This window comes from Centrocercus urophasianus, unplaced genomic scaffold (genome assembly GCF_019232065.1).
Source record: "Centrocercus urophasianus isolate 14NV4802_14NV808 unplaced genomic scaffold, USGS_Curo_1.0 seq_50, whole genome shotgun sequence".
In the NCBI taxonomy this organism is placed as follows: Eukaryota; Metazoa; Chordata; class Aves; order Galliformes; family Phasianidae; genus Centrocercus; species Centrocercus urophasianus.
Genome location: NW_024885089.1, coordinates 1,127,148 through 1,194,070, shown reverse-complemented (window position 1 = coordinate 1,194,070; position 66,923 = coordinate 1,127,148). Strand labels below are relative to the sequence as shown.

The 66,923-nt window shown below is 48.8% G+C and overlaps 1 protein-coding gene across 1 annotated transcript; it reads left to right on the top strand.

The window, feature by feature from the left end:
* The first annotated feature begins 6,525 nt into the window (after positions 1–6,525).
* On the top strand, positions 6,526–42,026 carry ZMAT4 (zinc finger matrin-type 4). Its single transcript, XM_042835237.1, has 7 exons — positions 6,526–6,608; positions 17,325–17,426; positions 25,637–25,726; positions 28,987–29,143; positions 33,546–33,770; positions 36,925–37,021; positions 41,384–42,026. Exons 2-7 carry the CDS (start codon positions 17,325–17,327, stop codon positions 41,397–41,399), a joined length of 687 nt encoding a protein of 228 aa, XP_042691171.1. The 5' UTR covers positions 6,526–6,608; the 3' UTR covers positions 41,400–42,026.
* Positions 42,027–66,923: the final 24,897 nt, after the last annotated feature.

Sequence of the window (66,923 nt, the reverse complement as noted above, 5' to 3'; positions counted from 1 at the left end):
GGGATCTAAGCTCTAAGCTGGGCTCTAGGCTGGGCTCTGGGCTCTAAGCTCTAGGATGGGATCTAAGGTCTAGGCTGAGATCTAAGCTCTGGGCTCTAAGCTCTAGGCTGGGCTCTAAGCTCTGGGCTGAGATCTAAGCTCTGGGCTCTAAGTTCTAGGCTGGGCTCTAAACTCTAAGCTGGGTTCTAAGCTGCTCCTCAGGGCAGCCACAAATGCAAATACTGAAATAAAATGGGGAAAGGAAAAGAAAAAAAAGCAAAAAAAAAAAAAAAAAAAAAAAAAAAAGTACATTGCGTGGGCATCGTGTATCAATCCAAGACCCTGTGAAAAAGGGAGGGCAGCCTGGGGATGTGCTGTGATTTTGCTCCTTATTTAGCTTCTAGTGTTGTTTTTCCTCAGCTGTCTCTGATACGAATGTGCTCTTAATCTCTTGGAGAGCAAAATTCATTAAGCTCCAGGCCTGCAGCAAGGCTTGATGATAATTTAAATTACGAACCCGAGTTGTGGCCGTGTAACACGAGAGCGACGGCTATAATTAGGGAGGCAGCAATTTCCCCATGACCTTTTATTTTTAAAGTGTTTTAAATGGACATCTCTCATCCCCGGAGCTCCCTCCTCTGTGGGAAGCTCCTAATGTGGGTCACGGCTCTGCTGTTTGCAGGTGGCGTGGAACAGAATCTGCATTTTGTTCTTCAAAGTGAAAGCGCCTTTGAAATACGGTTTTGATTCCAATGCAGAAATGTAATAAAAAAGACTTTAAAGAGCTGCTGATGCCTCGTGGAAACAGTGAAAAACATTTTGTTGTTGAGAGACAATTCTGCCGGGCTGTCTTATCTGCTGTTCCCTTTGCTCTTTTTTGATAGCATGGGGCACTATAAATAAATATACATCCTTAGACATAAAAATGAGAAACCTTGGCAACGAAACAGAGGTTGGTTGTTTCCTCGTGTCGGGTCGCTTTGGCTGGAGGAGATGTAAGTCATCAGCTGGAAAGCCACTCCTGTGGCTCTGGTCCCCATCCCTAACAGAGCAGCCCAAGGTGCTGCCTGTGGAGCTGATAGAATTGTTATCCTGGGAGGCCTTAAATGAAACCTGACAAAGACCAGGATCTGTGTTGCAAGGATTGCCTTGTATTGTTTCCAGATGGCTGGACAAAATAACTTGCCTGATCCCTTCCCTTCTGATAGCTCTTGCAGAGAAATGCAGTGTCTGCTGTGAGCTGCTGAAATGTGAGCAGCTGTGCAGCAGCACAGGGATCAGTTGTGGCAGTGCAAGATGTGGAAAATGCTCCTTTCCAGGAGGTCAAAGCGAGCAGCTGCCTTGTAAACAAGGAAGGCCAATTTAAACCCTAGGGTTAATTGGGAAGCTGATATGGAACAGCTCTCCTGCATATGCAGAGAGAGCCATGTGAGATGGAAAGAATCACAGATGATGTTCGTGGGAGCAGAGCTCTGAGGTGCCTCTCAAAGCTGTTAAGGTTCCTCTTCGTTAACTTAGAGCAGGAATGGATTCCTGATGTCCCCTTTAATACTAAAGCACGTCCTTCTTCATCTGCTGCTCTTCTGACTTGAGATTCCTTGGATCTATGAGGTGATGCACAGGTATGCTCTGCAGACAGCAACGCAGAGTGGGTTTGGAATGCTAAGCCCACTGTCACCAACTGATGTGGTATAATTAGAAAAGTCATTAATTCTTGCTCAGTAGTGCTACAATTTATAACCAGGTAGACATGCAGTGCCCTGCAATACAGGGCCAGGGAAATGGCTCATGGTGCCAAACGTAGTGCAGAACCCACATCAGAGACTGACGGTGCCCTGTGGGAAGTCCCAGTGCTGCCTTCAGCTCAGCAAAACAGTGCCTGTGCTCTGTGCTGCTCACACAGTTTGCCCGGATGATGAAAGGTGACTTCAGAAATTACATTTCCAAATAACCATCTCCTGTCTGAGGAGGATGGCACTGTTCCCAGTGGTTCAGGCTGGGACTGCCTTGAGGTTCTTTGTTTAAGCTCCCTGGGTGCTGCAGTTCTCATGCACAGAGCTGAGAATGCTCTGCCAGAGTCAGGGCTCAGCCTTTTTTTTTTTTCTCCTGGATTAAAAACTGTGGTTGAGGATGAGCTAACAAAACCAGAGCAAGCTATCCAGGGACATCCCACTGTTGGACAGTGTTGGAGCGAGGGCCAGCTGCTTTATTTGTGCCCTGTCTTGCTGGAGATGAGTTGCCAGTTCAGGCAGAGTTTGCTGCAAGGTTCTCTCAACCCAGTGCACAGATGACTGTGCCTCTGCCTAAAATTTCTTCTCCTCTTAACTCCTCCATGCTTGCCAGCTCAGAAAACTAAGCGTGGACAATACAGAACAGCCCAAAGAAGGGAAGGTAAGCAGTGAGCACTGAGAAGAACAGCAGATGTTGCTGCAATGCACGGCGGAGCACCATCTATCATCTCTCCAGCCTTTGCTCTGAGTTCCCCAGACAGCAGAGCATTCCCACACCTCAATTGTTTCACTGCAATACCAGAGATTTTTAAAGTGCAGCATAAATCTACTTTCAGATGTACCCCCTCTGCCTGACAAGGTGACCCACACCTCGCTGGCCCTGGCTGTGATGTGCTCAGGCAGGCTGTGCAGTGTCCTTTGACACGCTCTGCTGTGCAGGCATTGAGCTGTGAGTGCGCTGTGAGCTGGGTCTTCTGAAATAAAACAAAACAGGTGCTGCTACTTTGGCTGTTTCACTTCCATCTACTGCCTCTGCCTCGCCCCTTCATCTGGGCACTGTTGCTTATGAACAAAATGACTTTGAAAAGAGATGGTTTCTTTTTATTTTTTTCACCGTTGGGGAAAGGGGGAAGAACTGAGCTATGGGGGATGTGGCAGTGGGGACAGATTGATGGTGTGGCTATGAGGTGCTGTGAGTTACGTCTGCTTGGTTGCCATAATGCTGATGTGCAGTCCCAGTGTGAAGGAGAAGCAGAACAATGGGTTGGTTTTGTTCTCCTGGGCAGAAAGACCATCAGCAAAGGGGTGGCCAGCAGGGACAGGGAGGCGATTGTCCCCCTCTGCTCTGCTCCTGTGAGGCCCCATCTGCAGCACTGCATCCAGGGCTGGAGCCCCCAGGACAAGAAGGACAGGGAGCTGTTGGAGAGGGTCCAGAGGAACCACAGAGATGAGCAGGGGCTGCAGCACCTCCACCACGAAGACAGGCTGAGGGAGCTGGGCTTGTTCAGCATGGAGAAAAGAAGCTGTGGGGTGACCTCAGTGCAGCCTGCAGTGCCTGAAGGGAGCCTGCGGGCAGGAGGGGAATCAGCTTTGTGCAAGGGGAGATGGCAGCAGGACGAGGGGAAATGGTTTGAATGGAGGGAGGGCAGCTGGAGGTTGGATGTCGGGGGAAGTTCTGTGCTGTGAGAGCGGTGAGGTGCTGGAACAGCTGCCCAGAGAGGCTGTGATGCCCCGTCCATCCCTGGAGGTGTTCAAGGCCAGGTTGGATGGGGCCCTGGGCAGCCTGGGCTGCTGTGAAATGTGGAGGTTGGTGGCCCTGCGTGTGGCAGGGGTTGGAGCTCCATGATCCTTGAGCTCCCTTCCAACCTGGGCTATGTTGTGATTCTATGAAAGCAACAGGAGGCTGTGCTTATAACTGCGACAAAAATCTGTTTCTGGAGATTTTTCTAAGGATTCACTGGGCTGTGTGGTGCCTTGGGAGCTGAATGTCACCACAGAGTGCTGCACTGGCAGCAGGCAGTCAGACCTGGGGTTTCTTTAGGAAAAATCTGGTTTCTGCTTTTTGGCAGGTCAAAGTCTGGCAGTGGCACTGAGAGCAGAGGACGTCGGGTACCCAAAATTTGATCACTGCAGTGCTAACGGCCCTGAGCTGGGATTCCACGTCAGCTGTGCTCTGCACCTTTGGTCTCTGTGTGCACAAGATCTGCTCAGAGGGTTCCTCAGAGCAAGGATCTTGTCCTAGAGGAGGGGAGCGTTTGCAAGGAGTCTGAGGATTTCATATCCTCATGGTTGTAATGCATGCAGGAGGAAGGGTGAGATCCTCTGGGCAGGATGATTTGAAGGGAAATGACGTTATTCACCTGCGAGGTTGTTGGCTTCTCTCTGTGAGCAAAGGGAGCTTTGGTCCTGGCAGTGTCAGATGTGCTTTGCAGTTGGGATCTCTGCACGTGCCCTGCTGTGCTGGGTGCTGCTGGGTCCTGGTGCCTATGGAGCAGTGGACACATTTCCCACCCATCACCATTCAGTGGCACCAGCAGGGTGCTGCTTTAAGTGTGCAGCAAGGAGAAATGGGAACAAGGAGATGATGCCCACTGGGATCATCTCATGATGAAGGGATGGGCTGGCTCTGGCCAGATGGGCTGCTCCGAGGGGCAAAGTGCCCTGGTGCTTGCTCATGCAGTGCTGTGCTCTCCTCTTGCTGCAGGCACCGCAGTCTGCTTGGAGCCACTGGGGGGAAGAGAACCCGGCCCGAGCTCTGCTTTGTTCTGTGCCTGCAGTAGCCTCTCCCTCTTTGGAGAATGAGATATTGAAGTGTTTTTGGGAATGATCAAACCCTTCAGCTTCACTACTGCGATTAATCAATCACAGCCGTTGTTTTCCTGCTCCGTATTTTGAGGCATTTCAGGTTGTTCTGTAATTAGTCCAGTTCAGGGCCAGTAAACACATTCCTCAGTCCTGGCAGTGCACTGGGATGGAGAAAAACTGAATTTTCCAGTGCTGTGCTTTGGTCTGAGCCAGGACTGTCCAAACCTATCAGGGAGAGCTATGGAGAGCTCTGCCTCTTTGGCTGGCACCTAGAAGGGCAGTGCAGCATCACTCACATTCGTTGTTATCATCTGCAAAGGGAATTCTGCTTGGAGGCAGCTTTGTTGGAGGAATGGGTTAGGGGGGCTGGAAGTAAGGAAGAGATTTAAGGAATCTCCCTTCACTGAATGGCAGCTGCATCATTGCAAGCAGTGTCTGGCCTGCACCTCTCAGCACGTGGCAGTTCTGAGGAGTTTGTGTCAGTTTTGGATACTTAGATACATGGCTTAAAAACTAAGCATGCTTACTTTCTAAAGCTTAAAAATGCTGAGGAGCATTTGCAGCTAAAGAGCCAGGCGGGATCAGCAAGCATTCAAACACTTTTTGAAAGTGTTACTGTCAGACAGAATGGAAAAAAAAATGGTGCTGAGGTCCTCTAGGTGATTTAAAGACACTGAAGTGAATGTTCCAGACACCCAGCAGCAGAAATGCAGCAGCGTGGCTCAGCCTGATTCTTGCACAACCCAAATCCATTGGTTTGGAACATCTCTGCTCCACCTTTGCGAGTGATCCCATCCTAATGTGCCAGCAGAAGGTACTTTTAGCTTCTTGAGGCACTTCGTGTAGAAATGAGAATCACTGTGCTCTCTGAGTGTCACTGTAATGTTGTGCACCAGAGAAGATCTGGTTTTAAATATGAATCAAAATAGTAACAGATTTCTGATATTTTTTTTATGTGCGTTTTCTAAGTCTCCAAATTAATTGGCCTACGAAACACAAAAGGGATTATCACAGCATCAAAGAGAATATTTATGAGCTGCTGAGAAGGCAGAGGGATAAGCAGCTGTTTTGAGGACTATCCTGGGCTCTCTGATCCTCTCCCAAGCCAAACAGGTGGGGCTCAGTCAGATGGAGCTGCAGGAAGGGGCTGGGAGCATCCAGCGCTGCTGCTCACCCACCAGGCATGGCCTGCAGGTCCCAGCAGGGCAAAATGCAGCTCCTGGCCCCTGTTGCAGCTGCTTCAGCTGAGACTCACGTGCAGGCACAGGTGGTGCTGCCAAGACTGCCAAACGGGGACAGAAACACTCGGTGGAACCCAGCCAGTCCTCAGCATCTTTTTTTTTTTTTGTTAGGAGCAGAATGGAGGGAGGAGAGACGGCGTCTCTGAGGCTTTGTGCTGGCAGAGGAAAGATGCAGGAGGTTGTGCCTGTGTTTGCCTTGGTGCCCAGGTTTTTCAGCCTGAGCTGTGAGCTGGGCGTGCCTGGAAGATGCTCCTCACAAAAGAATGAATGCCTGCTCTGCTTTCCAGATCGCCTGGTTCAGAAAGCTCTGTTCAGTGTAAACCTGGCTGTGCATTACAGACTCCCAGACTTGTGTGCGTGGTGCTGCAGTAGGTGTTGTCCCCTCACTGCATGTGGTTTGCAGGTCTCTGCATCCCCTTTGTTTCTCCATCCCCCATTTGTTGCCGCGCTCTCATCTGCTGCTGGCCTCGAGCAAATGCTCCTTGGCTTCTGCATCGTGTGGGCCCTGCCTGAAGGAACCCGTGTCAGCTGTTGGTCTGAGGATGAACCCAATCCCCTTGCTCTCCTCTGCTTACTGCTCAGGGAAGCTCCCGATGGTCTCAGGAGCTGGAGCCGGAGGGAGGCTGCCGGGGCCAGCGCAGCCTTGCAGAGCACCACGGAGCCAATCGCTGCTGCTAGGGGTGGAGCTGGAGCTCCAGCAGATGAAACCGAGTGCCTTTCCAGCACAGTTGGTCTGGGCGACTGAGAGATCTGTTCGTGGGGAGAGGAAAGCCGGGACTGCGGCTCCGACGCGCTCCTATCCCAGCAGCACCGCAGGAGCGGCCGTTACCCTCTGCACATCGGAGACGCGAAGGTACTGCCCTCCTCTCGGCTCTTGTGCTGCTTGTTGCTCGATTGCTGCTTAGAGTTGGAGGAAAGTTTACGGGGAAATGAGCTGTGTGCAGTGACAGCGCCCATCTGAAGGCAGTGGGAGGGATGGGCGGTGATGCTGGGATGCGGTGCCAGGTGTACGGGGCAGCTGGGGCTGTTTTGGTGCTGCTGCTATGGCATAGCCTGCATGCAGGGCCCGCTGGCAATGCTTGCTTCCCTCATGCTGTGCCAGAGGTTGGAAGTGGCCGACATGCATTGTGTGTGACCCAGAGCCTGTCGGGTGCCAGGATGCTCTCCAGTGGTGCTATGGAGTGCAACATCCACCTGTTCAGAGGTGACCGGAGTCGACTTGGTGCCTCAGTGGGGACTTTGTCCTGCATTGGTTGGTCAGCAGAAATGAGGGGTGCTTTGTGCAGGCTTTTCCCCAGCACAGCCCTAAAAACAAGCTCCTTTGACTGCAGACTTGATGTCTGCAGATGCAGGAATCCAACATATTACCTCTGCTGTTCTTAAAGTTTGGAGAACTTCCCAGGCTAGCAGTGCTCTGAGAGCAAAAGCAGGTTTTGGGGAGGTAGCTGAGCAGCAGGACAGCTGCTCCTGGCCAGCCCTGAGCCGGGCACTGTTGAAGAACCTGCAGGAAAAGCAGCAGCAAACTTGAAGCAGCTGCTGGCAGGGGGGGCTCGGTGTGCTCCTGGGGTCAGCTGACCCCACGTGTTGCATTGGAGCTGTCTGCAGGTCTGAGCCTCAGAACAGCTGTCCTCATGCACCATGAGCACTGCCATTTGAGCTGCCTGAAAGCTCTCCTCTCATGACTCCTGGGACGTATGAATTGTTGGTGATCCCTATCCATGGACTGGTAGGTAGCATCTGACCAGGAACGTGCCCTAGTGCTGCCCTTCAGGCGGCCACATGCTCCTTTTTCATCCCATAGTACTGGAATGACCTTAGCGTGCATGACTGAGTGCAGAGCAAGATTTGCAAAGCCTGGAGTAGGCAGTTAAAAATCCCCGGTTTGCATTTTCTGCAGGTTGTGCCGTTGGCTCTCACACAAGCACGTGCTGTGTTTGTGCTTGTGCAAACACATAAGCAGCTCTGAGCCATGGGGTGCAGGGCAGGAGGGGTTCAGTGCAGGGAAAAGGGGCGGTGAGTGGGGGGTCTCCTTCTGCTATCCCTGCTACTGCAATAGACAATTCCGTAAGAGGTATTTTGATAAAGGTTGCTAGACAGTGACTCATCTCCCATAGGAAGGGACAGGAGGGAAGGGAAGTGCAGGAGCTTTTTAGGGTGAAACTGGAAAATGGGTCTTCCCCCAATATTTGATCAGAAGCGGTGAGAGCGGAGCTCTCTGCCCCCCAGAGCAAAAAACCCTTCAGTCAGAAAGCTCTTGTTCTTGGTGTCCCTGCAGCTGCCCTGCTGCCTTCTGCATCCCTCTCCCTGGGGTGGATGTTGCCCAAAACACGACTTGATTTTCTACCTCCCCCCAAATTGATTTCTTCTGATCAGTCTTAGTCACTTCTGAGTCACCCCAAGTAATTAATCCTTGCTCCTGTATAACAGTTTAGCTCTTCTATCTCTACCTGCCCGACCTGGGTGTGCATGTTTTCAGAAGTCACTTTGCTTTGCTCTGTGCTGCTCTGTTGTAGCTTTCCTCTCAATCCTCCCTCGAGTTTTCCTGCCCTCTTCTGCTCTTCCTGCTGTGCTGGAGCCACGGGGAACCCAGAAGAGCTGTAGTGCTGCACCTCTGCTTCCTCAGGTGTGCTGCAGAGCACATCCACCCAACAGGTTTTCTTACCATCGTTGCTGACTGACCACTAACCATTCTGGAAAAGGTTTCCTCTGTGTAGGGAGATGTTTTGCTGATACCTGCCTGTTGATACCCATTTGCAGTGGGTTTATTGCAGCTGCTGATCACTGCTGATGCGACACCTCGCTCTGGTACCAGCACAGCACTCCGTGCACAGAGATTTCCTTGGGAGCACTGGTGGCCAAGCTGGTCTCGTTGTGGGTTTTACCTTCCTTCTGCTTTGGGACTGAGGAGCACAGAGAGGCCAGCACTGCCAGGTTTTGTCTGAGTGCTGTGCCACATCTGGGTTAAACTCCCAAGGTGCACAGTGAAACCCAGAACCACATGGAGAGATCAGAACTGGGCCAATTTCTAGGCCAAAACCTGGGTGCAGATGCTCCCAAAGGTGGATTTGGGTACAGAAATGAATACATTTCAGGGGATCCGTCTCTCCCTCCATTGCACGGTGTTGTGTGCAGAGGCAGTTGCCTTCCTGATGGCACCATATGGAAGTTCAGTGATTCCTTACAACTTGTGCAAAATGCCCTTTGCTGGCAGGAGCTGCGTGGTGTGGAAGGAGCCATCCTGGGAACAGCAGCAGCTTCAGGAAACAAAGGAAAGGTTTCCCCTCATGCTACGCTGCCACCTCTGCAGTGGGATTGACTTTATTTGCATCTGCTGAGGGAGGTTTAGCAGAGCCAGGTGTTGCTGTGTTAGTTCAGCATCTTTGACCTTCAGGCAGCCTGTGGATGAGCCTGGAGAGATGTGGGCTTGGGGGGGTGCTGCATCTTTGCCCCTTTCTGACAGTTCTGTTGTGATTTCTTGGGGACACCAAGCTCAGTGTCCCTTGTCCCCAGATGAAGGACATGCAGATTGCTCTCTCCAGACTTGCCAGTTGTGTGGCACTGGGGATGCTGGAAGTCCCCCATGCCAGGATGGAGCAGAGACCGATACCCAAAGGCCGTCCTGCTCCTTTTGCAGCTCACTGGAGCAATTTGAGGGTGCTTATTTCTAGGCAGTTTAAAAAGTCAAGAGGAATTAAATAAATGCTTGTATGGATTGTGGCCCTTATAGAAGTCGTGCGTAGGAGAAATACGTTTTATCTGCGGTCACTCATGCTCTGCTCTCTGCTCATGCCTCTCACCTGGCCCTTGCAGGAGAATGTCTGGGTCTGTGTGATCCTTGGTCACCTTGCAGCAGCTGCAGGGAGAGATTCCCACTGCCTTTGCTCCTCATTCTGCTGACAGCTGCGTTTCCCTCGTGCTCAGAGGTGTGAACACTTCTACCTGCACCACCATCTGCTCCTGCAGAGCAGGAGGATGGCATTTTGTGGGGGCTGGGGAGAGCTGTGACACTCGTGTTGTGTTTTATTAATTAGAAAGGAAGAAAGTTGCAGAGAGATCAGATTTTGAGAAAGACCCCGAGTTCTAAAATGCTCCCAGAGGACAGATCCCTAATTGCTCTCTAATTGCATTAGGATTTCATTTGTTGTTCTTTTTACTGTCATGTTCCCATTTTTCTTGACAGTTTGCTTTGTGCCATTAACCAGGAATGGCTGGAGATGAATATCCTCAATATTACAGCTGGCCTGTTGTGCAGTGCCTGATGGCTTTGCGCCTCCATGCACCCATGGGAGATGTGCCTGGCTGTCAGGCTCTCCACCTATAGATCACATGCATGATCTGTGTCAGAGCACATACCTGCCCATGGGCCTGGGTGCAATGGAGCTGCATGTGGAAGGCGATACCAACGCTGGAGAAGCAGAGAGCTGCAGTGTGAACTTGAAAGTGCTCCTGGGTTTGATCCAGCTGTTTAAAACCAGTGGGGTGGACTTGTGGCAAAAGTGAGACGTGGGTATTTAAGGCTGTCATAAAGGGCACGGCTACAGACCCACAAATATTCAGAGCACACTGGTTTCAATATTACATAAAGCAAATGGGAAAGGCTCTGAGGCTGGATCTGCAGCACCCAGAGCAGCTTGTCAGAAACTCCAGAATGGGATGAAATGGAACACCCACGACTTCCAAAGCCGTAAATTAATCAGCTCAAACCCCCTGTTGTACAGGATGTTGGGTGAGCTCCTCTATTATTAGAAATATAATAAGCACATGTGAAGTGATGGTGTTAGCAGGAGCCACGCAGCTCTGCCCTGTGCTGCACTGCATGCTGTGCTGCTCAGTGCAGCATGGCAGAGTACTGTGCATTGCTCCATGCCTGGATGCATCCGTGCTCTCTTTGCAAGCAGCAGGGATCAGAGCAATCAGGGGGGGTCGTTGCTTCCCACCATGCAAAAAATGTCTAAGTGGTGTTGTGCATGCACACAGCCCCCGTGCTGGCAGCAGGGCTGCTCCTGCTTTGGCTTTGCATCAGTGTGTGCTGATGCACAGGGCCTGCTGCTTTCTCTCTGGGACCACCAGGCATCTTTGGTGCTGGAGTGGTGCGTGGTGCTGCTTTGCAGGGCACTGCTCTGCTGCACAGTGAGGAAGAACTCTGCAAAGCAGGGTGCAGGCAGCTCAGTGCCATCAGCAGCTCAGTGCCATCAGCAGCTCAGTGCCATCTGCAGGTATCGTCACTGTTCCACATTTACGAAACTCTTCAGCATTTTCATAATCTCCTTCTGTAATGCAGGCTGGTTGGCGTTTGGGGCTTTTTGTTCTGAAGCTGAGTGAGTTCTGTTGCTGCTCTGCTGTGAGAATTTACAAACCCTGCTTTGAAAACTAAAACTGCATACAATACATCACCTTGTTTTAATACCTTTCCGCTGCTTCTCGGTGCCACTGATAAATCACATAGGAATGGGAGTCCTTGGGCAGTGCAGAGAGCTGAGGCCCTCCCAGCCCCTGTGTTGGGTTTGTCTGCAGGAGGCATTGCCAACCTGCAGCCCACCTGGCTACGGCCCTTCTGCAACTGCAGCTTATTTCTCCCAGCCAAAAACAGAACAGTTTGCATTTCTGGAGACTCTTTCACACCAGGAATACTACAATGGGCATTGATTAACCATTTCTCATTGCTCATCTGGTGATGAGGGAGAGAATAGAGGTGTGTTGTTTTTTTTTTTAATGGATGAGTGTGAGATGATCTGGCTTCTTCAAATAACACAAATGCAAATACAGGGATTTCTTTTCCAAAAATCAATGGTGGACAAAGCAAAAGAAAAGGCTTTAGGGGGAACTCGAATGTTTTATGTTTTACTTAAGGTAAATCTCCTTGCTGTTTGCAGTTGCATGCAAAGTTAATTGACAGATTACATGATAATAGGAAGAAGTTTAATGAAATCTGCTGATACCCTTTAGAGGCCATGGAATTTGCAAGTGCAATTAAATTAGGCCAGAGGTTTAGCTACCCCATGCTAACGAGGGAACTGAGATGCACAGCATTTGCATTCCTGGTGTCTGGTTTCTAAATCACTTCACTGATCATGAAAAGCTCTGCTACAGCAGTGGACTGGAACTGGAGGGAGCGGAGTCCATGGGTCAGTGCAATGGGGGGGGGGCTCTGGGCAGAGCCACTGGGCCTCCTTGAGCAGCTGGGCTTCAAACAAACGGTGACATTAAACTGATGTGGAGTTTGTGCTGTTGAGGCTGAAGCTGTTTTCTGTAGAGGTGCTTTAGCTCAGCCAGCGAGGCCGGCGCGCAGACTTTTATCAAGGAATACAGTATTAAAATAATCCCCATCAGTGATGGACAGATTTGTTCTCCAAAGGATCCTTCTAAGCTCATTGGCACCTTACAGGGCTTTGCCTCCTGGGTTGCTGAGCTGAAGCTGATGGGGAATGACAAGCACTGATTATGCAAAGCACCAGAGGCTGCGAGCTGCAGGCACGGGATTCAGCTTGACTCGTTTCCTGCCGCTTTGTACATCATTAGGGAAAAAAGTAGGTCCTGCTTACCCAGAGACTGAGGTGGTACCCAGGCACTGCACGTGGGGGCTGAGCAGCACAGCACTCTGCAGCACAGCCCTGGCACCCAGCACTGGGCAGCCCATGACCTGTGTGCCCGCACCCTGGCAGCGCTGACTGCGCTCTGCTCTGGGAGGCACAGGGACTATTGATGCGTGTTTTCCATGAGAAACTACTGTTTCCATAGCAACCACGAGCATCACATGGTAACCCTGGCTCTGCAGTGTGCCAGCCTGCTGGGCACCCAGTGCCAGCCCCGCGTTGCCCGCCGTGCAGCACGCAGCCCCAGGGCTGCGCTTTCCTGCCCCCATCCGCTCCTGCATCCCAATATGAGTGAGTCCTTCTGCTGCCTTTGGCTGCGTCAGCCCCTTTGTCCCCAGAGCCTGCACGAGGGCTGCTTTGGCCCCTTCTTTTGGGCACATCCCTGCTGAGAAAAGGCCTGAGCTGCACAACCGGGCTGCTCTGGGGCAGGTGCCAAAGCCTCGTCCTTGAGGTGTGCTGGGCACACAGTGAGGCACGAAATACGATTGCTCTTAGTGCTGTTCCCACCAACTTTATTAAATCAGTCACAATAGATCAATCTTCTCTTTAAATACGTTTTTATTCAAGTCAGCATGTTCGCAATTAAATTCTGCCGCACCGTAGCAGTGTGAATAATCAAAAGAATTTGTAGGTATAACCAGCTGCACGCGTTGTAGGGACCGAGCTGCTCTCCAAATTGCAGCGTTCCTCCCTTTAAACCTTGCAGCATCCCACCTCTGCCACCCATGCAGCAGTCCATGGCACTGGGTCGTGCTCTCTGCTGCATGCGCACTCTTCTCCATTGCTGTCTGAGTCTGTGCTGAGGTGGCTCCTAGCACAGAGCTGCTGGGGATGGGGAAGTTGTGCAGCGCTGGTTTGTGGCTGGCAGAGGTTGTGTCCGTGTTCCATCTCCTCCGTGTCACTCCCCTCAGCCTTTCCTCTATGTTTTGACACATGCAGCAGACACGTGCAGCGTTTCTCCTGCTCTCCAGCTCACGCCACACACAGTCTTGTTCTGATTTTCAAAGCTCCAATAAAGCGTGTCAAAATGCATCAAAGACTGAAGGCAGGAGTGAGGCAAATTGACGCTGGAGAGGAGAGAAGGAAGGAGGTGGTGGATGAACCCTGAACCAGGGAAGAGATGCAGGGAAAGTGAAGCACGGAAGGGGTGCAGACAGATGTGCAGCACAGCTGGAGGAGCACAGAGCAGCTTGGTTTGGAGCAGAGCAAGCTGAACCCCAAAGCATGCAGCCCAAGGAGAACTGAACTCATGGAACAGGCTCAGCCATCCGTCGTAGTGTTGAAATACAGCACTTCAAAAGGCAGTGTTTTGCATTTCTTCAGATGCTTTCTTGTAAGTGCGGTGACACAGTTGCTGAAAGCACATTAATTATTAGCATAGACTTTTTTTTTGTTGTTGCAAGACAAATTAAACAACTGAAGATAACAGGAAGTGTTACATGAGATGTTAATCCATGAGAGAGTGACAGGCACCAATAATTCATAAAATGAAAATCAGGGCATTTAATTTTTGGCTTGCTTGCTTCTGGCATTCGTGCACATGCTCAGTCGTCACTTCTCTGGTGCTTCAGTGCAGGGGTTTCGGAAGCTGTTAATTTTGGGAAAGGTGATTAAGGCCCTTGAGAGTAAATGTTATGAAGGACAACATTTTTCTCCTCTTGACTGCAAGAAATGGAGTTGCTGAATTCAGTGCTCTGTAGTACAGCCTTCCCTGTGCTTGGCTGTGCAACATGAAAAACGAGCCTCTGCAGAAATTCACACTGAGCAGTGATGGAGCACCACATCCGTGGCTCAGAGCTGGGTGCTCACATCCCAGCGTGGCACAGCACGTGTCCACGTCTGCTGGGTTTCAGCTGCAGCACAGCTCCTTAAAGAAGCAATGTGGCTTTGGGTACGTCGTAGAATCGTAGAACCGTTGCGTTTGGAAAAGAGCACTGAGGTGTCCCTGGTGTCAAGATGTTGATTTCTCTCCTCTAAAAATTGAATGCAACTTAGCATCTTCCTGGTGGTTGCCAAAAGCTGGAGTCAGCCCCATCAAATTGATTTTCATTAAGCCGTTATAGTCACTGAAACTGCTGAGAAGAATCGTGGCCATATGGCAGAAGGTATTTAAAATGAGGGCTCTTATGACAGTTTGCCATTCTGATATGTGCAGGGGTTACGGAGCAGGAGAGGAACACCAAAACCTGAGTGCCTACATGAGGAAATAGCGAGTCATAAACCCCGCTGTGGGGAGAGGAGGAGAGGAGGTGGTTGTGGTGGGAGCCCCGTCACCCATATCTGCACCTGAGGAGGAGCAGACAAGGAGTTTTGGGTGCTCACACCATGCAGTGCAGCCCGATGCTTCTGCTCACTGAGTGTGGCTGGCAGGGTGTAAATTGCACATTAATTCCTCAGCTCTCAGCAAGAAAACCTCTGGGAACATGCAGGGAACAGATCTCTCCTTGCTCAGCATCTGCACTTCTCCAGCACGGTGCTGGTGGGGCACAGCCTGGATCTCTTCTGGCAAAGGGTGCAGGTGGGGATTGTCCCAACCCAGCAATTCTGCGAGCTGTAAGGTGCTGGTAGGCAGGGAGAGTTAAAAAGGAATTAAGTGATTAGAAATGCATAAATATTAATTGCTGATGGACTCCCTTTATGACACTCTCAGGTAGAGGAAGTTAATAAATCACTGCTGGCACTGACCCACAAAACAATACAGAATGTGTCTGAGACACAGCGAGGGGAGGGAGGGAGAAAGGCCTTTCTGGAGCACATGAAAGCACTGTTTTTAGGTCAGGGAGTGACACAACAGAACTGTTTTCTTTACCCCCAGGCTTCGTGTCTGGGATCTGCCTTTGCTGCAGACGGAGCCCTTGCAGCAGATGCCACCAGTGGGGCTGCCCACAGTGCAGACCCCTCTGCAGGGGACAGGTGGGTCTCAGCTGATGCTGGCATAGTCCTGCAGTTGCTGTGCAGGGTCCCCAGTGTCCTCCAACAGTGGCAGCGTGGTTTATGTGATGTAGAGGTGTGTGTGTGTTCATTTGTTTGGCTGCAGGTTTCCTTGGCACCTTTCTGATATACTGCCATAGCAGCGTTGTTATCCTGGAATGGAAAATAAAAGAAATATTTGGGGAATGTGAACGAATCAATGAACACAAAAGCTGTGTCCAGAGCCAGCAGCTCACACTGCCATGTGCACAAATGTCAGCACTCAGAGTGGCACTCCAGGCTACGTGGAGATGCTCTCAGGCAGCAGAGAGGCAGTGAAGAAGCACAGTGAAAAGAGAAGGGGATCTTTGCCTTCCTGTTATGCTGATGTAGGACAGGTAAGAGTCTGTTTTCTGAACAGGCATTGAGTTCAAACTTAGCCTCGAGGTATCTGGGATTTAGTGGTAGCTCTGCAAGGGCGGTGTGTTCAGGTGGGTGCTGGTAGGTGAATGCTGCTGTAGGCTGAGCAGAAAGCCAGCCACAGAGGTTGGCTTTTTGGGTGAAAGCGACGTTCCTCAAGCTGTGGATTTGCTTGTGCATGGGAGCACAGCAGAGGTCTGAACCAAGGCCAGACACGTGTGATCTCGTGGTGGTAATTCCTCATTTCCAGCACTCCAAACATCGTGTGAATACTGGGGATGGTGACTGAGGGAGAAGACTTCCAGATCGGTTACCTTTTAACACTAATTTAATTGTCTCACAACAGTCTGCCATGGGCTCCTGATGCATTGCTTTAGAGTCTGTTGTTCCAGCGAGACTTTATTAGGGAACTTGAGTAGTTACACATGAATCACTCCACAAAGCTGCAGAGCTTTCACGTTGTCAGCATAATCACTGCATTCACCTGTTGGGATGCATTTCATCCTTCTGTTGTAACAATGGTGCATAAAACCGAGCAGACAATATTGAAGCTAACAAATCCTATCTCTGAGTCAGAAGTTACTGCTTAGAGAAAGGACATTAAATCTTGTTCTTGGATAAGCCCGTTTAGCCCCTGCTGCAATAAAGGAAATTGGGGGGGGGGGGGTGTTGATACAGCTCCACTCACATGGCTGTAATACAGAGGCAAAATAGACCTGGGATCTGTTATCAGAGCAGGAAGGGCTGAGCTAACACTGAGCAGTTTTGACTCACTCTGATTTTCGCAGTGAGAGTTTATACTGTGAGTGCTGCAGACTGCATGCAGATGAAGGCGATACGCCTCTGTTTGGCTGCTGGATTAAGATTTAATGAGATTCTTTGGTTTGCCTCGTGTCAATCTGTCGTGTTTCAGAGGTTGTTTCTCCCACTTTATTTTGCCTTTGATGCAATTTTGCAGCACTACTTGTACTCCTAAAAGGTTCTTCTGGCGTCTTTGAAAGTTTCCCAATACAGCAGTATTCCAGACAGAGTAAATGAAGATTAAACCTAGGAAGAAAGAGGGGAAAACCAGCAGTGATTTGCAGAATCAGTGAGTGAGGGCAGCAGGGGAGCTCCGGGGTTTGCACCTTTTGTCTGGCAGATCCAGAACACCAAAAGGAGCTTTTCCTGCAGCTGGCAGGGCCTCCCCCGCCTGCCTTCCTGCTATGAGAGCTCATAACTCGGTCATTGTCGTGTTGTTTTCCTTCCCAATCAGCAGAATAAATGCTATAAAAACCACATTATCAGTCTTCATTGCGCCTGGGTTTGTTATGATTATGAATTAATAGACGCTTTATCTTGGCATTAGTCAGAAAGCATTGGCCTCTATTTCCCTCTTGAATTGCAAATTGTTTGTTTTGGTTTGGTTTGAATTTCCTCTCTCTGAAGTTCCTAATGGTGGTTTTCGCTCTGCCGGGGCTCAGCGTGGCTGTAAAGCAGGGTTTGACACCCATGGGTTCCTGCATGGTGGGCAGAAAGCTGAAGGTTCCCGCGTGCATCCTGCACTGCCAAGGACCTCTGGCCCACAGGGACCTCCATCGAACACAACTGCTTCTGCTTTGGAACTAAATCTGTTTGTTGTCTCTTCTCTTTGTTGCCGTGAACAGATGAAATCTTCTGACATTGACCAGGAGTTGTTCACTGAAAGTTACTGCAGAGTGTGCAGCGCGCAGCTGATATCCGAGTCCCAGCGCGTGGCTCACTATGAGGTAGGATGCTCTTTGTTCATCACGGGTGGGTTGTGATGCTCCATCGGTGCCTCTCACACCTGTGGCTTCAGCTGTTCTATGAAGTGGGTACACGAGCCTTCAAAGCACCTCTCTGAAAAGTCAGAATTCAAAAGAGTGGTTTTTTTGCTTTTACATTATGCTGTAAATGATGTCACTTGCGATGTTGCTTGCTTTATTTTGCCTGCCTAAATCTGCAAAGTCAGGCTACACTCTGCTAAAAGACGGTTGTAAAGAAATGTGGCTAGCAAGGAGATTGCTATAGAGTTCAGCAAAACAAGTGCAAGTCTTTATTTTAAATGTGCCTCGCTGTACTTTGCTGAGTGGGATAGCTGATTGTGCAGAGAACAGATTAGTATTTGTGAATGCATTCAAGCACTTAAGAGGTAGGGAAGCAATAAACAATTAGAAGGGATATATCATTAGAGACATGTTAGAACAGCAATTAACGGCACTGCCTATCTTCAAAACAAAATTAAATAAATTCCTATTAAACGAGGGAGGAAATTGAAAGGCACGCTGCTGTGAGATCCATCCAGAAAGAAAACTGCTGCCTGGCAATGCTGCTTCTTGGGGCTGTGGGTCTGAGCCCCCCCTGCAGCCTCACAAATGGGTGAGCCTGGGACTGAGGGTCTCTGTATTTGCAGGGATGGAGAGGCTGGGCTGCGCCTTGCCTTGCTTCTGCACGTGGTGAACTGAGAGGGTCTGCAGCAGCACAAGCAGAATCAGACACTGTGTGATACGAGGCCCTGGAGATGGAGTTTCCCCCGGAGTTTTGCTGCGAGCGTTTAGCAATGAAGAACCACTTGTCTCCCTGCGACCACAGGAGACGTGCGAGAAGCTTAATGGGTGCACAGTATCCAAGGATGCTGTGCTGGATTAGTAAACAACAACAATAATGCACGTTTATTTATAAGGCACTTGACGCTTCTGCTTTGGCAAACTCCTGGAGACGTTTCCTGTAAGTGCTCCCTTGGCTGCACTCTGCAGCACGGAGCCTGGCAGACAGGAGGGCTGCAGCTCAGGGACACCTTCAGCTCCGGGCCAACGGGTGAGTGGCTGCCAAGGTTTGCTCCACCGGAGGCAGAAACGTTGCTGCAGGAACAGCATTAGCGGCCCGTGCGAGCAGTGGGATGCTCAGCCAATCTCTTTTCTTCCGTGCCTTTAATTGTAGGTATGAGCTGAATCATTAATTTCTAGCAGGTGTTTTCAAACCGTGGAAAACACCAAGGTTTTCTTGCTGTATATTTCCAGTCTGAGGTGTGTTTTGTTTGCGTGTCATCTCTTGGGACCTCCCAGCACGGCAGTGCCACGATGCTGAGGTGCCCGTTGGGCTGTGCAGTGTTTTCCCCTGTGGTTGGTTTGGTTTGGTCAGCAGTGCCCTTACCCACACTGAGCTCAGGGAGAAGGGCAGCTCAGCCTTTAGCTCTCCAGCACAGCCCAGATCTGCAGCCTTTGTGCCAGGCGTTGGGATCTTGGCTCCTTTGTGCGTGCAGAATAAGACATTTCTCTGTAAGAAAATAGAGGAAAACAGTCTATGAAAGGGGGATGCTTTATCTTGCCAAACAGGAATAGTCAGTTCCAATCGCTGTCTCATCTCCTTCTCCAAGTCATCCACCAATAACTCTCCTTTTCTGCTGCACTACATTGCCAGGAATAAGAAATAATTTGATGTCAGTCGCGCAGTATTAAGTGGTATTATTTCCAAGGGCAAGTGTAGTGGAAAAAATGACAAAAGAATCAGTGTGTTTGCAGCATATTTTTGCTTCCAACCTGACATACAGCAAAATCCTGCCCTGATTTTATGTGCTTTGTGCAGTCCCGTCTCTGGCTTTCTCTGATACATCTGTGGCACCTTTGCTCACCTTTCCGTCCCTGTGGAGCTGCTGTGCCACGTGTGGGAGAAATCAGAGGACAGCAGTAATGTTGGAAGTGCTGTGGAACGTGCCAAACAAAGAGGGAGAGGGAGGAAGAAATGTGGTTCATTTGCTGCAACTGCACTGAAATCCTTTGCTCCGGAGAGGATTTCTGCTCTTCTGCATCCAATCACCCATAATTTAACACTTCCTTCCACTTCTGTCTTTGAGACAGGGCTGTAGCAGTCCCTCTGGTGTGCTGCTGTGTACAGTTAGAAAGATAAGCTTCCTCAGTCAGCTCCAAGTCCTCATTGCTGCACAGAGGCGTTCACAGCCATTAGAAAGATGTTACCTTTCATTTTCAAGTTTCTCCTTGAAAATCATGCAGGAAAATTACCAAATATGCAAAGTTGCTCTCAGATCCCACCTTGAGCTGCATGCTCATCGCTACGCTGCTCCTTAAGCTGCTATAACGCTTTCCTTCATGGTAATCTTTATTGCTTCAGGTGTTCAGGCAGTACTTTACTTTTTCATTTAAAATGAAGAAATGGAGCAGGCTGGTAGGAAGAGATGCCCAGGAATACATCACGTGGATTTGCTGTTATTGGTTCACCTTGTGGCATGAGGGAACGCTGCTTCAACGCTTGCTGTGGAGGCAGGGGGAGGGCAGAGGCAAGGTGTATTCAAATTGAAATGCAGAACAAAAACAGGGAACAAAAACAGTGCTGTGCCCTTTGGCTCATTGCTGGGAGCTGAGAGCTCTTTGGAATTTCTCACCCTGCCACGGTGAGCAGGATGGGCAGCATCAACAGCTCCATCAGTGCTGCTCGTCTGCTTGGTGCCCAACTTCATCTGCTTCCACGAGTCAGTCCTGCTCTAGGATATTTTGCATAGGGTGATGGTTTGTCTGGAGGAATAATAAACATTGTTTACCATTGGCACATCGGTGCTCCAAGCAGCAAAATGTGTGTGCTCAGAAAGCCAATCCTGTATCTGAAATATTAACACGGTGCACATATTAACCTAAAAGCACGAATTCCTGTTAACAAAATACGTGTTGCAGCGGAACACAGGGAGCAGGGATGTTCTGTGTCTGGTGGGAGCTCCCTTCGGGGGATGCTGTGTGGGCATTTCCAGGGTGGGGGGTCAGAAAAGACACACTGGTGCCCACTGGTGCTGGCTGTGTGCTGGTGAAGGAACAGTAATGGTGCTAGCATTGCTGTTTGCCCCTTGGGTTTGTGTTAGAGAGAGCAACCTTTGATTTCACAGGGGCTGGAGGAGGAGAGAATGTGTCCAACGTTGTGCCTGCGTCCTTCCCACAGCTGTGGAGAATTGGCTTTGTTGTGCTGGATGACATGACACAGTTTTTAGTGGCTGCTCTGACTTTACAAAGAGACTAAAGGAAGAATTTGTGCGTGGTTTGGGTGCTGCAGGTGTTGTTCTGTTCCTGTGTGTGTTCACAGGGACCTTCTGCAGGCTCCCTCAGCACTGCTTTGTGCCATGTGCCAGCAGCCAGGAAAGCACAGTGAGGTGTGTGTGACCCAGCAGTGTCTGTGGGAGGTGTGCATTGGTGTCAGCACTTATGGGGGGGCTGTTGCGATGCCCCTTGCCTTCTCTGCATGCAGCATGTGCTCAGAGCTGCTTCAGGAAACCTCTTTAGCTTCAGCTGGTACTTTACGAGGCTCCGTGTTACTGTGCTGTTGTCAACATTAATGGCCAAACATTATTTTTAATGCACTCCCAGTGTCCAAATCTATTGCTAAATAGCAGCAACGCGAATAAAGCCTTCTCACCCAGCTCCCTTTCTGTGGCTCCTCTGTGCAATTCCCGTTTCTGGCTGAAAACAGCCCAAGTTCATTGGACTGCTGAGAAATCAAACGCACTGGGGGGGGTCTCATGGGGCAGAGGTCATGGGGCAGCCCCAGGGATGTCCCCAAACAGCCAGAGTGGCTCTGGGTTGGAGGCAGCGGCACGCTGCTTTGTGCTGATGGTGCTCAGGGAGGCATTGCTGTGTACCAGGTATCGATTCCTGCTTTCCTTTAATATTTTAAACTCACAAGCCGTGTTTGGATTTGGGTTCCAGGTGTTTGAAAGCAGAGCCTTCAGTTATCTCTGTGTTGTGACAAAGTCTGCCCACGTACTGCACGGGGGCAGAGCAGCGATTTGCACTGACATGCTTTAAAAGTGATTTGTTTCAAGCACGTGGGGATGCGATGAGAGCAGGAGCTGCTGCTGCTGTTTGCTGCTCGCAGCACCGTGCTGGTTGAGCACGGTGTGGAGATGCTGTGGTTGTGTTAACCCTTCTGGTGCTGCTTCCCACCCCGTGCCAGGACCATCGCTGCGTGCTGGCAGTGCAGTGAACCCATAGAAGGTCCCTATGGCACCCAGTAAGGCTGCTTCTGTGGGGCTCAGGAGCAGGGAGTGCTTTGGGTTTGACAGGTTGAGAATACATGCTGAGCAGGTATCGAATAGTTCACCAGTTAATTGCCTTTGTGTGGGCAGATTAGTATCCAAACTGGCAGCATTTCCACCTGTTGCTATAAAGAAGCATTTCCTGGTGGTGGAAATTCAGTTGCACGCAATTGGGAATTGCGGACACGTCTCTGTGTGCTCACAAAGTCATAAGTATGAACAGACACATTTTAAAAAATTAACTCACGGAGGAAGAAGAGGAAGTGGATGGAAATGACCGTCAATTATAAATGAGGCTTTGCAAAAATGACAAAGGGAGAAAAAGGACATTGGCACCCAGCAGCGTCTGGAATAACAGACGGAGTTTGTCTCTGCGACCAACGGGGATCTGACAATAGTGTTTGCTTGTTGTGTGGGCAGGGGAGGTAGAAAAAGGAAGGAGATTTCTGAAAATACTTCTCTATTTAAAAAAAGCAGAGGATGTTGTTATATCACAGAAAGAGGGAGAAGTTGGTTCCATTCCAGTAGAAATTTGAAAGTTTGTTAAATAGATTTTCAAATCTATTGCGTTACCGAGTCAACTGGTCCGGTTGTTTGCAGCTCAGTTGACCAGAAAGGGCTGTTCCCATGCCCAATGCTGTCACTGCTGCTTCTTGGCCAGTGGAAGGGGTCCCTGGGGGCACTGCAGCTCCAGGAGGGGCTCCGTGGGGCCATTCCATGGGGACATCGTGGTTGGGATTCTGCACGAGGTCTGGGGAGCTGACCTTCATCTCTTACGTGGAGGTTGCAAGTAGGGCACATACAGATAATGCAGTTGATGTAATTGTATGACTGCATGTTTTGTGATGATTTAATTAAGGAACAGACAGCGTGCAAAAAAGGGAACGGTGCACGCTAAAAGGATTAAAAGCCAACCAACAGGCTTCTGGGGAAGAATTTATTGCAGGTGAAGTGATGCCACAGCCATTAGTGGTGCCCTCACAGTTCCTGCTCTCATTTCCTGCTCCTGTCCCTGTCTGTGCCCCTGCTGTGAGCAGTGGGTGCAGAGCAGGCAATGAACCAACTGTGGGACAGGAGAAGGTGGATCAGAAACAGCTGCAGTTCAGCAGCAGAGCGGTTTGAACCTGGTGAGGTGGTTGGGATCAAGCTGGTGGAATATCTGCAGCTGTCAGGTCTTATCATTTCAATGGTGCTGGGTGGGAACAGACCCTGGGGCTGCTGTGGGCTGCAGCCCAGCAAACCCAGAGCCAAAGTCTCTGTCAGAAACTCCCTACCTGCTGAGATCCTTCCCAAGGACATTGCTGCTGGGAAATGCACAAAAATCTGTTCAGTTACTGCAGCAAGGGAGCAAATCCTCTGTAAGCCCGAGCTCTCATCTCTCATCCCTTCCTGTCCTGGCTGCAAAAGCAGAAATCATTGCTGTGTCCCAGGGCTCATCTGCAGCCACGGGTCCTCAGCTGTCGTCTGCCCACAGAGTCCACACTGTCTGCTCCTGCTGTGTGCTCAGGACAGAGCTGTGCTGCAAAACTCGATTTATGCAAAATCAGATTGCATTCCCTAGCACAACGTAGGGCTCTGCCCTTTCATTTGTTGAGGTTGAATCTCTGGGATCCTGCTGCCTCTGCCACAGTCCTTGGGATTAGAATAGATTTGATAGAGATATAAATGATCCATTTGCCTAATTTTATGGATGAGCCTTCCAACAATAGATGAGCTTGCAGTGCAGGAGCTTGCAGTTGCTATGTGAAAACAGCCTCCTCCGGAGCTCCCCAGCCCACAGAGAGGGGTGTTTTTGAGGTGTGCAGTACTGATGTAGTCTATAGACTTCTTCCCCGTTACAGGAGCTGTGTGCAGACACTGGAGACAGAGGATTGAAGTGAAAATGCCTTTGGCATAACGCTTTGTAGATCTACAAAAAGAACACTGAGAGGCACAGAAACTCTTAAGATGAAGTTGTGGTGCCTATTGATGAAGGAGCAGACGTGTTCAAAGGCAGTGCTCTTGTTGAAGACCATGAATTTACGTCTGTGTCAAAGCTTTTTTTTTCCTTTTCTAAGGTTCGTGCGTGCTGTAAGAGGGACCAGAATGGGATCTGTGTGATCCCATCCATCCCAATTTGGTGTTCCCTGTATGTGGATGCTCCTTTGGTGCCTGCACTTGGCTGGGTGCTGAGCACCTCCTGGACCAGCAGCGCTGTTCTTCCCAGCTTTTCTCCAGGGCTGGAACCCAGCAAACCCCACACAGCTCGTCTTGTGGCTGCAGAGCATCACTGTTGTGGAGCATTGCTACCAATAGTCACCCTCCCAGTGTGTCACCACTGCTGGTGGCTCTGTGGAGGGGAGGAGAAAACCAGCAGGGCTGTTGGTGAGCAGCACACCAAGGGTCGCTGCTTCGCTCCGGCTGCGGTGTTAGGATGATAAATGTAAATGTGGGGAAGGCCAGAGATAACACGAGCTGACAAATGGGCTGTGCTACCTCTGCTTCCTCAGAGGGAATGAGGCACTCACTGCTGGCTGCTAAAAGCCAGGGATGATTTTAAGCTCTGCTTTTATAACCGTAGGATAATAAGGCTGCATAAGGAGCGTGTCGTTTACGATGATGCCAAACATAAGTTATTCCTTTTCCTTGGCATTCTCAGGTCTGAACAAATGCATAAATAAAGTGAGAAACATTTTATACCCAGAACAAAACACGGAAAAACTTTGCTGTTTGCTGAACTCAGCGGTTGTAGCTGCACACAGCCAGCCAGCACACATCTGTCCTTTGGCTTCCAAATGTTTCTGATGTCATCTCTTAATTATCACCACCCAGGCTGCTAATCACTGGGAGGTGGAGCTTTTGGGGTTTCCTGTGCCCCACTCAGAGCAACAGGCGTAGAGCTGAGCTCTGCCAGGGACCAAACAGCATTTCCTAAATGCATGCAGGAAGAGGAGGAAGGGAGAGATATTTGTCATTATTTATCTTGACTGATTTGCTCCATTTAAAAAAAGAAAATAAAATAAATTATTGCCTAGTTCACATTTATGCATTCAAATTTAGCTCTGTGCAAATTTAGCTCCAAGTTCACGCCGCGGGAAGAAGAATGTTCCAGTACATGCTAATGATAATTTAATATTTTAAAATTGCAAATCTGCGATCTGAAATTATAATATTACGGGGCCGTTGTTCTTGCGAGGCAATCAGAAATGGAGATTGGGAGGAACATTTGCATAATAATAGCTGCCTTGCAGGCCTGGGCCACGGATGCACATAGTTAGTGGCTTCAGGCTGCTCTCCCCAATGGAGTTATGGCTCAGGAGGTGCACACAGAGCACCCAGCACCCCTGTGTGGCTGCAGCTGGACCAGGTCCTGGCAGTGCTGTCTGCAGGGTGATGCGGGGCCAGCAGCAGCTGCTTCCCAGCAGAGCAGGAGGTTTCACATAATGCACAATTATCTGGTAATTTACCCGCGGGGGAAATTTCTTTCAAACCTTTGGCAGGTATCGGTTGGCTTATTTCCTAGAGTGAGATTTTATTCCCTTTATGTTATTTTATTTTATTCTGCTGGAAATGAAAGAACTCTGCAGGCTTCTGTCTGCGTGCGTGCATCCTATCCCTGGTGATGCCATCCCATCTCCTCCTGAAGCCAAATGGCCCCGACCTCTTCGGTCTCTCCTGGAATGGAAATGGGCTGATAACAACCATTGCTCTCCTCTCACCTCTTCTATTTCCCCATGCCCACGGAGCTGTCAGTGCAGACAGCAGATGCTCTGAGCCCACTGTAAGTTCGGCTCCGTGAGACATGGCATCCTTCACTTGGAGACACTTCTCAACGGGACATGAAATGTCACTGCAGTTTGGTTTTCTACAAGGCACGTTTGCTTTTTGAAACCTCATTTCTTCCTTTTTTTTTCTCTTTTTTTTTCTCCTTTTCTTATTTTCCAGAGTCGGAAACACGCCAGCAAAGTTCGCCTCTATTACATGCTTCACCCCATCGACGGAGGCTGTCCAGCCAAAAAACTCCGCTCAGAAAACGTGGGTATACCTCCAGTCCCTGTTTGCTCCATGAATCATTGCCTCTGTGCATTTTTTTGTAACTGCTGCAGATAATCAGGTCCCCAGAGGTAACGTTTAGATTAGCCACAATGCTAAGTAACTGGAAATAATTCTCAGTAAACTGTACAAGAAATATGATGTGCATCAGCAGCTGTAATTGCATTTTTAGTTATTGCAATGCTCTTTCATTGGAAAAAGAATATGTTGGCAGCCAATATCTGACTTTTATTCAGCTTCACAAGGTCCAAGCAGCCTGCAGCAGCCGGGTCAGGTTGTGCTGCAGGTTGGGGAGTAGCTGCATCCATCCCTCCCTGTGTGCTGGGCTGCATGAGAGCTGCTGCTGAGCTTCCAGCAGACAGCATCCACGTGTGGCTGTGGCTCACGCTATCAATATTTAGCAAGATATCTTCTAATTAAAGACAGAAGCCTGCAAGAGTTGCCAAAGGGATCTGAAAGCTCCTTCACGCAGTAATTAAAATTTTAGCAGAACTTTTATGTTGCACGCAGGGTAATTGCAGATGCAGTTTGCCCCATCACAACGGGATCTCATGCCTATTTTTACTGAGTGATTAATTGCAGGATGTGAAAGATGGAGTGGACATGCACATATAGGCTTGGAACATAATTCTTTAACGAGCTCCTTTACATCTAATGAGCCCCAGACCCACACACACACACCTCAGCACACTGAGATGGTGACTACAGAAGCAAATAGACCTTAAGTAAGTCCGAGCTGAACCACTTCCCATTTCTTTTATAAGAAGGCACAGCGAGAAGTCAGGTCATTCAGTGCTGATTCAGTGCCCCTTAATGGGGCTGAATTGAGCGAGTCCTTATGAACCAGGTGGGTGATTTGCTACACCAGACCTACATTCTGAAGTCATTAATATCGTAACAACGTGGCGGGGAAAATCTGCCCATGTTTACAGCTCCGTGTTTGCAAAGCAGCCCTGTTGCTTATCAGCTTTATCCAAGATTCTGCATGCAGGGGGAACAGAAATATTTAGGGCATCTCTGAGGCAGCAGAGTAACATCATTACTGCATAAAGGATGCAGCTGCATTGCCCGGCTCAGATGTCTACCAGTATCAGTCAAGCTGTGACGTACTGACTTTAATGAATATTAGAAATAGTCCTTGCAAACCAAGTACATTTCTGACACTAAGAAAAAAATAAAAAGCTGCACTGCTGCAGAGCTGCATTCCATTTCTGTTGTATCCTTTAGGCCATAAAACCGAAATACTTTGGTTTCCTTCCACAAATCACAGCTGAGAAAGAGAAGATTCTGCAGTTATAGATGCTCCATGGAAAAGGCTTTGAGAGTTTCAGTGTTTGCTACCTGGCCTCTGAATGGCATGGAGAGTTCTGTCTGCTGTTTTTTGGGGAGCATAAAAATATCCTGCATTCCTGCTAGCACCTTCACAGCAGAACCTTCTTCAAGCACAGAAAATTAACTCAAATTTAAGACACTTTGCAATGCTTTGAGTGCCACGTTTCGTACTGCTGTATTTCAAGGGTTTGGATAATCTTTTCTTCTCAGTAAAACCCAGGAAATGCAGACAGCAGATTTGTATCTACGGATTAAAAATCCATACTTTTCTTGAGGATTGCTTAGGGAACATCCAGCAAAGCACTGCTGCTGCCTGGCCCTGCGTGAGGATTATGCCTTTTAGCAGCTGTTAACAGGCAGCTGAATGGCTGAAGCTAATTCTGTTGGATGCACGAGATTTGCTTTGAAGTTTGTAATATCACAAAGAGAAGCCCCTGCGTGCTGGGCTGTCCTGTGCTGCTGCAGAGCAGAGTCAGTACTGGGAAGCAGACAGTGATTGCCAGGACTGTGCTGCCCTGTGGCTGATGGAGGTTGTGACCCCAACTTTGCAAAGGGTAGAGAGGAAGGATTGCCAGGAGAAAGTTACAGAAGCAGACGGGAGGAAGAAAAATCCCTTGCACGCCGGCTCAGCTTGTGCAGCGTGGGTTGTATGGAACTAAATGGTGCCTGCTTGCTGTGCTTTGGGCTGAGCAGGGTTAGGGATGCTGCAGGCTTGTGCCCCCAGCACAAAGGCCATGGGGAGCTGCTGGGCTCTGTGCCCTGGTTGAGGAGTGATGTTGTTTTACCGCTTGGCTGCACAATCCCATCAGCGAGGCATCAATCAGCAGGTGACAAAAGACAACGGGTCAGGTTCCCCCCAGCCCATCTGGTTACAGGTAAAACAGCCGCTGACAAAGAGGCCAGGCATAATTACCCTTCAGGGCATGGCAGGGCAGAGTGGTGCTGCACTGCTGTTGGGGTGGGTGCTTGAGGATGCACCCCTGGTCTGGTGGTGACATCTCACCCATGCCCTGAGATGCTCTCCCGGAAGCATCCATTGGTGTAGATGTGAAGCTCAGGGGTCCAAGGGTTGTTTGAAGCTTTTTTTTTTTTTTTTTAACTGTAGCCTGTCTGTGAAATTGGATTGGAAAGAGAAAATCATTGTCAAAGAGGAGAACAAGAGGAGAGACCCTATTGCTACACACTGAAGTATCAGGTTTTCAAACGGTCTCTGTTGGAGGCTCTGTATATGTTACCACTGCTGATGATCAATAGAGGCTGGGAATTTTTTTCTACTCTGCTCTTAACTTTCAAGTGATTTCTCTTTGAAGACGTAAAATATCTTGAGAGAATCCTGCTTAAAAGAGCTGCAAATTGCACACGGAACAGTACTTATCACCTCTTGAGATTTCTCCCTAAGGTTTAAGTTGATTTATGGTTAATAACAAAAAAGCGATGAAAATCAGTCCTCCTTCTAATTGTGCTTCTTTCTTAGGGAAGGATGACCCTGACTATGGGTCGGGTTTGGCTGCAGGTTCTGCTCTGAGCTTGCTGTCCTCACTCAGTGCCTCTGTCCCATTCCATAGCTCTGGAATAACTTCATAGAGCATTGGGGCTCTGTGTCACCGCAGTGCTGCTGGTTTGGGTGCTGTGGTTGCCAAAGGGAACCCATGCTTGAGACCATTGCTGGCTGTCCAGCACTGGGCCAACCACAATCCTGGGTCTTCTTCTATCTCTTCATTTGGGCAAATTGCAGAAGGCATTTACCAGCTGCCTGTGCAGTTGATGTGAAATGGAGATCGAGGCCATCAAGCTGCATGGCAGTGTGGGTGGAGGGACCCATGCGAAGCACGGAGCTGACATAACTCAGGTCCTCCTCCTCCTTCCTGGGGATGATGCACCTCTTTCTTGTGTTTTCTATCACCTTGCAGGGCAGCGACGGTGACTCAGTGGATAAGAACAAATGCTGCACGCTATGTAACATGTCCTTTACCTCAGCAGTGGTGGCTGAATCGCATTACCAAGGGAAAATCCATGCCAAAAGGTTAAAGCTGTTGCTAGGTGAGCCACCGGCGCTGAAGGCCACAGGTAGGTGGGGGTGGTGGGGAGACATCACTGCTGTCTGCTGGGCTGGGGCAGATGGATGCTCATCGGTGCTGCCTCCTGCCAGATGCCCATCTCCGTGTTCATGAATTGCTCCCTGGAAGGCAGCAGCTCTGCCAGGCAGTGGCTGAGCCTCACCGTAACTATCAGAAGTTATTTGACAGCTTAGCTAATGCATGTAATAAACCTTTCCTGTTACTGCACGGAGCAGAATCCCATTTGCTTTTACCTCAGAGGGAAATGCAGTCTTTAAAAATGTTTTGGATCGATCACCTTTTGATTTTCGCCCGGATGGGCATTCACGCTTTTCCTCGGCGGTGGTTCCAATGATGCGAGCCTATTAACTTTCACATTTTAAAAGTCAAACATTGCAATCAGATAACCTGGCTGTGCCAGAGTGTGCCTGACCATAACAGAGCAGCACACAGAGCAGGAGCTGCGCTGGCATCGCTGTGCTGTCCCGCAGTCTGAGCTCTGTGCTTCACTGCTGCTTAGAGCATGATAGGAGCATCACAGAATCACAGAATGGGTTGGAAGGGACCTCAAGGATCTCGAATCTCCAACCCCCTGCCACATGCAGGGCCACCAGCCTCCCCATTTAATACCTGCCCAGGCATTGCTGTGTGTTTTACATCCTGCCTAATGAGGCGTGCAGAAATCCCACCAATTGTGATAGAAGGGATTTGTTTTTTTTAATCTGTCTGTGTGCTTTTGTTGTTGTTGTTGTTTTTAACTTTGCAGGCTGATGATGCTGATGCAGAAAGCATCGTTTGTCCTTTGTCACGATTGGCTTGAGGGAAGCTATGGCTTTTCCCTGGGGGATGCAGGGGGCTGTGCCAGTAGGTGGATTGCTGCTTCCCACTAACGAGGGCACTCTAGGAAGGCTCATTAAAGGCAGGTGTGGCAGTTCCCTGTGCTGCTCCTGGGAGCTGTGCTGTCTCTTGGGCCCACAGAAATACAATTTGGGGTCCCAGGTTGCAGAGAGTGAAGGCAGAGAAGTGATGGTCGTGTGGATGGGTGATGGTCGGACAGCAGCAAGTCCTCCCGTCCCCAGGCAATGGCTTCCGAGAGCTGCAGCTTCGCATTGTGTTTCCATTTAATTTTCTAATCATCTGAATCAGCCTCACAGAGGCAATAAGTGAGCTGCACCACATGCTCTGTAAGTAATGGGCTCTTCAGCTGCAGTAATCACTGGGAAGGAATAACTCAAGGACTCATTGAGCCTTCCGTACACTTGATCTGATGAAGCTGAGATGCAGGAATACACTAATAAGTGTATTTTTTTTTGGCTCTCCAGCCATTCTCAGGAATGTGCCCATTGGACACAATGCTTTCCCTATGGGACATGTCCTGCTCCATCCTGGGGTGCTGAGTGCACCAAAATGGGAAACTATCTCCAGATGGCAGTGCCTGGTTTATAGCTTTACACAGACATCTACACTGCTACCCAGCATTGCTGGAGAGCTCTGAATTGACTGCTTGCTTAATGGGGGGGTCTGATTGTAAAGGGAGGGGTGAATTTGTGAAATTCTGTGCACGTTTCTGGAAGTTATCTCATCCACACGGATGTCTCTGTGGTGTGTGGCGATGGAATGAGTTGAGGGGACAAAATGAAGACTAATGAATGCAGTTGGAGCTGCAGGGAAATTCAGGCTGAATTTCCTGGAGCTCTTTCAGGAGCAGTGTTTTCCAGTAAAGAAAATGCACTGAAAAATAGGTAACGTGCTCAACAAAAGCAAAGCATTTGCAGAATTTCTGTGGCTGGATTTCCATCCCCAGTTCCTGGAGGCAGTGGGACCCCCAAGCTCCCAGCAGACACTTGCAGGGGCTCAATCCCAGCCCTGATGCTGGCAGTTCCTCCTGCTGGATCTGCAGCTCTGCAGATGCTCGGTACGAGCTGACGGCTGCAGTCTGCTGCTGAGCAAATCCCTCTTTAATATTCTGTTTTTTTGTCTCATCAGTCTCACAGAAAATTAGATTTATTCTCAGCCTCTTTACGGGGCTACACCTTCCCTGTCTATTTTATCATCCTGATAAAACACAGATCTCCAATTTCTCTGCTGGTGCTTTCAGAAGAGGGAGGAGGGCCCTAGCAGTAAGGGCTCTCACAAGGGGAAAGCAGTGTCTGATCACTACAGGGCAACATTGGTGATGATTTTCTGTTGCTTCTCCTGTAGGAAGTTGTAGCCCTCCGAGGCTTTATGTCACTGCTATTTCCAATGAATTTCTGCAGTCATGTCCAACACCGTCAGCTTGCATCCAGGCACCAGGATGAGTTATAGAGGGCTGTGGGGGAAAAGAGCTGCTGCCTTCATTGCTCCACACACAGGGCATGCAGTGCCCTCAGCTGGGGCTCAGCTGCTCTCTCCTCCTTTAGTTCTTGGAGAGCAGCAGTGATGACAGGTTGGGCACCATTTACGCACAGCTATGAATGCAAAACTGTTCAAGCAAAAAAAAAGAGTCAGCCATGAGTTCATCAGCAGAGTGCTAAGTGTTTCTAACTTTGCATTTTGCCTCATGCAGCAGAGTAAGGCTTCTCGCTTCCCTCCCACAGCACAGGGGAATGTAAGGCAGAGTGTCGTGAGCTGTTTAGCATTCGAAATACTTGGAATAGTCAAACTCACAGCTTTTATGTCTGTGTGTTAGGACAGAGCAACATTTTTAACGTCTTGGGAGTGTTTATTATTAATGTTCGTGTTGCAGCTCGGGGAATGGTGATGTTTCCTGTTCAGTTCTTGTTACGTACCAGAGATCAGAATGATAAATCCACTTTTGTGGGAAGTCAGCTTTCATCTGTTTGTTTGCAAGAGGATTTGGAACATGCAGGGTGTTTCTGTTGGCTGTCAGGACGGGTTCAGCACGCCTTAGGGGCTGTAAACTGGCCTTGAGGAGATGCTTTGTGCTGTGGGAGCTGAGAGGAGACCCCAGGCACCGGGTGGGTGTGGGGCGGGGGGCTGCAGGTGGGGGCACTGCTCAGCCCTGCAGCAGAGATGCTGCTTTCGGGTCTCCTTAAGGAGCAGGAGATGTAACTCCTGCAGACACCACCAGTTCTGCAGAGTTAAGCCACCGTGGTTCCCCTCTGGCAGCAGCTAACATACAAACAGGGAGAAAGCTGAGCAGAGGATCCATCAGATTTAACTTTAGGGCCCGGGGCTGGAAGCAGCACTGAAAGCAAATTGCTCTGAGGCTGCACTTTGAGGTGCTCCAAAGGCAGCGATGGAGCATGGAAATCTCTCCTGGTGCAGTGCAGAGTTACATGGAGGCCACGTGATGGGAATCCTTTTGGAGGGGGTGAAATAAATCCAAAGGCAGTGAGCGGGCTGTTGGCTGGATGGTCAAACGAAGAGAACAAACATCACCAGCGGGAGTTAATGACTGCAGTCATCTTATTAACAAACACCCCAAAGAGTTCATTTTGCCAGCGCTGGGTGCGTCGCAGGGCGCGATGGCTGAGGTGAGAAAATTCTCCTCCAAAGCAGAGCACCAGCAGCACTGTGGGCAGTGAGCATCCGACACCCCAGCAGCTGTCATCAGGACAATGGGAGCTCATAAAGCCCTGGAAATAGATAAGGTTGTTGAGTAACACGAGATGGAAGATACGATTTCTTTCAGGAAAGTTAATAGATGCTCATTCTGGGTAGGTCAGCTGAAGATTTGCAGCAATGTGAACTCTCTGGAACCACGCAGGCACTGAATGCTGTGCTCACAGCCTTCAAGTTGCCCCTTCTCAGCACGGAGTGACCGTGGTGTATTGTGTGGATATCGGGCATCTCATCTGGAACAAACTTGGGAGCAAAAAGAAGGCATTTTTGAATGAGGTGTGATAATTAATGACCAGCTGTGCATTTTTGCATCCCGGTGTTATCTGCATTGTATTGTCCTGCTTTTCCAAGGCTTTGTAATTTATGTTGTACATAGGAGGAAACCAATGGCAGGCAAGGCCATTGGAAACCAATGGCTTCACAGAGTGAGGACCCCTCACCCTTCTTTCTCTTGCATTTATTTAGGTCACGTTTGTGACCCCAGACGGCCTTGTATGAATCTGAAGGGAAATGGGACCAAATTAAGGTCGTGGCTGCTGCACTTGTCAACCCATAGTGCAACATTTGAGTGAGCAGAATGACTACTGAGCAGTTTTTTCACCTGTGACACTAAAAATTGTGACAGCTTTCCCTATTCTTTCCGAGACCAAACACATTGAAAAGTAATAACCCTGAGATGGTTATAAACCTGTCCCTCTATCCCGAGCAGCTGATGGTGTTGCTGTTTTTCCAAGCCAAGCCATTCTATGAAATAACTGCTGCTTATTGTGCCCAACACAGCTCTGCTTTGGGCTCTGGCAGCCTGGTGCAGCACAGCACTGATGCCTGCTTTTTTCCTCCTGCAGAGACCTTGGGCTCACTGAAGCAGCCCCGCGTGGATCGGCCTCCAGCAGCATCCCCACCTCAGCCACGCAGGGATTCGGATCGCTACTGCCAGCTGTGTGCTGCGTGGTTCAACAACCCCGTGATGGCCCAGCAGCATTATGATGGCAAGAAGCACAAGAAGAACGCGGCCAGGGCTGAGCTGCTGGAACAGCTGGGGAAGACGCTGGACCTGGGCGAGCTGCGAGGTGAGAGCGTGGGGCTGCAGGGGGCTGCATGGGGCTGCATGGGGCTGCACGAGGCTCATGAGGCACCATGGGTGCAACCCGGATGGGATGTGCTGCTTTTGATGAGGATGTGGCCTCATCCCCAAAGCTGCTTTTTGTTACAGAGATGTAATTACGGGAGGAGAGGGAAGGGCCTCCTGCAAAAGCGTTCTCTGCGGTCTCCAATTACAGTCCTGCATGCATGCCGTGTATTTGACTGCAGTGGGCTTGAGCACAAAGTGCAGGTTTGATTTTCAGCACACCGCATGGGAGAAGCCTGGCTTGCCCACCTTGGGTTAATGTTTTAAGAAAGCTTTCTTTTTTTTTCTTTCCTTGTGAAAATGAAATAGTTTTCCTTGAGTGCCGATGGCCGCGCAATGCGCTGTGCGTTGCTCTGTTACCCCGACCCTCCGGTGCTGCCCGGGGTGATTCAAACATCCTAAATGATTCATTGGGCTGAGTCACCGTGTGGAAATACGCAGGGATGTGGAATTGCCAAGGTTGGGAGTGGTGGGGGATGTCATTATCTGTAAACAAACCCGCGGTGACGCAAACAGAGGTTGGGCTCCTGCTTAGTCCTCCCTCAATCAGAGGACAGTGCTCTGCCCAGGACAGGATCTGTGCTTCCAAGCAGGCTGCTCTGTATGGCAGATGGGGCTGTGGGCTGCTCCCAGAGCAGCGTTCAGGGATGCTCCATGGCAGCCGGGCTGTGCTGGAGGTTTGAGGCACTGCTGCAGGTGTCCTGCAATGCAGGGTCGGGTCATGGCCGTGTTCTGTCTGCTCCCACTGCTCGTTTTGCAGCCTCAGTGTTGGCTGGAATGCAAACTCATTTCCTCTCCATGTATCCCCAGCTTTCCCATCACAACTGAAATATTAATTCTGTTTTGTCTGCTGTGGGAGATGAACATTTGATGCGTTATGTAAGCCTGGGATGAGCAGTGTCAGTCAAAGCACAACATTTCAGCAGCCTTTGATGTTTTGATAACGGCTGTAATGAAATATTTATTGATAAATACGAATGCGTATTCGAGAAATAAGAATAGAGATATATTTTTGGACAGCTGATATTTATAGGAAACAAAAGCATTGGTTCTTCTTGCTGAGTGCTCATCCTGCAGTTTTGAAGTCTTGTTTTGAAGTGGCAAAGGGGAGGGGAGAAAGGAGCCTCAGTGGCAGCACCATTTCTCCCATCTGTATGAGGTTTAGCTGTCCACGAATGCTCCGTCCCAGGGCTCTGGGTGTTTGCCTGGGGGCTGCTTGGGGTGAGCAGCAGAGGTGACAGCGTGGGGTTGGGATGCAACTCAGCAGTGGGGCAGAATCAGTGGCTGCACGGGATGCCATCACCCACAGCCTTTGCATTCTCTGTGCACGGATGAATTGCCATAGGTGTGGATGCTACCTTGCAAAGGAGTTGAATTTTCCTTCCTGGCTCATAATTTCCTCATATGCTTTATAAATACTTTTCATTCTGTGCTGTCAATTTTGGTTGGTGAAATGTGATTGAACAAGTGCTCTCCTGGAATGTGTTCTAATGCATTTCATGCAGAATGACATTAATGACTCCATTCTTTAATATTTTATCAAATGGATATGAGTGCATTCAATTTTACATGAACGCGTGTCATGATTCAAGGGAGGGAATGCTGATGTGTCACAAGGACACCAAAGTAAATATGCAGATGGACAGGACAGAATTTCCTAACAGCTTTCTCTGGTTGGGATCAGTGCAGGAATAACTGCACTGGTGTGGGAAACCAACAGGATGGCTGCAGGGTGCATTAGAATTGTTCTTACAGAGAACTGCAGCCTGCGGTAGGAATCCCACACCTCTGTGTTTCCACGTTGAAATGCTCTGTTCAGATCTTCATGGAAGTGAATCAGTGCAAAGCAGAAACCTGACACTGGAATTTAAAATCCCCCCCCTCCTTTTTTTTTTTTTTTCTTAAGAGAACAAGGCAGAATTATTTGAGCATCAATGGTTTGCTGTAATGCCGATGTGTGTTTAATGCAGCAATGCTAATACTGCCAATGATGCCCGGGGAATTCTTGGGATGTTAAATACAAAAGAGAGGAGGAGAGCAGAAATGGGTCTCTTACATGCAGGCTATTAAGGGAGACAACAGAATCGGGGATTGGGAACATTTAGGTCTGCATTTATGTGCTTAATTTATGTGAAGCCTCGGCAGCATAGCAGCAGTCAGAAGCTCTGATTGCCATCTCTCTGTTTCAAGGATGTCCAGGAGGGAAACGGGTGTTTAATGCACATTCAGCCACGGCTGCCTTTGCTGTGCAAACATGTTAGGTGAGGCACAGGAGTGCCTGTTTCTGTCATTCCTCTTTGCAACCGCTGTATTCTTTTCCCAAGGTGAAAGAACGACGAAGTTAACTGGTGTGCTCTGCAGAAGAGGAGAGCCTCATCCTTTCCCACGAGTTGTACCGACCCTCTGTGCCTTGTTGCCAAGTTTGCTCCGTTTATAGAAACCAGCAATTGCTTTTGTTCTGCCCTTCTTTCTGGCACGGCACGTAGGGCTGCATGCAGAGCTGCTCCATTCCCTGCCGTGGAGGGGACCTCAGCTGAACGGATGGGTTGATCCTCTTGGGAAAAAAGCTCCCAAGTGGTTGCAGCCTCTGAATGTGGTGAGGAACGGCCCCGATCCGTGCAGCAGAAAGCAGGGGAATAGCTGGGGCCTCAGTGCTCATTATTCTGAGCACAATGATGCTCTGTGAGAGCCATGGGACGGCTGAGGGGACCACAGTGTCCCTGGGCAGCTGCCTCTGAGCCCTGCGTGGTTCTGTGCCTTTCCAAATATTCTTTTTGGCTTCAGCAGTGCTTGGATACCCTGGACTGGAAAAGTACATAGAGAGGTTACTGTAAGGAGAAAAGTCTATAAAGCTGGGAGATCTGAGTGCTTTCTGATTAATTAGAAGCTTGTGAGGGGCAAATGGTATGCTTTCCTTTCTCTGGTTCTGCAGCTGTTGGCACCCTCTGTCTGCTGCATTGACTCTGAGCAGTGTGTGGCGCAGGCAGAGGCCGTTTCCTACAGCACAGAGATGCTTTTTCTCCGTGCACAGCCCTCAGCCTGCACCAACAAGGCTCAGCAGGTACACAGCTAACAAACCTGGCTTCTCTTTGCAGGCCTGAAGCGCAGCTACACGTGCAACATCTGCAACGTCACACTGAACTCCATAGAGCAGTACCACGCGCACCTGAAGGGCTCCAAGCATCAGACCAAGTGGGTACCACCGTGTTCCGGGGGTCCTCTGCCCATCTGTGCCTGCTGGGGTGATGAGGCACAGAATCACAGAACTCCCAGGGTTGGAAGGGACCTCAAGGATCATAAATTTCCAACCCCCTGCCACACGCAGGGCCACCAACCTTCACATTTAATACCAGCCCAGGCTGCCCAGGGCCCCATCCAACCTGGCCTCCAACACCTCCAGAGATGGACAGGGCATCACAGCCTCTCTGGGCAGCTGTTCCAGCACCTCACTGCTCTCTCTGACTATAGGAAGCAATGCTTTGTGCTTCTTGCTGAGGGCTGATGATGCTCTGTGTGTGTGTTGGGGTGCTGTGGGTACCTGTGGTCACATTGTGCTGGGAGCACCTTTGGTGTGCTGAGCCCCAGCGGAGGCACTGGGGATAGGATCAGGTGTTTCCAATTGAAAATGTGCTGTGATTTACAGCAAATGTCCTGCCCAAGTTCGTGAGTTTAGGAGGGAATCTGCTCTGTCAATTAGTGCAAATTATTAAAATGAAGTGGTAAAGAGACACGGTAAAGGGGAGTAGATTAATGAACTAATCTCTCTTAATACACTTACATGTGAGCTTTGGGAACTGTTTCAGGCTGGAGGACCAAGGGCTGCCCAGATTAGAGGAAGGACATAAAGATGTCATTTGTTACTGAAGTACCTGAAGCAGCTTTAAGGGTGGCTTTTGGTGTCTTAAGCATGTCTTTTGGTGGCTTAAGCAAAAAGAGACAAGTGCAGCCCTCCCCTCGCTGATCTTAGACCTTCCAGTATTCTCTTTGCTATTTACTTTAGCTCTGTCCTGTTTAATACAAATATTACCCTTCCTGGATTTATATCTTCATTAGTGGGAGGAAGTGGTGATGAACCTCCTGCTCCGTGCCATTGGGGGGTGGGATGTGGGAGGCAGCTATGGGATGCCCGGGGTGGCTGTGCAGGGAATGGGGAGCCCCAGGCAGCCCCCACCCCATCTCCCTGCTCCTTGGTGTGTGCAATGCAGCTCTGGGCTACACACGGGGACAGTGCTGATGGATCAGTGTCAGTGCCATTGCTGGAGAGCAGAGCTGACAGCTCGTCCTGGTGGAAACACGAGGTGGGAGCAGCTGCAATGTGCTGCTGAGGCGTGGAGCTGTAATTTATCCTTCCCCTGCCAGGCTTTCAGTGTTTGTGTTATTATCACTGTCATTGCTGCTGTTGTTATTGCAAAGGAAAAAGGAGTTTGTTTCAAATCAAAGCAGCCTCATGGACGGGAAATAGGGATGTGCAGAAAAGATGCACTCCTTTTATTCAGCATGGAGTGAGTGAGTGCCTGGCGTTCCCTATTTAGTGCCCACACCTCCTGCTTTGTTGCCCAATGTCCTGCAGTTAGCAGAGTCCCATCTCCAGCCCTTACACCATTCCTGCAGAAAGAGGATTCCTTTCTCATCTGTTGCTTTTCCAAAAGCTTCTTTCCAACTGACAGAAACTTCAAAGGTACTTTGCTTCATCCTTTTCCCTTGGCTGAATTTGGAGCCTTATGGAGTGTGTTTGCAGCAGAGCACTGGGTTGTTGTCTTTGGCTGGAAGCAAAAGTTGGGGCAGGAGGAGCACAGGAGTAGCTGCAAGGCTGCAGGGCTTCCACTGTTCTTCCAAGGACCTCCTCCTTTTACAAATTAATATTCTTATCTGTCATTCCAAATTTAGTTGCTTATCACTCGTTGCTAATGATTTAAATCTCGTCCCCAGAGATTTTCGTGGGCACTCAGGACAAAGAAAAACAAAGCGATGGATTTGTAAGGAAGCGTGGTACAAATGTAATAACAGAATGCCAATGAGAGACATTTGTCTGTCCCATTTCTATGGGAAATTGCTCTGATTATTCCCTTTCCTCTGTCCATTGTTCATTCTTACACAATCATCTTTCAGCCTCAGGATCCGAGCACTGCACAACTGTAGGGAAGTGCAGAAGAAGGGGAGACAATGGCTCGGCAGCTTGGGTTCGTGCAAAACAAAAGCTCTTCCCACCCTGTAATTAATGCATAACCACATTTTGCTCTCTTTGTTTAAAGGCATTTCTGTAGCTTCGTTGTCCTCTATGTGGGCACAGGGAAGCAAGGTGCTGTGAGTGCTGGGGGCCCTTGCCCTCAATGCCTGGCCCAGCATTTTGCCCACTGGTTTGTGCCATTCTCATTACTGTGGGTTAGCATCAAGGCTGTCCTCTTCCTCATAACCCACACTGAAGCTAACGCATTGCAGTTGCCAAGGCAACAAAACATTTTATGTAGCTTGTCATACTTAATATCGTAAAAAAAGGAGTTGTAAAGGAAGAGGTTTAGCTTGGGACAGGCAGAATGGTGATTGCAGGCTGGAAGCTGGGAGCACCCATAATGTACCAGGGAGATGAGTTCTCTGAAAAGCTGCTTTGGCAGAGAGGAATGTTTATGAGGGCTGAGATGAGGAGCAGATACTGATTATAGCTCCAGAGCTCTTCAGAGGGCACCGTGCATCCAGGCCATTGCTGGAGCTGCTTTAAATAACCCAGCACACAGCAGCTTTCAGGTGATGCTCTGTGGGATGTGGGGCTCAGCCCTTCCTGTGCATCTCCATGCAGTGCTGGAGGAAAAGTAGCTGGAAATGCCTCTGCTGATGCTGTGGTGTTGAATAAAAACATAGGAGGAGGCAGCTGGTGTTGAACTTGTCTTTATCCCTCTGCTCAGTGAATTTACAGAGCAAGGTAACGAGTATTCGTTTCCACTTCTTCTGCAGGATGCAGATGCTTTAAGTTTTGAAAATGAAGCAAAAAGGCATCTTTTAAAAATACCTCTGACCAAAGTGAGGGATCTGCCTCTCCAGCCAGGTGGAGAACGTTTCTTTCAAGCTCCCCATTCTGCCAACATCACAGAATCATCACAGAATCATCTGCCCTGCGCTGCTGGGAGCTGCAGTCCGCTGGGTGCTGCCATGCTTGGGCATGCTGCGCAGGCACTGCAGCTGGACTCTGGAACATCTGCAGCAGGGAGGAGCTCCAAACCTTTAATTAGGGATTTATGAACTGTGCAGTGGTGATTGAGTCATTGTTTGACTTACTTTCCAGAAATAGATGTGGGGTTTTTTTTGGCTTTTTTTGTAATCTGCCCTTCTCCCTTCCTCCTTTCCCCAAACCCAGCGATGCTCAGCTCAGCTGGCCGCAGCCAGCACTCTGTTTCTATGGGGATTGGTGGCAGCCGAAAGATGGGGTTGTGAGGAGCTGCAGAACAAGGTCGTGTCACATCCAAAACGTTGGGGGAAAACCATGTGCTGGCTTGGAATGGGCCGAAAGCAACAAAATTCTTCATTCTCTGTGGTTTGATGTAAACTGTTCCCTCCCAGCCCTTCCTGCAAAGCCTAAAAGATAGATGGGCAGCTCAGGAGCAATGACTGCAGGCTTCGTGCCACCGAAGGCTCCTTTCCATTTTTTTGATCCTGATTCAGAGCACAGATGTCTAATTGGAATGGGGCATTTATTAACATAAGCTGCTTGGCCGTTCAGCCATTGCAGCTAATCAAAATATTGTAAATATCGTGCCTGGACAAATGTCACTCTTCACCAGATTGCATTCCCGTATCTTTTTCAGTCTATTTCAGAAAGCATAAACAAATATTTGCTGCCTGTTGTGGCTGATGGCAACTTTTATTGGCAGCAGAAACATTTTCTGTGTGTTTTCTGTGATGTATGGTGGCCACTGCCTAAAATATAAAGAAGCCTTTGGAGTGATAATAACTCCAGAAGATGAACAGTTCTAAAAGGTAGATGGAACTGAAAGGCATTCTAATTTGTCATTATTTCAGTGGTTCCAGAGATCAGCTGAATAATTACACTGCCTATGAAGAGCAGCAAGTAATACTTTCTCTCATTACAGGATTAAATTGTCTCTCCCTTCCCTTTAAAGTAAGGGGAAATAAAGGTATCTCTGATATCTGCTGTTTTGATCATAATTTGAAAGCCATAGACTTGGTTTTGTGGTGCCGGGTGTGCAGATTAATTATTTTAATGCCAAGCATAAACAGCTGATTTCTGATCTATCAGTCTGATATCAACCAACGAGGAGCCCCTCATTGGCCAAAGCTGTTTCCTGGTGGCTTTGCAGGTGGTGCTGATCTCATCCATTTAAACTGAGGATCCAAGCAAAGCATCCTTTTCCCTTTCACAAAACCCATCTCTATGCTTAAAGTTTCCTATATATACATATATATATATTTTTTTTTTCTTACAAACCAAACCATTCTCATTGCTCCCGTTCAAAACTCAGCCAAGGGAAACCCAGCAGGGCCCTGCATCCGAACCAGGAATGCCAGGGCTGAATGTGACCCTGCTCCATTTCTGTGTTGCAGCCTGAAGAATCAGTAGCAGTGCATGGGATTGGAGCAAGGAAAAGCACTGAGGCCTCACCTGCAGGGAGGAAGGCTGCTATCCTGGACACTGACCCCACGCAGTGGATGACTGACACGTAATTAACCCTCGCTTTGGACAGATACACGGATCTTATTGTTATTATTATTATTATTATCAATTTTTTTTTTTTTTAATTTTGTGGTGAGTTAAAAAATATTTCAATGGATTTTTTTTTTACCCTTTCAAGATAATATTTATTCAGCACAGAGTTTAGAGAATGATAACTATCCTGTAAATACGACGCTTACTCATCACTCATCGCCACAGACAGAAGAAAGGAACTATTTTACTTTTTTCATATTTATTCTTAGATTTCTTCCGAGAGTATAAAAATATTCTATTGCATTAATCCACGGTCGTGATGTAATCAGCCTCCAACCAGAAATAAACACGCTTCCTTCACCTTCTCCAGCATGGTTTTGTGCCGACACCTTGACCTCCAAAAGTGAACCGCAGGGATTGAATAACGGATGAATGTTTTTCCTTTCCTCTTCGTCTTCAGAGAAACAAACGGTTCACTGGGAGGAGAAAGCTGAAGTGAAAGCGTAGGATCCTTTCCCTGCCCTTAGGACTGCTGCTGGGTGGATGGGAGCTGTCTGCTCTGCTGGCTTTGGATGCACAGCGATGCTCAACACCCCTCGTTCTGCAGCAGGGCGGTGGGTGCCAGGCAGGGAGGCTGCCGTGGAGGCTGCTTGCAGGACATGGATGCAGGAGCCCTGTGGGGACATTTCCCAGTGCCAGCTGCTCCAGAAAACCTCCTGGACCTGTCAGAGGGGCTGCACAGCCAAGGCCCCATGGTGGGGAGTGGGACCTTGCTAACGGGGAGGAAAAAGCCACAAAGGATTGGAAAGAAAACAGTGCAACGGCCTCGGATGTCCAGGAGGAGTGCTGTGCGGATCCCAGCTGGGTCCTCATCTGCAGCTCATCTGTGAGGCGTGAACTCCTCACCCGTGTTGGGGTGAGCTGAGATGTGAGTACCTACCCACTGGAAATGAGGGGGTTTGCAATGGTGTTAGGCTCTCTGCTGCAGTCAGCAGAGAGGGAGCAGATTTCTTGCCTAGCCTGCTGCAACGCGGAGAACTGAGATAACCAAGATCAAATTTGCAAGTATGTCCTACAAGCAATGCAGAGCAACCCTTGCTGTGCCCCGTGCTCTACCAGCTCCTTTAGTGCACTTTGCATGCAGCGAACCTGCCTTGAGAATGTTGGTAGAGATTAAGCACCACCTCTTCCAGAGCAATCTGGTTGGTTTGTATATCTGTAGTAGCACAATCCTTCTGAGACTGCCCATTTCCCTGCTTCTGCATCTCCGAAATAACAGGCTCTGACATTTCCTCTTTGAGCACGCTCAACCAGAGGCTGCCTGCTGTCTTTGGAAGAGAATGGTGATGCCTACAGCTCCATCAGTTCATTTACCAGAAATGCAGCATCTCAAAGTGAGCCGGTGCCCTTCTCTGCTTGTTGGCTCTGCGTTGGGAAACTGAGTTTCACCCACAGGTTTGTGAATTCTCTGCCTGGTGAACAAACTGAACAAACAGGTCAATCTGCATCCTCCACCCGCTTCTGTGCACACTGATAAATCAAAGCAGAGGAAGGACGTGCTGCTCTGCATTTCGGTGTTGAGCAGAGCTGTCTTTCAGATGAGGGGCAGTTGGGCACATCACCTGGAAAGCTGCAGCTGTGGTGCAAATGTCATTTGATGTGTTCATAGCATCACTGCTGTCACTGTATGTCTGCCGTGTGGTTGCTGGTAAGTCAGCGAGCTCGGTAGCAGAGGATGCTGTGGGCAGTGCCTGCTTGTGGAGGAACAGCAAACAGTGTCACTGCTGCTGACAGTTCTGCTCTTTGTGCCTCTCCCACTCCGGGATGTTTGCTGCAGGGCTGTGCTGCTGCACCCGATGGGCACTGCAAAGCTGCTCAGCTCTCCTCCCTTCTGGCAGTGCTGTGCCACCGGTTTTAATTACTATCTCACCTGGGACTCTGAAATCCCTCACTACCTCGCTTACCTGTTTGATGAAAACAAACCCTCTTTTGTTGGTGAAAATGATTATGTTACCTTGAGAAAGCAATTAAAAGCCCGAGCTCCCCAGATGTGTTTCTAAAGGACTGTTTGCAAATCTTTGGGAGAGAAGAGAAATAATTCTCCTAAATCAGGAGGCTGATCAATAACACACGTTGCTCTGCAGAAGGCTGTGTTTATTTTGCCTGCCAGCAATGAAACTCAATAGACCCCCACCAGTTGAAGAAGAAGAAATGAGACCTCTGTGGTTTTGCATTGTGGGTTTCCTGTGTCTGTGTTTTTGGTTTTGCTCGTTTGTTTTTGTCATATGAAATCTATTGGTAGATAATGGGCAATGATCAGCACTTTATTTTCATTTGGCATTTAATCAAAGGGACAGGCTACATCTGTACAATAGCTGGGCTAATTGCTCAACCAAACAGGGCAAACCATTGTTCATCCTCGCTGCTGATGGAATAAATATGAATATGGTCGTGTTTGATCATGGAGATTGCAAAGAAAATGGGGCAAAGAGCCCAATCCTCAGGTAAGGGGGCACAGAAGCAAAATTCAGATGGTGGAGGAAAATGACTGCATTGCTGAGGAGGACAGGAGTGCAGCCTTACAGCGTGACCTTTGGTGCTGTCACCTCTTCCCTGACTGCTGCTGTACTTCTGCCTTCAGCTGTGCAGAGGGAAAGGTTGGATGTGCTGCAGCATGGAATTGTTTACTCTCTGGGGTCAGTAGAAGTGCTAAAGAAGCTCTACATGATTAATTTGTGCTCTTGCATCAATGCCTTTCATGTGTGCAGGAGAATGGGCTGTTTGCAGATGAATAAGCGTCTCCTTGGGTTCCATAGCTATGGGGCTCTTTCATTTATCGTGGTCTGGGTGATAATGTAAGGCAGTGTTTCTGAAAAAGCAAACTGCCTCTTGACAGGGGGAACGTGGTACAGGAATACAGCACACCGTGCAGGCAGGTGGGGAATTCTCTGAGCTCCTTCCCCCCCAGACTCCCACAGCCCTCCTCCTCCTTCCACTCTGTGCTCAGGGTGCTGCAGAGGTGATGCTGCCAAGAGAAAGGAGAAGTTCCTAACGTGTGTGCTCAGTAATCACAATGAACTAATGGCAGCAAATTAATCACAGCACAAACATCATTTCTTTTCCTGGGCAGGTGTGCAGACAGCTGTGCTCCTGCTGCAGTGTGCTGGGCTGAGAAGCCAGGATGGCCCTCCCTAGATGTGTTGCCTGCCTGCATGGCTGCAGGCTTTGGTCCCTAAATCCTTCTAATCTCTTCCTTTTCTGAAGTTCACTAGGCCTTCAAAGCAAGACATAAAAAGACAAATCTCCTGGTGGGAAGTCAGCAATCCCTGCAGAACTGCCTCCAGACCACGCACTTTGCTCTGATGTTGAGATGGGTACAGCATCCCAAGCTTAAAGGCTGTGCAGTTACATCTGGGACCTTTGGCAATGGAAGCAGTGAAACCCTTGCATCCCTCAAGGTTAGTTTAAATTGAGGGGTGAGGACTTTTGCCTATAATTTCTTCGTCAAAGCTACGCAGGCTGCATTTTTTGTGCAGCACAGCCGAACATTACAGGGGGTGATTTTGCTCCGCTCGAACGTTTTTGCAGCTCAAAATTCCACGTCAAAGTGTCAGGAAAGGTAATAACCATCAGTCTGGCTGCATCACACACACACACATTCCTGCAGAGCAGTGTTAACAGAGCGCTGCTGGTGGCTGGAGGTGTGATTCTAACACCAGAGCTGCGATCCTGTAGATGTGTTCTGCTCAAGTTCTGTAGCACACCCCAATACCGTTCCTCAGGCTGTGATGTGAAGCTGTCCAGTGATGTCTCAGAGGGCCACAGGCTGCCTTCCTGTGCTGTTCTATGCTCAGACACATGACAGCACAAATAATGCATGTTTTCTTAACTGGCTTCCCGTGTTAAGGCAATAAAGCTCTATGGCAACAGTCTGTACAGTGACTCTGCCCTAAGGCACACCGCTTGGTAGGAAGAAATTAATCATGGGAGAAGAATGCTCCCTGTGTGTAAACTGTTAAGTTCCTCTTGCATCAGCCTCATTAGCAAGCCCAGACCTTTAGATCCATTTTCCACTCTCTTTGAGTTCTATGAGTGAAATCCCTCCTCCAGGCTGTGCCAGGTGCTCACCGTGGTTCTCTGAGTCCTTCTGAGCTCCTGGTCCTCTCCCATCTTGAGAGCAGTTTGGAATCTCTGTGTTTGCTGCAGTGAGAGGCACAGAGAACCCAATTTGGTTGTTAAATATTTGTGACCTAAAGAAAGAAAAAGCAAACATCCCAATGCGTTCCCCACTTACGTTACTGCACCGAAGACTTCAGGAGACCTTTTTTAGTCTATTTCCAGTGTCAGAATGGGGATGATGGAGGTATTCCTGCTGTCCCAGCAATGTTTCTCTTTGCCACGTGCTCTTCCAAGCTGCAGGGCTCTCCAGACAGAGCCACGTCCTGCACATCAGAGGGCTCCATTTGCAGGTCCTTGCCTGCAGGTGTTGCTGTGCTGATGCTAACAGCTCCTTGACCATCAGTTGAGGTTTGCCATCCCAGGGCTGGCAAGTTTAAGCAGCAGCCCCTCTGTGGTCTGCTGCTCACTAATCGAGCCTCGTGGTGTTCCTCTCACATCTCTGACACCAGCCTTTGTCTAATATGTTTTTAATCAGTGTGTGCGTTTCAATTTGCATATTAATAGCAAGGAGATGTTATTGTACAGTGCTGTTAATGAGGCGGCTGTCATGCTCAGCCTTCAAGCTGAGCAGAGAAAGAAACCATGTCTATTGTACAAGAGGTGCAATTGCTATACCATTCTCTATTTATCCCTGCCTTTCGTTTTCCTTAATATCCTCAGAGGACTGTGTTCTTTTTTCTGCTTTTTTTTTTTTTCCCCCTGTGAACAAGCATGATTTAAAAGGATTTTTGGCTGTTGTGACAGCTCCAAGCCAGCCTAAATATCACATTTCTACTACTGGACATTTTTGACTTGCAAAGGGGCAAAAGCTTGATTTCTTTCTGCTTTCCCTATCCCCTTCCTCATCTCCTCCCCTGCTGTGTCAGACAGTGCTGACATTGCCAGGGCTCTGGAGTTTTGGGAGGTGAGTTTCTGCATCTTGGTTTTGCTCTTCGCCTTCCTTCCCACTTGGCTCAGCAGGAAAATGGCCCGAGGGCAAAAAGCCAAGAGTTAAAAGAGAGAAATTCGAAAGAGAAATGAAGGAAACTGGAAGCAGAAGAAGAAAAAAATCCAGAGGAAAAAGTGCATCCCCAGCAGCCTGAGCCTTCTAATTGCCGTTGGAGCTCCCTGGCAGGTGGAGGAAAAGCAAATGTTTTGGGCCAGCATGGGCTGGGTGCCGAGGAGCTTGCTGTGTGCTGCTGGGACTGAGCAGCAGCGTTCAGCCCGGCCCGCTTTTAGCATCACTTCATTTCCAACATGCTCTCCTAATCCGGGATCAAAGCACGCAGTCAGCAAAAGGCATTTTGGAAGGAGAACAGAGCTCTGTTTTCCATCCGTCCCCCTTTGCCAACAAAGCTGTTCTTGCTGAGGAGCTCCCAGCACGGGGTGTGGGATCCCACCGGCTTCTGGGAGCTGATCTCTGCCCTCCTGCAAGGAGCAGAACTCATAGAGAACCCCGTGAGCATCCCCTGTGCTGTGCAGAATGGCAGCATCAGGCACACAGCTGCAGAGCAGAGCAGGGCTCTGCAAACACCGTGTGACAATATTGTGAAAGAAAAACCTCCCCGCTAGATGGGAAGCAGTGCAGAAATGAGGGGTTTTCAATCACAGCGGCTCCACGAGAAAAGAAATGCAGCTGCTGCTCTGAAATCAGTCTGAATCCTGCAGGCATCCACTGCTGGGTGGACAAAAGTGCTGCGAGGTGGGAGAAATCCCCGTCAGCGTTTGCTGCAGAGAAGGTGGATGGAGTAATGAGAGCAAGCAGAGGCGTGGGATGGATGTTTCACTCCAGAGCTCCAATCCATTTATATAATCATAGTTGTTATCGCAGTAAATGTAAATAACTGATTGAGTTCAAATTCAGTGTTTGACGACGCTGATTCTTTGTGAGTACACACTGAATTCTTGGAGAATTACTTTATTTCATCAGATAGACCCACGATGTGTTCAACAGCCCTTTAGGCATTTAGGTAGGACCATACTCTGTGATTTTTCTTGCTCTCCAAAGCATAAAGCCTCTTACAAGTTCATGTTTTAATCAATTGCTTGAATCAAAGTATGTGGCAGTTTGGCAGCTTGCCCTTTGCTGCATTGCTATAGCTGCAATAATAGCAATAATGGTATCATGAAAATACAAAAAGGCTGCTTTGCACCTTGTCAGCCCACGGCAATGAATAACCAGGATGACCTTAATTTGTTTTCTATCAGATGTGTTGGCCCTCAACCTTCAGTAGCATCCAAGATGGGCATGGGAGCCACAGTCCATCTCCCCACGCTAAGCAGCAGCCTCCCTAATTAGTGTGTGTGCATCCCAGCAGCTGCTGCTCTGGTCAGGGTCACACGAGGGCTTCACCCTGCGCAGTTTCTGCTCTGTGCAGGATGGATGCTGAGCCCTGCAGCCAGGACAGAGCAGGACAGACCCCACTGTGGTGGTCCCAGGGCTCTTTGCAGGAGGCTGCGGTGGCCAAATTGAAGTGAGCTCAGCACTGTGAGGATGGAGGGGGGTTTCAAAGGCCTGGAGATAGCTGTGTTCAGAAATAGATCAGAGCAGCACTTCCATCCAAAAGGGGAAAATAGTAAAAAGTGGCTTCAAAATAGCACTGTCCGTGATATCCCACTTGTGCACGCTTTTAATGAGGCTGGTGCTGGTCTGAACAGGAGAATGGCCTCAATTCCATTATAGCTCTCTTAATGAGGGCGTTATTATCGTTGTTGGGAAATGTAGAATGCAGCAGATGCACGGTGTTAAATAATGAACAAGAGGCTCAGCCTGAGCCAGGAGAACTGATGGTGCCCTGCTGGGGACGAGGGGGCCCTCAGATGGACACTGCAAGGAGGTGCTCTGTGTTCATCCCTGCAGAGCAGAAGCGTGGAGGTGTTTGTGCTGCTGGGTGCTTGGATTCTGCTGAGAAAGGGCTCCTGGGCTTCTGCTTGGTCGGTGCCATGGGGCTCTCATCCCTCAGTCTGTCCTCAGGGCAGATAGCTCACATCTATGCCTTCTATCACTCCTGTAGGTTTCAGCAGTGTGCACCTTTGGCAAGGTCTGGCCCAAGCCTAGCTGAGTCTCTGTACCACCACTGCCTCCCCCTGCCCTGCTATGAGTCACTTCCAAGCACGCTTTTAGTTCATGAAAGCAGAGATGCATTCAAATGAACCTCAGTAAAATGGCAGCGCTGATAAAAGCAGCCCCCATCCTCCACCCACTCCGTGCCCCAGTTGCTCAGGTTCATTTCTGTCTTTGAATCAGGCAGAGGGAAGCTCCAGTTTTCTGCCAAATCACGTCTGGGTCCCAAAGGGAGCCTGGAGCAGACACACACTTGTTGTTGTGGTGTTGTGTTCCTGCAGGGACACTGTGGGGTGCAACTAAAAGCAATGAATTGCTATGGGGCAGTGGCTTTGGGGGGGGTACATTGGCACGTAGAGTGCAGTCCTACCTACACTGAAGGAGTGCATTTGTGCTGGTGATGCCCAAACTTTGGGATGCATTGTACAGAACAAGACCAAGTGGGTACTGAATGACATAAGGTTTTTTAGCACCTATGAGCTGGAGGTGGTGATCACAGGATGTTATTCCAGGAGCAGAAGTCAAATGGAAATGAAGGATAAATATGCAAGAACTGAAGCAAAGCAACTTCTGGGGAGACCAAAACCACCACTGGGATAAATCCTTATAAAACAGAGCTGAAGAGCCAGATGATGACATGCTCTTTCTTAGTGAATTTACTCAGGGGCAATGAGGCACAGCTGATGAGCAGGGCAGTATAAATCAGCAAAGCATCCAATACAGCCCAGCTGCACTGATGTGAGCAGAAAGCTCCAGCAAGCTGTTAAATCATTTCCACAAGACAAGCAGTCAGGCCCTTCTTTACCACTAGAAAGCAACATTTTGCTAAAAGTCATCTTTGTTTTGAATGTCATCCTCAGCATCACGTTGGTGGCCGCTTAACAGTGAGTGCCTGAAAGCAAGAAGGCAAAATCAGCAGGAGCCCAGCTGGGAAGTGCTGAGCATTTCTGTGAGGTCTCAGACACAGGGAGTGTGGGTTGTGGGGCTGTTGGGATGTGGGGTTCTGCCTGCAGGCTTTGTGATAATGGGGACAGGGACTGTGGGAGTTCCTGCTGGCTTTCACCTTCATCATCAGCTCTAAATCAGTGTTAGTTGTGGTGGTGGTGATCTAAGAGCACAGGCAAATTAAGGTTTAGAGTGAAAAATAAAATGTATAGCAAAATGCACAGCTTTTATTTTTGTTTTATCAGAGCATCCAATAGGACATGGGTAAGCTTTTGGGCAGAGAGGCCCCAAAGGGCTTCTCTGGGTCTGAAACAGAAACAAAAAGCTTCAAGCAAGATTCAGGCAGGAAAAAAAAAAAAAAATCTGCTTCAGTTTAACATAATTATGGCAACAAATTAGAGAGTTAGGAGGAAAATCCAGCAGTAAGCACCTGTGAGATCAGCTGTTACAAACTTTGTGTATCGTTTCAAATCTGGGATATTGGAATCCTGCTACAGCCATCACCCGATTTCCCAGTATTTAAAATGCATTTATTGTTTTGGAAGGGACAAATTGGAACTGGCCCTTGGCAGATCTGCCTGTGGGGGTTTTGCACAGCCTGTTGTTTGTGTGGGGCAGCGCCCAGCCTGGCTACTTCTGTTCTGAGAACAGCATCTCTGTGTACGTCCCATTTCTGAAGCAAGCACAATCAGAGATGTATTTCAAAAGGAATGTTAAAAATAAAAGATTTGAAATTCAGACTGGATGATTGGATTTTCTCTTTTGGGGGAGATGGATTTCCTTAAGGGATGGAGTGCTGTGCGAATGCAGGGCGCTGATGCTCAGGATTTGTGGGATTTGCTTCTGCTGCTGGATTTCTTGTTGTTCTCATGTCCATGAGCACCTCGTGCTTGAGCTGTTTTGTTTCCAGTTGGGAATTTCTCAGCAATGTTTGCTCAACTTTATTGGTGGTACTGAGTGATGTGGTGTAGAGGGTATGGTGGTGATGGGTTGATGGTTGGAGCAACCCTGGATTGCCACAGACTGGGTCACCCTGTGCTGCTGCAGTTTGCAGGGCAGTGCTTTCCGTGGGGTCTGTTTGGAAGGAGGCAGCCCTGAGTGCTCAAGTGGTGCAGCAGAGATGTGCTGAGCTCTGCACCAATGCTGTGGAGCGATGGAGTTGCCAAGGAGCAAACCCTGGATCAGAAGCAAAGATCTCCTGACCTGCTGTGCTGGCTGTGAGTGGCTCCTGACCCTCCCCAGCGCTGTATGTGAGTGGCTCGAAAGCTTTTGCTTTAGAAACGTGAGGCTTGTTTTGCATGTTCAGCATTGCTATAATAGTTGCAGTAGTGCTCACAATCCCAATCAGCTCAAATCTCTGCCAGAAATATTTTAAGCAGCAGTTCTACAACATCAGTTTCTGCTCCCATTACCCAGGAGGAAGGCCTGGGGCTGCAAGGAGAAATGCTCATTAACTGCCTTATCTCCCCTGAGCTGCACAACAGATTGTCTTTCAGGCAGTCAGTGGCACCAGCAGTTGTGCTGGGCTGATGCTGCAACTGCTATGAACAAACACTTAGAAATTCCTGTGTGGAGCATTGATTAATTTGTCGTTCTCCACCATCAGCAAACGACTGCAGAACCTCAGCTGGTCACTGGGGCATGGTTAGGAAGGTGCAGCTGATAGCACTGTAAGTCAATTAAGGATGAATTATGTAATTGGTCAGGATGCCCTGTCATAAAAGGAGGCAGAAAACCTGGCTGCTTCTCTCTCCTGTTCTGCTCTGGGTGCTCCTGGAGCAGCCTGAGCTGTGCTGGTGACACCAAGAGCTGGAAAGGTCCAGTGCTGCATCCCAGTTCAGTGTGCCTGCAGGTGCACGTGTGTTTTGTACAGAGAAAGCATCTTAAGTGGCAAAACTAAGAATTTTAACGTATCCTCCTTGCAGCTAGTTTTTCCGTGTTTGTTTCTCCTTCAGGCCTCTCCTCTGCAATTAGAAGTGCTTCGCTGAGATGTCTTTAATGCTTGCTAAATTACCTCTTTTGTTTTGCTTTGGAGATGGAGCTGTTTGCTAACAGTTTGCTTGCTGCTCTGCAGTAGCAGGGGCTTTTGCTTTTGGCACCTTATTTAAAATGCTTTCCCCCACCCCTCCCCGCTTGTAGATAAAGTCTCTGATGCTGTATGAAATTAGAATACGGATTTGATTAGAGGAATGAGCTGAGAATTGCTGGTTTCATTCTCATTTCGGTTGTGCTGGGCTGTAGGAAATCCCCAGTAATGCTTTCTGGTTTCTAGGCATCAAAATTTGCACAACTGGCCACGCAGCACAGTGATGCTCTGCAGCTTTGCTCTGTGGCCCTGCCATCCATTATAACTAATGCTCCCCATCCCTCTGAACTCCCAAATGCATTCATCCTGCTGTGCAGAAAGCTGCTCCCTTTTGTTCTGCTCTAGTCCAGCCTGGTGTCTGCTTTACAGATAAGTGGTCTGAAACAAATGCCATCTGGGTGCTGGCAGTGCAAGCTGCCCTGCTGCTAGGAGGCCAGGGGTGAAGGAAATGTGTGTGATTTAACGAATGTTCCATGTCATGAATGGAAATGGAGTCAGTTTGTCTTAAGAAGCAGCGTGGGCAAACCTCCATCAGACAGCAGAGGAGCACAGAGCCCCAAGTCAATGCCTTTCCCTGCTGAGATTGCCTCTCCTGGCTTGCAAAGCTGCCCAAGGCAGTGGTGCACCAAACAGGAGCCTCCTTTGGCTGCTTCTTCGTTTCTTCTTTGCTCCTGAAATCAGTGGCCAAAGCACCGCTGGGTCTCAGCATTTCAGGAGCAGTGATGCAGACCCACGAGCTCTGCAGTCGTCTTCTCTGCCTCTGGTTATGGTGATGGCCTCGTTTGGAAAACCCCTTTTGGCCCCTGGGTCCAAAAGCAAAGGATTCTCCTTCCCTCTTCATTATATCGTTGGCAGTAATTATTCTTCCCCTCCAAATGTAGCATTTTTCTCTTTAGGAGAATTAGTTCTCATTCTCACTTTCATCCTTTAAGTGCTGTTTTCTGCTTTATTTTTAATTGAAAGGCTGGAGGGCAAATGCAATTAAGCTTCAGTGCATGGACTGTAACTTGTATATAAAAAAAAAAAGGCACCTTACCATCTGCAATTTGCTTGTTTTCTGATCTGAGGTCTGTTATAATTCCAAATTTTGGTTCTCATGATCAGAACAAACGAGAGCAAATTGCAGAGGAATGGGAGGAAATAGATTGGATGTATTTGTGTCCCTTATCTAGGGCAAGCAAAGGTGTGCTGTGCAGGGGTCCAGCTCTGACTGCAGTTTGTGGAGCTACGTGGGCTGGGTGTCCTTTAGGACAAACCCCTCCAGGGCTGCCTGCCCTTTTCAGTGCAGATCTCACTCCCTGGTAGCAGAGGGCAGCAGGGAGGATGGAGCGACCCGCTGCTATTGCTAACAGATAGAATCAGTGATATGAAGCATATCATCCTTCTTCATTTCCTCGTCACGTTGAAATCAATACGCCGCCTCACCCAGAGGGCTCTTCTGCAGGCTGAGCTCATCCGTTACTGCGCTCCACCTCCTGGATTTACACCAAACGTTCCATTTCTCCCATGTAACAAATGGGCCCCGTGTCAGTGCTGCTGATTGCATCTCAGGCTCTGTAACCTCTGAGCAACCACACCAGAATGATTCTGTGAGGGTGTCTGCATGCATCAGTGATTTATCCAAGGCATCGTGTGTTCTCCCGTTATGACTCAGTCTGGCAGTTTGTCACTGCAGAAAGTGAGAAAAGCATGGCTGCCTTCAACTGAAATCATGCGTGCCTATGAGGAAAGTGTGAAAAGGTAGGGCACATTTAAATAGAGAGGAATAAAAGCTCAGGGAGTGCTGGAAGAAGTTGTCTTGAGTTACTGCGTCCAACCCTTGCCTACCAGGATGCACAAAATCCAGTGGGGGGGTTTTCATGCAGTGTGAGTCAGGACTGGTGGGTCTGTGCATATAGAGGTGGCTATAGAGGCTCAGGGCATGCAGCTGCTTGGAGCTACATGTCCTTGCATTAACTGTCATCTTCCAGTGCCTCTAGGTTATGAAAAGGTTTAATGAGAACAATTTTCAAGAGCTTTTATAGCCTTAATATCTCGAGACCTTTCAAAGCACCATTGAAGTGCTGCTGAGGATGGCTGGGCAGCCCCTACCTGACCCTCCTTCCCTGGGGGAGTGCTCAAGAGGGCCTCCATGAATGTGTGTGAGATCTGTGCTGCAGCAGTGCTGCTCTGTCTGCAGAATGGCACTGCTGCAGGCAATAATGAACTGTGCAATTAGCAGCCCACTAAATACATGTTCAAGGCACGATTTGGCTAGCAAAGAACACGGTAAAAGCAAAGACAGCTTGAAACAACTGCCATGCAATCACCTAGAGTGGCAATATTAATTTGAGGGGCTGTTGATTCCCAGTGTACGGCTTTATCTTCCTAAAATACGCTTTGTGAGGTTTTCTCATGCTTATCAGATGTCCCTTTTTACTTAAAATTTGCCGCATTTAAAGAATGCTTAACTAGATTAATAATCCTGTGTTTCTAAAATGCCACCTGCCTGCAGGCAGCAGGAAAGATATTAACAAATTTCCCTGTCCATTCTGCTGCTGCCAGGCCCTCCTGCTCCTGCAGGCCGTGCCACTGCATTTCTTAATTAATGACTTACTAAGATCTAAAGATTGCACTCGCCTGTTAAGTGGATTGCCTCTCCATCTTCCTATTTCCCCATAGGGCAAACAGAAGTAAATTCCAAAGAATAGTGTTTGAGAGAGACACCCCAGTAACAACATACCAAAATTCTTCCAAGAATGCAGGTTAGGGAGGAAAAACTTTAGAAGTTTGTATAGGAAGACCAGAGCAGCTTCCCTGGATGGTTTATGCTCCCATAGAGTCAAGTGCTCTATCAGAAGAAGCTGGAAGCAAATCTCATTCCTTGTGCTGCAGAAGACCTGAAATAAAACCTTAAAGGTTTGTGAAGCACCAGGAAGATCAGAATGGCCAGGAATGGTTTGTATGGGGCAGGTGGATCCCAACCTCAGAGCTGGGGATGGGTCACTGCTAATTGCAATTGGGTACCCATCCCTCCTGCTCTGTTATTTGTATGCAATCGGTGGGTTTAATGCTGCAGAATTACTCTGAGTACAGCAGCACCTGTGCTTTGTCTGCAGTGAAATACTGCTTGAGGTGGTTGGGTGGCATCTGCTCATTCAAGTTTGCATTCAGAAAATACCTGACATGCATGAGGGGAAACAAAGCATCAATAATGTTCTCCTTTGTCCTCGCAGAAATGAGTTATGTGAATGCTCGTTGTTAACAGAGCACAGGAAAATGAGGGCTGTGTGATCCATCGGGAAGGAATTACACAGCAGAACTGCTCCCAAGTGCTGACAGTCCTTGGGATGGACCATCCATCCCATCCCCACGCCCTCTGAGAATATGCTAATATGCCACTTAGTATCTATGAATGCTAATGACCCTAATCAGCCTGGCTGCTGCATCTGTCGTAGCAGCCAGGTTTGGCAAAGGCAAAGATAAAGTGCTGCTCTGCATGCTGCATCTCAGGAGAACTGTTGTAGTAAATTCAGTTATATGTTCCCATCCAGGTTAAATGCAAATAACTTCCTCAGTGCTACGCATCTTGATTATAAACTTCTCTTTTGGCTGAGCTGTATTTTACTGTCTTGAAATCTGCAGTTTGCTGCTTGCTTTTCCAACCCCTTCGCTGCCACGTTTACACCAATAACATCTCCCTGCCCTGGAACCCTTCCCATGTCGTGATTTACAAATAAGTGATATTTATTAATAAAAGAAAACAACAGCAGGACAAAGCCATCAGCAAGAAGATACTCTTTGAAAAAGGTGGCCATTAATTCTATGGGGGAAAGGAGAAGCAATAAAATCCAGACTGTAACGACGGGACGATGCCTTATCGCAGGGCTGCAGAGCCGAGTGGAAAACAAACTGAAATAAATATATGGAAGATAGAGAGCTGCAGAACGTGGGCAGGATGGGGGCTGTGCTCAGCCTGGAGACACAGGCAGGGCGAGGAGTGTCAGTTCAGTGGCCAAACTCCCAACCATGCAGTTCCCACCTTAAGCAATGCCATTGGGTCTGCACCCAATATCCATCCAATAGAGGCATTGAAACTAATTGCTATGGAGGAAAAATGCTCCTTACCACAGAGAGAGCAATGCTGTGACAGTGCAAGCACTTGGGAGCAGATGTTTAGGAAAGAGAAGGAATCAATCTCAACCTTCTGCTTTGTTTATCCCGTGTGCTGAGCAGTGATGGGTGCAGAGCTGTGCGTGCGTGGAGCTGCGGTGGCTTTTGCCTCTCCTTGGTGCCTGTTTGGGAAAGTCACTCTTTATGGATACCCTAAAAGAACAGTCATTCTGCTACTGTGAGCTCTTCTGTAATAAAACAGGGAAAGGCACCGCAGCCAATAAAAGTGAATTAATAACTAGAGACAACAGAAGCCCACTTTGCAGGCCAGCATAAAGCAATGCTTTGCTGAGGGAAGGAGAGCGCGTCAGTTTACGAGCAAACAGGTCAGGCCTGAAAGGAATGGGCCATGCTGTCTTTTCTCCTAAACCTGTGTGGTTTATTTGTGTGGTGGCACAGCTGTAAGTAACGTTCTGCTGAGGAGCAGCACATTTGGAGCCCAAGGATCCATGCTTTGGGCTTGCACATGGGGATCCTCTGCTTCTATGAGCAGAAGTACAGAGAGAGGGACCTGAGTGGGATGGGAAGGAATGGCTTCCTTCAGATGGGACGAGCCCCCTCCTGTGTCCCCTGCTTGCTGTCGGCCCTTTGGTTGTGCTGGTCTTGTGGCACAAATTGGAAGGCTTAATTATTTCAATAGAGGTTAATTGCATTAGTCGCTACAGCAAATCTCCAGTTCGCGCTGCGCTTTCCACTTCATTTAATTCATTACCCCTGTGAAATTCGGTGGATTCCCACATAGAATTGATTGTTAAGCTCACACATGTCCCTTCCAACAGCAATCCTCCATGCCCACCCTATCTCTCCTCCTTCTCTTCTCCTCATTGCTCCCCTGCACATATGGGCATTGGTGGCTGTGCTGTCCAGGTCTGCACCCAGGGGCGCCCATTCTCTTCCTGCAGCACCTGCACAAGCAGTGCTAAATGAGCTGTGCACCCTTTGCTGTGAGTCTTTAAGAGCAGCTTCTTGCAGCTTAATGTATTGCTGTAATAGTAATAAATGGGAGTGCTGAGAGTTGGGGGTGTTATTTAATGAGTTTTACTGCACCCTTCTATGCTAGGCAGAGATATATCTCAATAGCAGAAGGATTTCTACGCTGAGCGCAGTTTAACATCTGACCACTCTAACTCACAGCAAACCTATTTTGGATAAATGCAAAAGGAAATGTTGAAAAGAGCGCTGGAAGAGGCATTTCCCTCTGTGAGAGGTGCCAAAGCCAGCAGAGCAGCAGCCCTCTGCGTTACAGCCTTCCTCTTTTCTTCCTCTTGCTGGTTTTTAGTGTTATTTAATTTCCTTATCACTGCACCCAATTAAGGTTCATCATTCCTCTGTTTTCACTCGCCTGGCGGTGCTGCAGGCCGTTCTGCAAAGCACAGCTGTGCACGGGTTTCCTTGTAGGAATGGTTGTGTGGCACTCACCATTACAGCCCTGGAATCCAGCCCAGTTCATTAGTGCTATGTTCCATCCTTCAGCATTGATCTCGGTTATTTGTTTGTCTTTTCAGCTGTTAGCTCGGGTGATTGTTTGCATAATCATGCAAAGCGATCTCTGTTCCTTCACGAAGCCCTAAGACTGAAACATAACTGGCACCATGGAAGGAAGGCATTGCTACTGCAGGAAGGCATCAGCCCGGGCTCCAGCACAGCAGATGGAACCCCCAGATCTGCAGGAGCTGAGGTGGGGACCCCCATCATGCTGTGCTTTAGAAGCTGTCATTGTCCCTCTCTGAGCCTCACGTTTGATGCCATGAAGTGGCTGGAGATGACTGTAAGTCAGTTTCGTCTTTGCTCGCTGTTGACAGGAGGGGTTTGCATGCAGTCACATTGCCCAAATGCCCAAATCCTCTCTGCTGAAATGTGCAGGGGGGGAGGTGAGACATTTCCCACCTGTTCAGCTATTTTGCAGCATGGTGGGATGTTTCCTATTTTGAACTGCAGCTGCAGCTTTAGGGATGAACTTGTAGAGTCAAATGCAAGGTAAATGCCAGGGGAAGGCGTTTTTAAGATGCAGATCTCTGTTTTATTACATAGAGAAGATTTTCTTCAACATAATGATACTTCTTGGAGTGCACGATAGAAAACTGCAGCCATGGACAATTAGTGCTCTCAGCTCTCCCTCTGATCATTAGCCCTGTGTGATCATTAACCTTCACAGGGTAAACTGCCTGCTTGCAGTTCGTTGTTGATCGTTAGCAGATCTTGCTCTGGATGAAGATCTGGAGATGGGTTCTATGGAATTCTGCAAACATGAATGTGATCCTGAGAAGAAAGGATGAGGAGAATGTCTGTTGCTGCTGCCAGTGGGGAGCAGGGAGGTCAGTCCAGGGGATGGCTGGGGACCTATCAGCAGCACCACATCATTGCTGGGAGGGCGAAGGGCACGTGGAACACTTTATCTGCCAAGAAATGAGATACATATTTATTTGGGAATCTGATACACAAAGAGCTTTAATAACTACACTCATCCAAAGGCAGCATCAATAGAAATGGCACAGCCTGCTGAATGCCAGTGAGCGAGGAATGCTGTTATTAACATTTAGCAGAAGCTCCAGGTCACCTTGATAACATCAAGCTAACACACATTTTAATGGCTATTTAATTAGATTTACCATAGGGAAGATGCCATGCAAGAAGGTTGCATTCCAGACTCCTGCGCTCGAGATGGGGACTGGATTAAATAAAAATGCAGATAGAAGTCTGCAAGTGACATAAAGGGTGAATTCATTTTCCTTGTTGGATGCAGCTCCCGTTCTGGTCTGGATGGCTGTGCTGTTTTACCTCTGCTCCAGGCAGCTGCTTGCACAGCTGTGGCACAGCACTGCCTTCGGACTGCAGAAAAGCTATTCCTCAGTGGGTGATTTGCTTTCAGGTGCCCGGATTGCTCAGCATCTTGCTGCAAAGCTCCCCCTGAATCACCTGCAGGATGCTGTGAGCAGGGCTGGAACAGGAGGGAGGGAATCCATCTGCTTTCCAGCAGCAATTTGCTCACGTTATGGCGAACTGGTTCCTGCATTAAAGAACAAATCGCTCATGTCCACCTTCCATCAGCTCTGATACCTTCGTAGAGACTCCAAGGAGCGTTTTGTAAAACTGCCAGTTGTTCTTCATAGAAAATAAAACGTGGGAACATATTGCTGTAAAGGGTATGACACTTCTCTCCGTGGATTTATTAAAAAGGCTCCCAGTGTAAAGACGGATACAATTTGATCAAGTCAGCAGTTCCAGCTGTGTAATTGATATCCATTATTCTCTATTGACTGCTGGGCAGGACTTCATTTTCTGTAGCATCAACAAATTCCCCTTCTGCCCACCACAGAGCTGGGTTTGGGAGCAAGCAGAGCTGATCAGCGAACAGAGCAGAAATCCGAGGAGACCAAAAAGGCATTTTGCTCAATTGTTTCTCATAAGCGCCCGCCTTTATCCAAATCTGCACTATTTCTTAAATCACTGCATTTCCATAGGGCTCTCCTGCAGTCGTGCTGTGCCTTTGCTGGGGAACAGAGAGAGGGTGACAGTTTCTATTCCTGCATGATACGATTTCTTCTCTCCTGCCCCTTCCTCCTGCAAATCATTTGCTTTTCCAGGTGCTTCGGTATAAACTTATATCACTTTATTTCTGTTTTTTTTTGCTCCCTATCTCACTCTAAGAAGGAGAAAGATCGCCTCATTCCCACCGCTTCAGAAATAAATCCTTATTATGGATTTGTACCTGGGACAGAAAAACGGATTTCCAATCCCAGCCAGTTCTGAGCAGATATTTGAAGGTAATTGCTCAGTCCAGGGACATTTCAGTTGCCTAATAGCCATAAAAAGTGCTGTTATTAGCTGTGCATTTGAGGGTGGGGCTATTTAGGAGATATTTATGGAGAGGGTATTACTGCAGGAAGCTGGAGGGCCTGAGATTTATGGTTATATTTCGAGGTGGAGCAAAGGGGAAGAACCAAACATCCTCTGCATGTCCTTGGAGCCCACGGCACCGAGGCTGTGGGGCACACGGAGGCATGCCCTGCACCTTTGGTTTGTGTTGTGCCTTGCACTGCTCAGCTGCCAGCTCTGGAAGCAGCAAGCAGCCCTCGCCGAGCATCCAGCTGCTGCTAAAACTTTGATGAAAATATTTTTCATTATGCATGGTGAGTGACATCTCAGTTACACGGCTCATCTCGTGGGCGCAGTGCGGCTGTTCAGCGCTCGGCACTTTGGGGGAAGAGGTTCTCTCCTCACCAAGCCTCCTTCCCACCCACCGAACCCAGCAGTGAAAGAAGACAAGAGGTTTCCCTTTATATACATCACAACAAACCTAAAGCCAAGGTGCTGGAGCTGCCTAAAAGCCTTCCTGTGTTGGCAGCTGTGGGCTGAGAGGTGCAGCACATGCCTGCATGGTAATTAACAGCTTTGTCTCGCACAGATTGATTGCAGAGGCACAATCTTTGCGCACGGAGCCTTGTTGAGCATTTCCTGCTGCTGCCTGATCCTGCTCCTCGGATGGGCCTGGAGCAGAAGGGTAATTAAAGAATTGCTGCAGCTGCTGGTTTGCTGCTCACCGCAGGTTGGGCTGCAGGCAAAGCAAGCGGCCCAGGGCTGAAAACACTGAGAAGGAGATGAGAGAGGAGAAAACACAGCGGTGTTCCGAGTGCTGAGCTCTGGCTGCCCTCAGAGCAACCAAATGCTGAAGCAAATGCAAAGAAACACTCCGAAGTGATATTTTTGGCAGAGGTTGAGGTGGATGTGTCCTCTTAAACTCCCTTGTGATTGCCTCTAGACCTGAATAGTGATGATTTCCTGTTGCACAAAGTGTGGTTCCTTCGTTTTCTAATAGCCCATGTGTAAGAAAGCAAGCTAGGAAGCTGTAAAGCTGAGTGTCTGAAAGGTAAACAGAACCCCAGCCATGCTTTTCATCTAAAGAAGCAGTTTTAGATGTAAAGAGATGGATTAAATTACATTTGAGTGACAGATTTAAATTGGGATTCCTTTCACAGCTCCACATCCCTGCTCTAAATAGGAGACTTGGGATTAGGGCCATTAAATTACACAGTTTATTGGAAAAATAAAATCTCAGGAACAGATGATGATGAAAAGAGATAGAAAAGCAAACTGAAAGAGTGTTAAAAAATGATTAAGCTAAGGTAGCAAATGAAATAGAATGGCACTAAAACTAGATGGCACATAAGAAATGCTCTGAAAGTGGTGGTGCTGAGGAGGGCTGAGGGCTGTTAAAGTGCAGAGCTGTGCAATCAGATGGATGAGCTCGGCGTTGCCAAGAGCTTGCAATGGTTTTTAGCTGAAGGTCATGCCCTGAAGTAAGGTACAATTAAAACAGGAGAGAAACAAACTGCTTTGGAGTATTGCAAGCGTCCAAAGCTGCGTAGCTTCTATAACCATACAGCATGAAGAAACACCTTGCAAAGGAGTGGGGGAAATGAAATGTGGCCACGAATGGAGCTGAGCCTTGGGCTGTGCTTGCTGCAGGTGGAAGGCAGTGATGTGCTCCTTTCAGCTCCCAAGGAAGATGCTTCCAGCCATGGGGATGTGTGAAACTGCTGTGATCAGCCCTGGCTCTGCTCTCTGCTCAGCAGTGCCAGCGCTCCTGCACCAAACCAGGCAGGTGTGTTTCTGCCTGCTGGCTCTGAACAACTCCTTTTCACCTCTCTGAGCCTCTCCATCTGCACTGCCTGCCTCATTCTCTCCAGTAATTACACACAAGGCCATGGAAGGAGATCAAATTCCGCCGTCTCCTTTGAATCCTGAAAACTGTCTCTCGATGGCACCCTTGGGTCTCTTTGAAGGAAACAAATTAAAACGCTGCAGCCCAGACGATTGCAGGTAGAGCCGCGCACCGGAGGACCCGGCAGTTTCCAAACAGCCCTCTTTATGGCCAGCAAGACATTGCCAGGAGATTGATTTTGCACCAGGGCTGGGGAAATTCCACTGCCCCAGCCATGATCCATCACCGCCTGCCCAGAGGAGATGAGGAATTCTTCATCCCATTCTCGAACAGCCTCTGTGATTGCAGGAGGGGCTGCAGTGCAAACTGTTTTTTCCCTGCCCGTGAAGAAAGGTTCAGAAGGTTCAGACTCAAGTGAAGGGAGCAGTGCTCAGCCCTCCCTTCTCCTCTGTCACCATCCATTGGGTCAGGCTGCTCCCAGCACCTCGCTCCCCATGCTGTGGGTAGGGCTGTGATGGTTGGCACCCATCCTGAAGGGCTTTTACCCCTCTGTGCTTTGGGTATATGGCGCATGGAAACAACTTCTCTTACATAAGATCACTGCTCCGTGTCCTGTTGCCATTGGAAGCCTGAGGGATATTTTGTGTAGATGTTCAAACACATTGTAAATTAAGAAAAGAAAATAGAAACCAACCCAAAACACCATATTGTGCTGAGACTGTTTCTCTTGCTATCAGAAAAGCTCAGAGCGAACCAGTTCATTCATGCTTCCCCCTTCAAACAACTGAAGAAATTCTCCATTTCTGCTCTCATTAATACCTCTGCAGCCCTGCATTGCTGTCTGCAAGACACAGTGGCCACCCCATAGCACAGACAGGAGAGCACTCAATTCAAAGTCTGTGTTTTGGGGACAGGAGGCTGTGGAAACCATTCAGCGCCGTGGTACTTTCAATTATTTTTCTGCTTCTGAAACAGCTGCTATCAGATTTCCCCAAAGAGCTGCAGGAGAAACCAGGGGAGATCAGATGTGACATTCCAGACTTCTAAAGGGGGAAAAAAAAAAATTAGAATAAAATAAAGCATGAGAGAGAGACTCCTGGTTATACTTCATACATTTAAAGGGGGATAAAGCGACACGGAACCGTCTGCAGGTCAATTCTACATAAAACATCAAATAGAGGTGGGAGCTGCTGCTCACAGAGGGAACAACGCTGGGGAGCAGCAGCCCCAGAGCAATTTCACAGCACAGCCACCCAGGGAGCCCCACAGAAATAATGGGGCTGTCAGCATGCCCTGTGTGTGCTCATGCCTGAGTGAGGAACCCATGCAAAGCTAAGGGAAAAGCTCTCGTCTCTGAGTCACAGCCCTGCAGTGCAAGCTGTCCCCCCAGGCTCTGCCCTGCAGCAGAAGGAATGGCACAGCCATCAAATTGCTGCAACTTTAGGCAACATTTGAAAGCCCCATGCTTAATAAATATTGAGTTCCTCTCGCTAGCAGCCATAAATCCTCATAATATTCCAGCCAGGAGCCTGATGGACACTTGTCGCAAGAGGCAACTCTTGAAAAATAACATAAAAATGGAAAATAATAAACATTTCTTACAGTAAATCTGAGCCAGCCCTGCTCCTGAACCAATCCCACCATGGATCCAGGGCTGGGGTTGGGTACAGCACTGCCCCAGGGTGGGGGAGCACCAGCTGAGCCCGCTGCAGGGCTCAGGGAGCACACAGCTCTGCAATTGACAGCCACCTCCTGCTGATGGCTTCTTAACTGGGAGCAGCTGAAGCAAATTATAAAATTAAAAGAAATAGCTTGAGAAGGGAAATAAAAGCAGTGTCTGTGAGGTGGGACTGCTTTGCTGTGAACTGAATGTGTCTCAGGCTGGTCATGGCTCAGTGGAGCCATTCCACGCAGCATTGGATTAACTCATCAGTAGAGAGCCCAGAATCTGATTTAATTTGAAAGACTACAAAATTATATTTCTCTGCTGATTTTCCAGGTGGTAGGATTAGATGCGGAGCTTTTAGTTTCCTGCTCTTTCCTTTCAACTTAATTTGACAGAAATGGCTTTTGGTACGAGACGGTATTTGATGGGTACTGCATCAGGGATAATGAAAATGTCAGACAAATGGCAGGGAATAATTGGGGTAGCGTGCTTTCCTCTGTGTGGGAATGTGCTGGGTTTGGTAAATGAGGAAGGATTCTCTGCAGGAGAAGGAGCAGCTCTGAGATAAGTGCCTGCTCGGTTCCTAGAGCACCAGGGATTGCTTTGGTCCCTCTGCTTGGAAGAGGAGGGTTGGCCCCTGGTTTGCTTCTTGGGATTGGATCAGTGAAGACCTCAGAAACCCTCAGCAGCAGTCATGCAGCCTGCTGCCTTCATGCTGTGCTTTGTTCATTGTAGGGAATCACCAAACGAGAAGCTTTCCCTTGTTCCAGCCAATTTCTTGGGTTTATTTACCATGAAATGTCACCTTCTCAAATGAAAGAGAGGGATTTATCACAATTAAGGGAAGCTTTGACACGTCCCTTTAAGTGAATCGAGCCCGCTTTTAATCCCGAATCCATGCAGGATTGTGTTGATGCAGCACAAATTCCCTTGCAACTCACAGTGCCCATAAAACACTCGCGTTCCTGGAGAGCTGTTGCATAATCCTTGCTGCTTCCAGCAGCTCTGGCTGTGAAGCTGCCAGTCCTTGGCCTGTGCTGGCTAATGGAGCGTGTTTATGGGGTGGAAATGTGCGTGCTGACGTCGTGCAGGATGCTGCTGGGTATCGGTGCAGCACAGCGTGGTGACCCAGGGCAATGCCTTGCCTGAGCTCCTCCACCCGCCAAGCAATGGGGGCGGTGCTGGCTGTTCTCAGCTCTACTGCAGGCTGTGGGTGCTGAGCTGAACCCTTCCCTGGGGTCTGCAGGCCTTAGGATCTCACCAAGTGCTGTGTGAGTTCAGATGCTTTCCAGTTTTTGTATGGTTTTGATAAACGTCGTTTGTGAAAGTGGAAAAAATAAAGCTAGCACGAAAGCAAATAGACTTCTTTGCTCCTGGGTGGTTATAAACTCCCTGCTGGCATTAAAGGTAGCAAACACAAGCTGAGATAGTGGCCATAAAGCTGCTCCTTCTGCCTGCTATCTCATTTTTGATGCCCACAGAGCTGGTCTGCAAAACTGAGAGCTCAGTTCTTACTGAAGAAAGTCACCTCTGCTTAGTCCTTCTCAGAGCAAAGAATTCAGAGATCAGATGAATGATGCAGCATGCTTTATGCGTGTTTGGTTTCCCTTTGCTGAATGGCATTCTGCTTAAAGTCAGCCAAGAGCAGAAACAGCCTTAGTCTGGGCTGTGCCAAAATCCTTATGGTGGCAGAATGTCTGTCCTCTGTCTAAGAAATGAGCCATGGAGATTCGGTCAAAACTTTCTCAACCAAAATGCATTTGGTTTTGGTTAAAATCTGTTGTTTTGCACACAGAGGGGCAGCAGTTTGGCAGCACACCTCTATGGCTGCTCTGCACCAAAGCAGCAGTTTGCAGTTTCTAAAGGTGCTGTTAGCTTTGCGCGTTGCTCTCCCTTGCTGGGTGAAGGCTGTGCGACGCTCCACGTGGTTTCTTAGCAATTCCACTTTGGCAAAAGGTCGTGGCATGAAACACTGCACAAAAATGTGTTGTTCTGGTTGTTGCCATAGCGTAACTGGGAAACTCGGGACGCACCATGGACGTGGGTGAGTCACTGCAATGAAACATTTGTCCCAGATCTCCTTCCCTGCAAACCTTGTGGTGTGTATGAGCTGTGCAAGGCAGGGAGGAGCAGCATCCTGGGTGTGTGTGCTCAGAGCACGAGGAGCTGCCAATGCTGGGGGCTGCTGTCTGCACAGGGGAGGCCTGGAAAAACTCTTCTCTCAGGGCTGGAAATCACTGTTTGTTTCTGCTCGAGTGCAACTTCTGCTATGGCAACACAGAGCCCAACAGCGTGGCCCTCAGCGTGGTGGTGTATAGAACCCCTCATTTGGAGGCTGGTGCCAGCTGGGAGCTCCAGCAGGACCAAAGCAAAGCCGAGGCCAGAAATGCAAATTTCCCACATCCCATTTGAAGCTGGTTTTATTACAGCTCGATCAGTGTTGCAACCACAGGAGGGCGGTAAAAGTGCTTTCCCAGCTCGCCAAGACTGCTGCGTTTGGTAGAAAACAAAACTGCTTCAAAAGGAAAAAAGGGGGGGGTGAGATCCTTAATACCTGCCCAGAGCACTTGGTGGGTGTGTGTATGGGCTGCTTTACACAGGACTAGTTTCCAAAACGCATTGCCAAAAGCAGCTGATTGCTTTCTGGCCCCACACTCAAGTTTCTGCTGCCGCATTTGAGGCTGTTGCTGAAATTTCACAGTGCTGGCATGAGATGCTGAGCACAGTAATGCTGTCAGGCGGGCCCAGGAGAGGAGGGAATTAATTGATTCGTAAACGAACTGAAAGCACTTGGCTTTCTTTGTGCCAATTGCAGTCCCTTTGCTTCATGCCACCAGGCGATGTGGAGCAGCACGGTCTGCAGCACACAGCAAGCTGTGAGGACTGGCAGCAAGGCTTGCAAACAGCACAGCATCTGCAGCTCAGGTTGAGCTCCTGTTAAAATACTCAAACTCCCCTCCAAGTGCTCTGAAAACTCATTGCAAAGGCTTTCTTTTGCTTTGTCCCAAGGTGACTTCACCAGCAGCGCAGTTCTAACCACAAACCAGGAGAGGTTTCCACTTCTCCCCTCTGTAGGCTGCGTGGGCTGCTCTAAGAGCGTGGCTTCCAGAGGCAGATGGAAATCAGCTTTTATACCCAGATTTATTCCCCCAGATTAGTTTTTTGAGTATCAAAGGAAGGCCAGAAGGTCACAAAGTATGCAGCAGAGCAGAAACTGTGCCAGGAAGGCTGGAGGAGCTGGGAAAGCCAGAGTGATTTACAGGCTGTTCCTGGGACCTCTTGATGACCACAGTTACTGCAGGGACACCTGAGCCTTAATGCACCATTTGTATGCAAAGAGTATTTTCAGTTTTAAATCTCTTGTGGAGGGGGAAGTTTTACATTACTGGCTGTTCTGTTGTGTGTTTACAGCGGCTGGAGAAGCAATTGAAATAGAAAACTGGGTCTTGTTTGAGTGGCTACTGCAGTGCAGCAGTGCTGGTGCTGGGAGTGCAGGGCTCAGGGATGCCCTGGCAAGAGGGAGAACACAGATGTGAGCTCAAAGGAGCTCATGCAAAATGGAAATGGTATGAAAATGGGCAATCTGCAGCACTCGGTGCTCAGCTGCTGTTTAACCTGAGTTCTGGCTCAGGTAAATGGGATTTTGGTGGTTGGTTGGAATGGCTGGTGCAAGCTCAGGGGTGTTTCAGACAGTTGAGGATGAC

Coding starts and splice junctions, on each gene's coding strand:
- ZMAT4 (XM_042835237.1), top strand. CDS start 17,325: ATGAAATCTTCTGACATTGACCAGGAGTTGTTCACTGAAAGTTACTGC. Junction 29,144..33,545: donor ACCGGCGCTGAAGGCCACAG/GTAGGTGGGGGT, acceptor TTCCTCCTGCAG/AGACCTTGGGCTCACTGAAG. Junction 33,771..36,924: donor GGACCTGGGCGAGCTGCGAG/GTGAGAGCGTGG, acceptor TTCTCTTTGCAG/GCCTGAAGCGCAGCTACACG.